This window comes from Pleurodeles waltl, chromosome 4_2 (genome assembly GCF_031143425.1).
Source record: "Pleurodeles waltl isolate 20211129_DDA chromosome 4_2, aPleWal1.hap1.20221129, whole genome shotgun sequence".
Classification (NCBI taxonomy): domain Eukaryota; kingdom Metazoa; phylum Chordata; class Amphibia; order Caudata; family Salamandridae; genus Pleurodeles; species Pleurodeles waltl.
The window spans coordinates 426002191-426074279 of NC_090443.1; the positions used below are offsets into that span (position 1 = coordinate 426002191).

The window sequence follows — 72089 nt, forward strand, 5'->3', positions numbered from 1 at the left end:
AAAAGCTGTTCCATGAATGTTCTTGTCAAAGACGCTTCCCCGCCCTCCGACTGGCTCGATTTTGCCATCTCTCCTCCCTTTGTTGCTAGGGTCCCTGGTAGAACCGTTTTCTTGGCAGGTGTTTTGTTAAAGAGGTCTTTAAGGGAGCCCTCCTTTTTACTATGTCTCTGGGACGTCATTCCCGCCGGCCCACGCTCTGTTTGGGTTCACTCTCCTTGATGCTGCCTCTGTGGGTCCACCACCCCGGGAATGCATGTCCCACCGGTGTGAATGATCTGCGCTCTGACCCCCAGTAGGTCCCAGCGCCTTAGTCCCTATAAGTGTATGGGGCAGGACACCCCTCTGTACAGACTAATCTTCTGGTGGAGCACGGCATGTGGGATGGGCAGCCTACCCCCGCACATCATCGCTGATGCAGGGGGCACTCACTGGGTCAGGTGATCTTACTTCAATACCCCCCAGAGTCCTGCCCGTTAGGCACCAGCCTATCCTCTCCTGCCTCTGGGCCCGCTAATCTCCTGCACTTAATGTCTAAGGTGCTGGTCCTAGAGCAACGCAGGTTCCCACCAGCGTCTCCCGGCAGTCCCTCCAAGAGCCTGATTCTTATTTCCTTTCGGCTTCTTCTCCTTCCTCCACGTGGTCCAGTCCCTGCGCCTCCTCCAATGCTTGTCTTCTAGTGCCCAGGCAGCTGGTCATCTTTTCTGTGTGTTGTTCAGGCGTCCACCAGGACTGGCACCCCTGGGCCTGGGCCGCATATCCTCTGGGTCCCCCAAGCAGGTGCCGGCCTCTGGCCATCCCCCACGCACCCCCGCATGGCTCTTTGTACCCGCGGGCCCCGGGTCTGCTCTTCAGGCGGGGTCAGCTATCTCCCTCCAGTCATAGGCCAGCCGGGGTCGTTGCCTTCCCTTCAGGGGCTGCTGTAGTCGTGGTCTTGCTCCGCACCTGGTGATGCCTCTACAGCGCTCAGGGCTCCCCTACCATGGCTCCTCCACTCTTCGTCCTCTTCATGCCCTGGCCTCATCTCCGCACCTCTCCAGCGCTGACCTGGGCCCCCGCAGCACATGCCTGCGCGCTCTCAGACCCACCGCTCAATCGGGCCCTCCTGCTCATCTTGGCAGCCGCTGCGCGTTCGCCGCTCTCTGGTGCGCTGCACCCCTATGTCTCCTCGCGGCCACCCGCCAACCGGCGGGGGGCGCGGTCTCACCTCTCCACCCTGACTGACAGGCCTCTTCCTCTGTTGGGCGGCACGTGCGGTCTGTCGCGGCCTTGTCTCCGTACTCCCCCGGGCACTGTCTCGGGACCATGGCACTCCACCTGGCGGCACCCAGCCAGCCAAACCCTGGGGCCCCGGGAAAGACAACGAGCACCATCACGTCGCCTGATTTCAGTTAAGGGCATCCGATCTGGCCGTTACCATCGGCCGGCGGCGGAGCTCCGAGAAGACGCTCCTAGGCAGCAGCCATCTTAGCCACGGCCAGTGTCTGTGTTTTTTAAAGATATTTAACGTGCAGCTCACAAACAGAAATTGGCTTAACTAATTGTAATTTGCAGCATTTCACACTTCTGTGTTACAGCAGTGCATAGCCATGTCACGTAAGCTCTAAAGGGCCAAAGACTGAAAATAAGATTAATCAACCCTTTGTAAACTATTTTATAATAAGAACACAGAGAAAAAGAGATGTGCTCATCACCTGAACCACAATCTCTGTTCCACCCTGATGGGTGCACTGGAGATACATCACTATTAATGAATCCATTACATCATTGAGAAATAAGTACATATTTATTCTAAATACCATGTTACACTTCAACCCATTGTGTATATGCACATAGAGAAACCTGAACCTTAAATGACAGACAATGTAATTAAGGTGCAACTCCTGTATAATACCTACATACCAAACAATTTGCATTGGGTCTACTCACTAAACAGCATGGGGCACACAGAATAATGCCTATGGAAAAATATCAAAGGAATATAAGTATTCAGAAGGATTTGTAAAGGTGAACATTTGGAGCATTTTCAACTTGAATGTTATATTACACCAACTGAGGAAGAAGATGTGGTGTAGTGACAAAGTCAACCTGGGAACCAGGCTTGGAATCCAGCTTAGATCTTGACTGAAAAGTGTGTGTGTCTGAGCAGATCACTTTGGGCCAGATTTATGCTGGCCTAGCGCCGTTCCAATACCACATTAACATCATTTTTTTTTATACTACTGTGGCGTAGGAAGGGAAAAACACCACGCCCTATTTACAAAGTGGCGCAATGCTTTCATTGCGCCACTTTGTAACCCTTAGTGCCACATTATGCCTGTGCCAGGCATAATGTATGCAAGGGGGTGATCCGGCGCTAGAGAGGGGGGGGCGTAAAAATGGCACAAAGTAATCTATGAAATTCCTTTGCGCCATTTGTGTCAGGCTTTAAAAAGAGGTTCCGATTGATTACAATAGGCCTCTGGGTGCTTTGCAGGATTAGCATACTAATTTTTGACGCAAATTTTCCAAAGCACTAGACTAGCATAAAAAATTATGACACTAGTCACCCTAACTACCACCATGGTGCGCTGTATTTTAAATATGGCACTACCATGGTGGCGTTAGGGGGCGCTAAAGGGCACAGGAAAAGTGGCGCTGCACTAGGTGCAGCACAACTTTTCATAAATCTGCCCCTTAATCTGTAATGGTGGTGTAGCTGTGTGTTATTCCAAGATTTAGACCCCAGTTATGTATGTAGTCTTGTTTTGTCTCCATCACTACCCATAATATCCAACACTCTGTTGCTCCCCAGCTAAATGTGTGCTATAACAATATAAACTGAGTCATGTTTTTACAGTGTGAAGTTATTCTGCTTATTCGGCTCTGTGAATGAACCTTCCTTTTGGACTCTTTGTGAACAGCCCTCATTTTGTGACATTCACATAGAAGCCCTACACTGTTTTCTTTATCCGAGTGCATGTGCCACATCTTCAACAGGGCTCATATAAGTCTCCTTCTCGATGTCTGAGGGAGCACTTTCTTGCGTCTAGCAGAGAACCCCGTCATAGACATCTTTTTGTTCCTTGAAGTATTTTTATATTTTGTGTTTCATGTTGCATTTAGCAAGAAAATACACTTTTAAAGTAAGGCTTTCTTTTCTGTGTGTCAGACATGCACATAGGTGCAAGATACATTGGTATGAAACATCTTGCAGACATCTGATACTCACAGGTCTGGTGGATACTCTAGAAGCTCCAGCAGTGCTTAGTGTCTAACTGGAAATTATTGGCAAAGCCAGTAGATCTGGCTTTAATGTGTTCTGTGTGAAAATACAGACATACATAAATGCTGTTTGTATGTGTTAGCACAATAAAGGCATACTTTTTGGCAATGTGTGCTCTTATACTGGCTCTGAGAATGTTTCTTCCAACAATATGTGAAGTGGTAGCCCTTCCACTGCCGGCGATGTACTAGCCCCACCCAGAAGTACGGTTCTAGTTGAGCCCCTGGTTGTTTTACCTTCTGAGCTGTGAGACTGTGCTGATATCATCCCACAGTATTCTGTGGCTGAGATTACCCCAGTGGCGGCCGGCAGCTTTAGGAGGGAGGGGGGTGGGCGGGGCACACACACACTCATTCTTTCACACAGACATGCACGCACATCCATTAACAACACTCATACCATTCAAACATGCACGCACACACCAAACATTCATTTTAAAACATCAAACCTCATTCTTTCACCCACCCACGCACGCATGCACATCCATTAACAACATTCATATCATTCAAACATGCACGCATGCACCAAACATTCAATTTGAAACATCACACACATACACACACACACACTTACCTTCGGCCTGCAGGTCCCAGGAGGGTTGGGACTGCTGCCTTCCCTCATTGGCTGACCTTAGGTCAGCCAATGAGGGAAGGCAGCAGTCCCAGCCTCGTCAGAGAGTGGGATGGGGTCAGTGAGACTGCTGACCCCACCCCACTCTGTGACGAAGTGTCACTGATTGACACTCGCCCTGGGCACTTCAGGGCTTAAACTGAAGCGCCCAGGGAGAGTGTCAATTGGTGACGCTTTCCTCGTCACCCAGGGGAGGGCCTCAAGGCACCTTTGCTGGGCTGAGGAGGTCACGCCCATAGGAGCTGTGATCTCCTCAGCCCAGCAAAGTTCAGCTCAGGCAGCCAGGAGTCTGCGCAAATCGTGCATGTCTGCTCCTGGCTGCCTGACCTGAACATGAAGAGTGTCTGTCAGGCTGACCTTTGTTCAGCCTGACAGACACTCTTCCTGGGGGGCAAGAGGTGGGGGGGGCGTGGCCCCTCTGCCCTAAAGGACGGGCAGCCACTGGATTACCCAATGCAAGTTCCCTCGAAGTCCAGTCCGAATTTTTCTCTCTTCACCCACACCACTCCCTTTTTTCTTGTGTACATATGTTCTTGGAAAGAAGCTTGATTAAACCTTTAAAAGTTGTATCTGGAGTAAAATGTTGGTTTGCTGTGCACTGATTTCCACAAATGTAACATCTGTGGCTATTCTTTAAATTCACTTAGAAAAAGCTTTTGACTCCCTAGACTGGAATTATTTATTTCCGGTACTTGAACACATCGGATTAGGGTGCATGTGTATTGATTACACCTACTTTGTATATGCTGTAGCCAGAGCATGCTTGACCTTGTCAATTGGACATTATCACAATTTTCACCCTAAGCACGTGGGACTTGTCAGGGCTGTCCCCTATGGCTGTTTATTTTCGCTGTGCCACTAGAGCCCCTCAAGGGCCTCAGTAGGGTTTATAGTTGATTCAAGGTCTTTGAATGGGACACTAGTCTGCCATACAAACTTTCATAAAACACAGATGATCTTCTCATACGCTTTCAAGACACTAAAAACTCTGGGCCTCATATAATGGAAGTTTTAAATGACTTTTGGAAGTTATAGGCCTCTGGGTTCATTAGAATAAATCCAACTTTTAACTGGTAGGGGAGAAGATTTCTGATGATATCTGGGCAACCCAGTACTCCCTAAAAACTGGGATTAAAATATTATGCACATACGTTTCCATGGACCAAGTTCACGTAAGGGGCAGAAATATATCTCCACAGATAGAAAAACTCAAAAAGGACAGACAACACTGTACTCCCTTGCCAATCTCATTAATGGGCATAGTAGCTGTAATGAAAAGTTTCCTAGCATACGTTACGGCAAGTTTCAATTCTGTTAAGGACACGAAGGAGAAGATTATGCTCAACTTCCTTACATTATTTTAACTCTACTAGACTTCAATACACCATAAACAAACTACTTTTCCCAACAATTAATGTGAAAGAAAATAGAGACTTTTTAGCCAGTCTACACACTTAACAGTCCCTCTTAATGCGTGTCTTCCCACCAGGCTCCCTCTTCCTTCATGCTAAAGTAGCCCACAGAGACGATTTCTTTACTTCCCTTTGGCAGTAGCTGAACCGGAACTAAAAACAACTCCATTAACCCGTTGTCCGGAATGCTTTATTTACTTCTTGATATAAAACCCTGGGTGGGAATATTCCTCATTGTCCTTATTAGAAATGAAACTTTCCGTATGTATGTTAGGAAATTTTTCATCTATGTCAAGTCCAGAGGGGAGTATTATGCTCATTTAGAGCTTGTCCACTACCAAGGGCGCCATGTCTAAAACAGGTTTAAAATAAAACCTCTTAAATATGGAGTCCGAAGACCAGTCTGCCCCATTGAGTATGTCCTCCAGTCTTGCACCCAGAGAAAAAGCCTTAGAGGCCATGGCCCCTCTAACCGAGTGGGCTCCATATTGCAGCACATCAATGCCCGCTTCTTGTATGCCCCAGAGGACACATCAAGCTATGGTGTGAGAGGAAACTGCTTTGATGGGCTTCCTGAGGGATATAAGGACTTGCCTGTCTCCCATAGGGCAAAGTTCCTCTGTTATAGTATCTTAGGCCTTAAGGCAGCATACCACACACAGTTTTGAGAATTTATCAAAAGCTGGGTAGGACACCACCTTGGAGTCAAACTTTGCCAGTCTGAAAATGTGAAAAGTAACTCCCTTTGGGTTGAACACTCTGCCCGTGACATCAAGGGCTCGAACATCTGATACCCCGCGGCAGGAGACTAGACAGAGCAGCATTGCCATCTTCCTCGAGAGCTCCTTACGAGATGGGAATTTGTTCCTGTGCCAAAACTTAAAAATGTTTAAGACCTTGTTGATGTCACTTAGGGAAGAATATTGTCGCTTAGGAGGTAAAGCCAAACGTATGCCTCTCATCAACTTACTTACCAGTGGATGTTCTCTTACTTTATAGCCTTATATCAGGATATGTCCCACTGAAATAGCCAATCTAAATGTTTTTTACCATCCTACAAGCCACGCTCTCAGATGCCAGGAAAGCCAGGGAATTCATTACTGGGACAACATCGTACCCCAGGCTGTGACCAACATTTGCTCAGCCGCCTGTGAAAGTCCAGGGACTCTTTAATGTTCCCTGTAATCCTCCACACTATGAGGGGCATCTGTCCCTGAAGGATTAACAGGTGAGGATTGCCCAGTGGGTCTCATAGAAGAGAAGAAGTGTGGGGTGGAAGGACTGGAAAATCCAAAGAAGGTTCCAGAAGAACTGGAAACAAAACTTGGGACCTCCAGACCAGCATGACCAGGACAGTCTTTACTGTTGCTGCCTTACTTGTGTCAGCAACCTAATACTCATAACAAAAGGTGGAACTGCGTATCCCCCTTCCACAGACCAGGCCTGTAGAAAAGCATCCATCGCTAATGGCCCCAGCTTCGAGCTGAAATATCTTCACATTTGGTGATCCAATTGGGAAGCAAAAAGGTCCACTGTAAAAGGCCCCCATCAGTCTTTGTGAACATTTTCAGATCCAATTACCACAGGCTCATATCTGTCCACTCTCTCAAGTGCCAGTTTACCACTCTGTTGGAGACTCCTGGGAGATACTCTGCTGTGACCACCACTTTGTTGGCTAGGCTACAACCTAAAACCTTTGACCTGGACCCCCAGATGGTTTATGTTGAACCATTGTTCATTTTTAAGTGAACACAGCAGCTCGCCTTCTCCTTGGTCTTACATTGGACGGCAAAGGATCCTGTTATCAAATCCAAGCAACTTATGTGGAGCTGTTGTTCTCTTGCTGACCATTTTCCTCCTCTATACAAGCCCACGCATGTGCTCCCCATCCAGACTGCTGGCCTCAAACTCTATGACGAAATCTGTGTTGAATCGGAAGATGGCCCTGCCATTCCATGCTTTCATGTTTGCTAGACACCATCTCATTTCCTTCTTGACTTCCTCTGTCAGGGGGATCGACTCCAAATATTGGAGACACCCTGCAAAGGTGGAAAAGCTTGAGCCTTTGAAGGGCCCTGTAATGAAGCGGGCCTTCGAAGATTGCCTGAATGGAGGATGACAGGAGACTCTGGCAACCTAACATAAAGGAGTAATTTGCTTAGACGGAGTCTTCCTCAACTCCCTACGGATCTTTGCTATCTTGCGGGAGGGGAGACTCAAAGTCTTTTTCAAAAAATTGATGACAAATTCTAGGAAGGTTGTTTGTTTGGACAAGGTCAATAAAGACTTTTTTTCGTTGATGACAAAGCCCAGGCCTTCTGGCAGGTAAACTGTTGTTTAAAGTTGTCCTACCAACCTTTTGACACACTTACCATCAGTAGGAGGTCATCAAGGTACATGATGAGACCAAAGCCCTGAGCGCGTAGAGATACGATGGGGCGTGAAAATAGTAACTGTCAGGTACGTGTCTTTGAGGTCCAAATGTACTACTCAGTCTTCCAGCCTCAACAGATCCATTGAGAGATGGCTACATTCCACCTTGAAGTGGCAGTAAATCAACCACCCGCTGAACTCCCTGAGGTTTATCACAGGTCGTTGTCTGCCGTTGCTCCTCAAGAAAGATATTGCTGAGGAAACCATCTGAATGGATGCAAGACCGGCTAAATGGGTCCTTCTGCAGCAATTCTGCTACTTGTTGATCTATTAGTGTGTTCCATTCCTCTGAAATAAATCAGAGGGCGTGGGTGGTAGCGTTGCACTGGGGAGCCATAAAACGCGATATGGAAACCCTGTATCATCTGCAGGACCAAAGCATCCAAGGATAACAATTCCTAATTGTGCATAAATAATGCCAGATGACATTGCACTCTTTGTCAAGAAGAAGGGCAAACACTCATCTGTTTGAGATCCATGGAATTGCCCTCTGTAGGAGCCTCTTGCACCTCAAGCTCTCAGATTTATACTTGAATAACTCCCCAGACCTGGAATGTTCTTGCCATTGTTCTTTCTGGTATCCTTGGTATCGAAGAAGGCCTTGGGTGGAGAAATGCCTGTCCAAACACCATATGCCATGATTAACCCTGACAAAATTCTGGGGCGAAAGATCTTTTTCCTGGACGCCTGTCAAAAGAGGTGAATGTGGAGACAAATTTTCATAGGTCTTTTATGAAAGGCTTTCAGCACAGCCTCCCTTGTGCCACTGCACCAGCCTCGGAAGAAGCCAAGCCCCTCAACTTCGGGTCCACCTTATTCAAGAGAGAGTGGCGTCTCTCAATTGACAATTCACAGTTGGCATTGACTAAGAATATGACAGCCCACAGCACCCACCCAGAGAGAGGACATCTGGGGCACAGGTTTGTCAGAGGACTTGGCCTCCTTTGCCCAATCTAATATCTTCGTTAGTGGCCCAGTGATGTCCAGAAGCTTGTCCTGACCCTGGGGATGGGGTTTATTGCGTCTCAGATTAATGGTCACTGGGAATGAGTAGATCAACCTCTGTAGAGGTTCTACAGTCAAATTCACCGCCTGGTGAATGGAAGCATCCACCGCCTCACACAATTCATCAAGAGGAAGGATAGAGACAGACTCTTCCAACACATACTCTCCATATGTTACCTCCTGCCTGGAGGAGGCCGTTCTAGACATAGTACCTTGTGAGGACTGTACAATGTGGCGGTGGACGACACCAGCTAATATGGGTGCGCTAAAGAGTGCGAGATGGGGCAATACACCCTATTGTTGTACGGGTTAAGTAAATGGAGAGATTGGGCCTTGCCCTCTAGTGGTGGTAATTACATGCTGATGCACATCTGAATTATGCCAGATACAGATCCGAGTCACATGGGTGTCAGTGTCTTTTGTTGACTGTTTTACAGACCCCCCCCCCCTAACACCATCGCCCCTTCCAGGGCATTGAGGCCTCCAGGCAGATGGGGAGAGGCAAAGGTTCTGTAGAGGCATAGGGGCTTGTCAGAAACTTCTGACAATGAGCGCACCCTCCTTGGAGCAACAAAATGTGCGGCTCCCTAAGAGATTATACCAGCCACCCCCTAGCAGGCAGCGTAGCTCACCACACTCGTGCGGCCTCATCAGAGTCACCAGATGTGAATTGTGGTGCTGCAGCGATAGCAGTTCAAACATCAATCCTCAAAGTTATTAACACCCAATATTTATTACACAATATCAAAAACAAAAGAAATACTCATCTGTCCCCTGAAAGAGGGAGCCTGATGGAAAGACGTGCATTTGGAGGGACTGTTTGGCATGTTGATTGGGTGAAAGTTGGCTATTCCCTTTCTCGTTGCTTCTTGGGAAGGGTAGATTGTTTATAGCATGTTGAAGTCTGCTGGAGTTAAGGAAAGGAAGTTGAGCATAATCCTACATAGAATTAAGGTGATTTTTCGGCCTACAGTGATATATTACATACAAAATGTTTTTTGGGATCCTCGAACAAGTCCTTGAGCAAATTTCCGCAGCACATCTAGAGGAAATCAACGTCTGGCTGCTTGATAGTAGACCGGATCCTGACTATAACAGTAAAAAAGTGAACAATTGGTGGCGTGGATCCAAAATCATATTTTATGTTGTGACAATTAACCCCTGAGACCTAGTCAACTACTAATACAGTTCTGACAGTTTGGAAACAAGCATGCCATTAAATAGGCTGACACAACAAACAGACAGCAGAGCTGAATAAGCTGGAGGGATTTTTGAGAGGGTATATATTGGATGTATCAACACTCAGGCAAATATGAACACTACTATGAACTCATTTACCCAACTAATGCAGCAATTGAGTATGCTCAGATTTGTCTGGTATCTTCAGCTCAGACATGGAGTCACACCATATTTAAAAGCAATAGTAGACATTCCAGAGTGTGGCCCTCTTGAAGCTAAACTTACCAATGCTCACTTACTCACAAAGATAATATCTCAAATATATACAACACATGTAATTCATACTCCTGATACACTCCCACAACTTAGGCTTGTTTTGAGAGAACAACCTGAGCATGTTGGAGGATGGGGAGTCGCATGAGGTCCACATGGGTTTAGTGAACTTGCCATTGCAGCATACGTTATTCTTTTACAATTTAAATTATTACACTATATACACTCCAACAAGGAAATATATGATGAATGGGAAGGAAAGCATCCCCTACATGACTGTGGTGCAACGGAGAATGAGGAGACTTCTTACACTCTGTATGGGGTAGCTGAGTATTGTAAAGGTATTGGCACAAAATTGCAGATGCTTTATCTGAGATTACTCATGTAAATATTGCTCTCTCCTGTCTATGGATGTTATTGAACATTGTAGATGAATTGCAGAGTAATAAATATTCTAAACATTTTATTGAACTTGGTCTGGTGACTATTAAAAGACAATACCACAGACATTTTAGAGCATCAAACCATATGAGTTTCACTAAATGGAAAGTGGGCCCGGAGAGATGCAGAAATCTTGAGCCTAAGGTATATGAAAATAATGGTAGCCCTCAGAAACATGAACACATTTGAGTAAACTGTCAAGAATATCATGATGATGGCCTGAGGTAATGTCTTTGACAATCAATTCACCGAGTGATTACATTAATAACAATTATTCCTCTCTCTCTCTTATGTGGTGAACCATAGATACTAACTACTTATCTATAACTGTGCGGGTGTACAATGTATTTTGTCTGTGTAATATGTTCCAGCAAAACAAAATAAAGATTACTATAAAAATGAGGGACTTATTTATCTTGCCAAGCATTTCGGTGCTGATAGATATTTAACCTTTAACCAAGTCTCCCATCTGGGCAGACTGTGCTGAAACTGAATGGTGATGTGAATGGTTTGAATCAGAAAGGCCGTTCACTTTCCAAGGTAAATGCATATATATACAAAAAGTTCAAACCATGGCACAACTTTAATACAGATAGATTTTCATTAGTTGAAACATATATCAGAAGATTTGCTGGGTGCAATTATAGTTACAGGGCAGGGTTTAGAATGATTCCCCTTACATGTGCTTATTAAAATCTGAGCTAAAGATGCTTCGAGGAAGAGTCGGGTACAAACCCATTCGCACTCACTGACTTTTTTGACGATCTGGCACAAAGTGGATTAGGTGCACATAATAATATGTTAAATTTGTGTATTTTGTGTGTTTGTGTGTGCAGAGTTGACATTTCCACTCAGAATTTCCAACCCAACGAGATGGAAAATAATAAAGCTAATGTCAACCTATTAATGATTCAATACTGGAGAAACTCTGCATCTGTTTGTTTTGTTTACTTTCTCTGTTCTGTGGATTAAGAGTGTCCGTCTGAGATCTTGAATTCTAGGGGATTGTCTGCAACCTCTTGTCATCCTCATTTAAATCTGTATGTTTTTTAGACAAGTGTCTGTTCAATGCAGGATCTCGCATAACTCAAGAATATTGTCTGCTATTTTGGATGGTATATTTTGCTCTCAGGCCTACGTGGGATTCGGAGAGTGGCAAGAATCACAAAAGGCTACCTTTTAACAGTGCTCCGTCAACAGCAAGATGGCATTAGCAGTTGCAGTTTTCAGAGGGACAGATCTTCTGTGAGAGGGGTTTCATAGGGAGGAATTAAATTGAATTGGCGGCCCATTGAAGATGTGTGTGCTATTTTGGGTACTTTCTTACTGTGATAGGGATTCCAAGTAGGCGGGGAAATATGCTGAGGGTAATGGTGTACAAACAAAGTAAATGTGACAGAAGAACATTGTGCTCTATACGCCATTGCACTCTTCATTATGTTTACTATGGCGTTTCAACAGCTTTAGTTCATGTAAATTTTGTACAGTGTTCTAGCACTTCATTCTAAGCAAATCAGCATAGAAATACATTGTAACAAAACAACTGAGAAATACACCAAAAGTACTTTTAAATTAAATTTGAAATAGAAAAATCATACCATATTTTGGTCCCACTTCCCCTCTTCTGCAGATGGTCTCTTAAGTAAACAGGCAGAGTAGTATAGACTTCCTTTTCGATTTGGAGTCGAGCTTTGCTGAGATAGACACACTTCTCTAGTTCTATCGGCAAACTCTCAATGTGATTACCAGTCAGTTCCAGATACACCAGCTGTGTCAAATTGCCCACTTGTGGAGATAACATGGTCAGTTTATTTTGAGAAAGTACAAGCTTCTCAAGTTGAATGCATGTGAACAATTCTTCTGGTAACTCGGCTATGTCATTGTTAGATGCAAACATATACTTCAAATCCTGGAGCTGTCCTATTTCATGAGGGATCTCATGGATGCTATTAAAGGAAATATCTAGGTAGCTCAGCTTCTTTAGATTACAAATGGCTGGATTTAGTACAGTAATCAAATTGTTGTTTAAATAAAGACTTTCAAGGTTTGTTATCTGTCCAACATGAGAAGGAATGTTGGTAATTCGGTTCTTTGAGAATTTCAGAGAAGATACTTTTTTTAAGTACTGCAAAGTCACCAGTTCTTCAAGGGATTTCAGACTATTGTCTTCCAAATCGATATCTTTTAAGTCAGTTAAACTGAAAATGAAGTTTGGAATTTTATCTAACTTGCACTGTATGAGCCCTAGGCGTTGGAGTCTTGTTAGTCCCTTTAGGTTGACAAGAGAAAGTAGTTTATTACCCTCATTATGAATTACTAAAGTGGTAACAGTGGCTGCCAATTCCAAAACAGGTGAAGGGATTGTCCCCATTAAGACCTTTAAATATAAGTACTGCAGCTGCTTCAGTTCCCGAAATGAATGCAAGTTGATGTTAATCTTTTCCCCTTGAAGTCGTCCATACAGGTATAGTGACTGAAGCTTTCCCATGTGATATAGCCAGTTTGGTAATTCCTGGGAGGTAGAGAAACGCACCTTTAAAACTTCTAGATTTTTCTTCAGAAAAGCAAGTGCTTGAGAAGTCAACTTTATATTACAGTTGTATAACCATAACTCTTTTAGATCTTTCAGTTTACAAATACTTGCAGGGAAGGTCGTGTCAACTGACTCTAGCTTTAACACTTCAATTTCATCTAGCTCATACACCTGGCTTGGGATACCAGGCATCATATTAAGATGCAGTTCTGTTTTTCCCTGTGAACCGATAGACAAGGACTGTTTCAGTCTCTCAATCGTCCAATAATTGTTCAGATTAATCTGCAATAGCTTGGTTTCACTCACATCAGACAAAAACACAGCAAATTCTCTGGAATACAATCTGTCATACTGGTCGATGAGATGAAGTAGAAATGCAAAGTCATTTATTACATCAGGAATATCATCAATACCATATTCTTTGCGGATCCTTTCAAATGAGTATTCTTTTAGATTGCTGTGAAAAATCCAATAAAAGTTGACAAAACAAAGGCAGGTGTAAATGCAAAGCAAGATCAAGTACATTGTAGAGATCATGCTATTCATGCGCCACATTCCATAGACACAGTAATAGTTTGTAAACCCTGTCATATTGTGTTCATCAATACAGTGTGAAACATACTTCATTCCTGGGACGTAGAGTGCTATGTAAACTATGAAGACAACAGATTCTAAGACTCTCACAAAAGCCTGTCTCTTATACATTTGGTATAGAATATCTTTTTGTTCCGTGTGAAGTCGAAATTTCTTTACTTTTTCAAACAAAGCCCTGGCTTGTTCACCTTCCTTTTTGTCAAGGATTTTTTCAGGTTTGGCCTGAACCTTTGCGGGGAGTTGATGAGGAGACATCCTTGATGGCATAATTGATTTTTCCATGGAGCTAATGTCTTCTATACTGTCAAACGTTTCATCTTTAGTACTGGGTTTATTTACAGTGTCTACTACATCAACAGAAAGCCTTACTAGTTTAGAGTTCTTTGACATGGCAAACTTTACAGATGAATCTGGAGCGTCCTCATATATTGTTGCGGATAGGGCTTTCGCAGTCCAAGGGGAATTCAAGCACTTTCCCAGCACTGAAAGGAACTGTTCAATTTTTGAACTTGTTCCTGGGAACTTGAACCAAAAATTGCTACTGATGAGGATAATTAGTGAGTTTATCAGGATGAGATATGGAAAGAATTTAGTAAATGGCGGGATATAATTGTCAAAGCACCACTGGTTGATGAGAGAAAAATACTGTAGGTCCAAATTAGTTTTGAATTCAAAGTCATATATAGAATTTTTTGTCTTTTCCAATTCAGTAATGTTCCACACATTGTCCGGTAAAGATAACCCAGGGGGTGTGGCCACACAAAACAGCTTTTCATAAGAGATCTACAAAAAAAAAATTGTTTAGCTCCGCTAAATCTTTTCCATATTTGATACAACCTCACTAATGCCTAAATATTGTCATAGGCATAATTCAAAGTAGTAAATGTATCTGTAATTCTATCTCACTAAAAATAAATTACTATTACCTGGTAGTGTTGGATAGCTCAGGTTATCGCGTCTGTTCAAGGCATTGTCATCTCAAATCATTTACTATGTGTTATAAAGAGGCGTTAATTATTTTCGAATTATATTTGTTTTTCATCACAGTGGCAAGGTATGCCCCCATAAGAGATTTTGATGTAGAAGATTTACCCTTAGAATCCAGACCTTTAGTAACGGATGTGAACTGTGGATAACTGGCTGTTTCCACATTCTATTTCCTGTGGGTATGTGGGACGCTGTGAGGAAGAATGTAGGAAAGAAGGACAACCTCTGGCCTTCAAAATCAACAAAGTGAGAAAAGAAGTTTGTAGGGGAATTGGCGATAAAGAGGAGTAGGAGTGTGGTACCTTCCAGCAGTGTGGACAGAAGGCGATAGGTAATGTAGCGAAAAATAACAGAGGAGGGGCGATGACAGACATCTGAGCAAAGCATGGTGGTGAGGAAATGAGAACACAACAGAAGGGAGCAGAGGAGGTGAGATACATCAGAGCGGAGTAGAGCAGAGAGAGACAGGAGGAATCAGAGTAGAGCAGAAAGGAGGCAAGAGACAGCAGAGCAAAGCAAAACTGAGGAGATGCAGGAGACAACAAAGAAAGACCTAAAAGCTAATGCAAGACCAGCAGCTAACATCAACAGCCCAGACACCACTGCCCTTAGGGGCCAGATTCTGACTCCTGTAGCAGAAGGCTGTTTTACACAGGTACTGTAGGAAGCTGGCCTGGTGTGTGCTGAGCACCTATGGTGTTACCACCCTATACCAGATCCGGGTATCCTCCATTACTGAGGTGTAGTCAGTTTCTAGGAAGCCAGGCTCTCCTGAAGTAGCAGTGGATGAGCAGCCAAGACTTATCTAGCAGACATGCAAAGCTTATGCAATACCACTTACAGTCACACAGCACTTACACACATGAAAGAACCACACAGTGTTGCAAAAATAAAGGTACTTTATTATAGTAACACAAATACTAAAATACTGTATAGGCAATACTCTATTAGCAGGTGAGTAAACACACTTTTATATACACCTTAGTAATCAGGAAAGGGCATAGAAAGCAATAGAAAACACTGAAATGACAGTAAACAATAGAGACTCCCGGGGAAGACCATATCATATACTAAAAAAATGGAATATGAAAGACAGATGCCCACCCAGGTAAGTGCAATCTGTAGAGGGGAGCTTGAGGAACTAGGAACCCCAAAAGATAAGTACCAGAGTTCCCCCGAGAGATCAGGAGAGAAGAGGTAAGTACCTGTTGTTTTCCCAAACCCACAGAGAAACTTTGTAAAAGGACTGTGGAAAACCCAAGCAAGACTGGAAAAAACAGAAGATGGATCCTGGCATAAAAGGACCTGAAAATGAAGGGGACCAAGTCCAGTTCCAGTTGGAGTGTCCGGTTGGGGCAGGAGCCACTACCCGCCCTTCTGGAGGGGCAGGACCAGATTGACGGTGAAGACCAGGAGTTGGCTATGAAGCACAGGAGCAGAAATAGAGTTCCAGAAGTGACGCAGTCGATGTCCCACGTCGGAAGAAGAGTTTCAGTCCATCGGTGGTGTGACTTGGCAAAGGCAAGAGTTGTGGAAGAAGGGTTGCAGAGCTGCTGGGGACCAGGAAGGTCTGGGGGGATTCAACCCAAGGAAGGGAGTCCCAGTCAACCCTCAGCAGTGAGGAGAGCCAAAAGCTGAGGATGCCGCCCCCCAGGCAACTTACAGGCAGCAGGCACAGGAGTTGCGGTGAGGACCACTCAGCACACCTGGAAAGGAGTCCTACGTCGCTGAAGCAGCAGACAGGAGACTATGCATTCCTGTGAAGCAGTCTGGAGGCTGGGGCTACATGGAGCCTGGAGATCCCTTGGAAGAAGAGCCAACAAGCCTTGGTAGCAGCAAGAGTTGTGGTGCACACGAGCACTGTCCTGCAAGGAAAGGCAAGACTCACCACCTCCAAAGTCAGAAAGCTGGTAGAGGGGAGCTAGGGGACCACTCAATACCACCACCTCTGTTGCAGGTTCCTCGCAGAGTTGCAAGAGAGAGGATCCACGCAGCCTGTCGTCATTGCAGTTGGTGCCTGCAGATGCAGGGGAGTGACTCCTTCACTCCAGGGTAGATTCCTTCTTGCTTCTTGGTGCAGACGGAAGACTTACCACCCTCTGAGGATGCACAGCTAGGGAAATGTTGCAGTTGCTGGAAGGAACCAGAGAAACAATGTTGCAGAGCGAAGTCGTTGCTGAAGCAACAGATGTTAGGTTCCTGTGAAGTCCAGTGGTGGTTCCAGTGGCTAGAAGTCGAAGTAAACATTGCGGAGGAGTCCTGCTGGAATCTAGCACGTCAACTCTGAGGACCCACCCAAGAGGGACACCCTATATAGCCCTAAAAGAGGGATTGGTCACCTAGCAGGTTGACCACCTATCAGGAGGGGGCTGTGATGTCACCTGCCTGACCTGGCCACTCAGATGCTCCCAGGGGCCTCTGCCCACCTTGGATTCAAGATGGCAGAATCAAGTAGCCAACTGGAGGAGCTCTGGGCACCACCTCTGGGGTGATACGCCTGCTTGTCCTTTTCCATTTTTATTTTTGTGATGCCCACACTACCTCCCTGGTGCGGGTCACAATCAGTGGCCGACACAATGGAGGGAGTAAAAAAATCCTCGGGTGGTAGCTTTGCAGAGCAATAGAATTTATTTTGGAGCCACTTTGGTAGTATCATTGCAGGATATTCTTGTCCCATCAAGTCAATAAGAGTATTTTTCTATGCAAATTATTGCATATAGAGCAAGAACCACTCTGTTGCTTTCAGACAGCGAGGATCAACCACAAGCCCAGCTTACATCACAGTCAAAATTGATCCCTCAGTTCTTTTTCTGGTACGGTGGTGTAGATGTCAGAATGCTTGCTTCTCCTTTTCCATTTTTATTTATGTGATGCCCACACTACCTCCCTGGTGCGGGTCACAACCAGTGGCCGACACCAGGGAGGGGGTTAAAAAAATCCTAGGGTGCCTCACACCAGAGGATTTTTTTAAATTTGAAAATACCCCGGGAGACACGGAAGAGCTTCCGTGTCTCCCCCTGCACCCCCACCCACCCCTTTGTGACGTCACACGCTGACATCACTGTTTTGTTTACACCATCGGAGCAGGAAGTGGCCTTGCGGCCGCTTCTTGCTCCAATGGGGAAAACATCCCCAAACGGCCTTCCAGATGTTCAGGAAGGCCTCGTTTGAAAGGGGAGACTCTCCCCTTCCTGAACAGGTTTCTTGGCCCTCGATCGCAGCTTGGGCCATGAAACCCCCACTAGATACCAGGGATTTCACTTGGGGGGGGGTCTGCCCCCTCGGCAACACATTTTTTTTTTTAAAGGTAGGTGTCCCCTGGGGGTGGCGCGACCGCGCTCGATCCCGTCCCCAGGGGCTAATTTTTTTTTTTAAAGAAATTGACAGGGGGTCGCCCGTGAGCAGGGCGATCCCCTGTGGGGACAATAATTTTCTTTAGTAGTTGGATGCTTCCGAGGGGCCCACTATGGCTCTGGGTACCGAGGGATCTTGATGAACCTACAAGCCCTATATATCCCCGCATTCAGAAGAGTCCAGCAGACGTAACGGTATATTGATTAAAAAAATCTGACATCGCAGGAAAAAGTTACAGAGTAAAACATGGAGAAAAATTGCTGTTTTTTCAGCTCAATTTCAATATTTTTTTATTTCTGCTGTTATTTTCTGTAGGAAAACCTTGTAGGATCTAAACAAATGACCCGTTGGTGAATTCAGAATTTTGTCTACTTTTCAGAAATGTATAGCTTTCCAGGATCCAGCATTAGTTTCCCACCCATTCCTGTCACTAACTGGAAGGAGGTTGAAAGCACAAAAAATAGTAAAAGTGGGGTATGTCCCAGTAAAATGCCAAAATTGTGTTGAAAAATGTGGTTTTCTGATTCAAGTCTTCCGGTTCCTGAAAGCTGGGAAGATGGTCATTTTAGCACCCAAACCCTTTGATGCCATTTTCAGGGAAAAAAACACAAGCCTTCTTTGGCAGCCCTTTTTTCCATTTAAAAAAAAAAAATCGCTTTATTTTGGATACCTTCTAGGTCTCCTCCAGGGAAACTCTAGGTACCTTTTGAATCCCTAGGATGTTGTGAAAAAAAGACGCACATTTGGCGTGGATTGCTTATGTGGACAAAAAGTTATGAAGGCCTAAGTGCGAACTACCCAAATAGCCAAAAAAAGGCTTAGCACGGGGAGCATTTGTTACCTGGCGCCAGTGAGGGATAATACTATGACATGGCTACCTTCAAAACCCCGTGGCTTCTATAAATGGGGCTGTTGTAATATGTGCAGTATTGAACTACATAAGACATCTAGCTTGTTTTAACGACAGTAATACCTATAGAATTGACACCTTTATCAATTGCAATACAACTTATGTGATTTATATCTTGCTATGTCAGTGTGGTGAAATATATGTAGGTAGTACAATCCGTCCTCTCAAAGAGAGAATACAGGAACATATGCGATCACTTAGAATTAATGATCCATTGTCTCCTGTAGTACGCCATATCAGTGACAAACATCGGACAGCAGAGATTCCATTAATTAAATTTATGCAGATTGCTCAGATCAAAAACAACCCCAGGGGCGGTAATCACATGTTAGAATTAAGAAAAGTGAGGCCAAATGGATGATTAGACTAAGAGCAGTGGAGCTAGGCATGAATATATATATACGGAGATGTATTATTTCTTGTATTTTTTTCCATATAATAGTTGATTTTTGTATATAAACATATATATGAAGAATGAAGATGTGATAGATCGCCAGACACTGTTAGAGACCTGTAAATTTCTATGGAGGACATAATATTTAATGTGATTAATGAAACAAGATTTAATATATGTAGTACCATATAGGAAACATGTTACATACCGTATTTGTATTACATATAGGTCTTAGAAATGTGTTTTCTGATAAATAGATCACTCACGATCAGATATACTTAATACCATTATGATGTATATATTATTTGCATACGTGCGGACACAAACATTTAATAAATGGCATTAAATATACTAACATTCTATGTCTTACTAACCATCAACGATTACACACACTTGCTCCTTTTATGATACATATATTATCTATATGTATGTGGGCATAGATGCACTATTGGTGCTATGAAATATCAATATCTTGCTATCTTGATATATGTGGGATTAGTCAACATAAGGTGACCATTTGTGATCTTTAGATGTTCTGACATATTGCAATATAATTTGATTTACAATGGGAGAGAGAGATGTAACTTTTCATTGATATAGTCTATATATAAATGTCTAATAGGTACCGTTTCAAATGTTACAGTGTGGTAAATTAGGGTACATACGATACTGCATTCATAAAATCTGTTGCACTTTGGTGGCTTTCATATCATTTCATTATTATTATGGGCAGATATTTTAATACATTATATGATATTATATATATTGAAATGGTTTATTCAAAATACTACTGCTAATATCAAAATATAGTTATATGAACACATTACAACATGGCAAACGCTTATGGTGCTGCCTTTCACCAAAACATGGTTATATTAACACTTTACAAAATGGCGAACGTCTACGTATTAATCTTAGACCGCATCTTCATTTCATATCAAATATTGTACGATGTGAGTTAATTGAACAGACCTTCGTGAACGTTATTGATAAGGACATATATTTTTTCTATTCTTTTTTGGTTTATAAGACTTAAGTATGCAATTATTTGAATTTGGAATACAAGTATATAGACACATATGACTTTGTGTTCACATGATTAAGTATATGTTTACTTGACATTTTATTTTTACTCAGACTTCTTTTTGTGGCAAGATACTAATATAGAAATATTATACAACGAAGTTTGGAAGTTGTTTATCTTGAAATGTATCGATAATGATGCAAAATGGTCCTATGAATTACACTTTAAGATGGCGACCATATGGGTGCCTCTCCCACAGGGCGTCTAGAATCACGTCATACATATTTGGCGCATGCTGATTGAATGGATGAATGGATGATTGAATGGATGGGAGTTTAAAATTTACTGAAGGGGGTCAAACTGAATGTTTGCCGGACATTTGCGACAACGCTGCTGTTAAGGATTGTTTCCTGTTTTGGTGTATGACTGTCTGTAGTTTCATATAGTTAAGACGATCGTGCTACAAAGGATAGACACATACATTGGTAGATTTGACATTTTGAGCAGTATATTAAAGAATTGAGCTCATGTGAGATTAATTTGTTGTGCAGAGGTGTTTTTGGCTGACCGCTATGTTGAACAATACTTATAGGTATTGAGCATTTATGTGGTTTATAAACTGTTGTATATACGTGCATGTATTGTACAGTCCATTTTTAATCTTATATAACTTGAGAGTTCGGCAATTGAACATGTATAATTAGATGGATATCTTAGTATTTTATCTTCATCATTATGCCTATTTTACAACATGTTCATATTTTCATCTGTGTTTTCAGACATGACAGTGAAAAACTACATGGGGAGATGCGGTTAAGGAGATTTCAATTGGACCATTCTATGGATTTACTATCAACATAGATATTGTACATTGATCATAAAAATATATTCAATAGTTCAAGGATGAGAACATCTATGAAGACATGTTCTTGACTTTGGCGAGTTATACAATGTTTTCCATGCAGAGTTTACATTCGAGATGTGATAAACTTTCATTTTCCTTTAGTGAATTTAAGGTCAGTTCTCTCCCATATTTCACTTTTTCATTTTTTGCAATAAAGATAAATAGATAAGTGTTCATATAGAAAGTATGGGTACTTAATAAGAAAATGTCATCTTATTTTGCCACTTCCCATCTGGTGGATATAACACAACTACTCATGAATTCTAGAAATTATGCAACACATTTCTTGGTGTGTTTTTTGTTTTTGTTTTACCTAAGTGTAGTCCTTAAATATCTCAAACATTAATTCACTTGCATGACTTATGCATGCCTCAATCATACACTAAATGATATGTTCTTCGTTTTTTAAATGGTTTATATTCAATTCTATATTATAATACTAGTATTATTTTTCATTAGCCCTGAAGAAGTCCTATGATAGGACGAAACACGTGTTGGCTATTTTCTTTAAATGTTTGAATGGGCAAACATTTCCCTAATCCTTGGATTGTGATTTCAACATCAAACTGATATGGGCAGAAGAGTTATTTTTTCCATAGTGAACTTCATGAGTTTTTGGACTGAAAATAATTATCAACTTTTCTTCTAATGAGAGCATACTGTTGATAGTAATTTTTTCTAATCAAATGATTTATGTTTTGGACCAATATTCACAATGATTTAATCAAATGATTTATGTTTTGGACCAATACTCACAACGGTTTGACTGAACAAGTATAATATTTGATTGAGCAAGATTATTTAAATAAATGTAATTTGATGTTCTGTATTGAGGATTATATGGTATAAGAACAAATAATATGTTTCAAGTCAAACATGTTTATGGGGACTCATAACTATTATGGAAATATTAAATAACCATATTAAGACATTTGGAATTGGTATTGATGATTTACTGTATTAAGAAGGTTTTTGAATTGAACTTTTATATGATTGAACAAATGTTTTTGTAATTAACAATTGCTTACATACGTGTGCCTCACTTTCTACCATTCAGCATTTGGTTATTTCTTTACTTGGCATTGTCAGCACCTGACTTTATTTTAAAAAAGGCAATTTTCGCTAGCGATACCCTTTAGTTTTCTACTTTTCTACATGCCATATTTCACCTCTGTTTTTTCCAATCTCCAGAATGTATTTTCCTATCAGAATTCTCCCCTTAGTGTGGGACAGAGCAAGACCGCTGATCGAGCAGGCACTCTCACTCGAAGCTCCCCCGACTAACCTGATATTTCAAATCCCCAAATACTTGATTTAACATCATTAAGACAAATATCAAGACAATACATGTTAAATGAAGCAGTGAAGCATGCAAAGCCAAACTGAAAGTGGCTTAAAGCACACTCCACTGTAAGGCACAGCCAGAACTGAAAAAGGCTGTGCAGTCAGTGGCAGGAGAGAGTAGGAGCTGCCTAAGGTGATGTGGATGGGCATTTAAGTAGTCAATGCTATTTCACAGGAGGAAGGAAGAGCCCAAACACACCAGGGGCTTCAGGTGCAGGGGTGTGTTATATGTGATCATTGCCAATTCTTCGCATTATTTGAGTAAAGGGGCGCCAGGTTGTGTTTCCTATGGGTTAGCATCTGGGGAATTTATCCTTGACATCACTATCAGTATTAAATGAGCGACTGCCCACGGAGGAGCTAGTTATTAGCGGTAATAAAGTTTAGTGCACACCTGAAACCTATATGTCACATGTTTGTGTAAAATTGGGCCTTCAACTTCCCACCACGCTGTCACAAAAATATGGCGACAAGTTTGTGACTATGAGGCTCGACCATCCGCACCACCAAAGAGAGCAGAGTGCGGTCTGGGTTATGCTGTGGACAACGCTTGCTGGAAGCACACCCATGCTGACTGGAAGAGGCACATCAGAGGCCCAGAAACAGTGGTAAGGAAGCCTTCCTATGAGGTACTGCTAACAGGCAATAAAAGATACTGGGAGCTGCTGCCACATGTAGAATATGGCTGGACCCCTATCTCATGGTACCCCACTGCTGTACCAGATAGACTTCCAGAGGTTCCAATGTATGTAGAGGCACAGCCAGTGCCTGATACGGAGCCGTAGAACAAACGGCGGTGAGCCAGGCTTCATGCACAGTGTGGAGAATAGTGCAAAACAAAGATAAAGAAGTAAAGAATACCCAAAGAACCGAGAGACAGACACCAGGGCCACCTTCTAGGCCACGTGATATGTTCACAAACGACACAGCCAGCCAAGAGCACGTGTTCTTAGCGCTGGGTGTACAGTCTTCTTAGTACATAGGAACGACCTACTATCTCCAGAAATTAACTGAAGCACCAGGATAGAACTGGATGTAGAATTGCTCAATAAAATAGTTTCCAGGAGGAAGGAAAAAACTGGTGACCTGAAAAAACTTCTAACTGTCCAGTCCAGGCAGCGAAGTGAAGGGCAAAGGGAAGTCGAGGCGACAAACTGGAGAGAGCACAAATTCCATAAATCCAGCAAATGAGAAATCACAGAAACACCATTGTGATGCACCAGGACTAAAATGTCCCTTATATAGTTCAAAACAGAACGTGGCTTTAGTCAGAAAGTGGTTCAGCCATCTTCGATTTGGAAACCTAAGATAATGATTACTACATAAAAAATAACAGTATAATACCAGTTCTTTAAGGATTTCAGGTTACTCTTAACAATCAAATATACAATCATATGAAAAAGGCGTATCAGAAGCCATAGAATCCAGTAACTTTTTTGCATTACAGACACTAGCATGCAGGAAAGGAGTCACCTCATGATGCCTAGTGCAGCTTGAGACACATGAAAGGCAGCAAAAATGGCCCCAGGATGCCATATACGTCTCTAAGACCACACATGAGTATAGTGCAACAAAGCTAATGGTAAAATCCTTACACAGCCCTAGTAACACCATGGCAAACATAACAGCGTTGGAACCTTTTATTATTGAGAGTCCACCCTCAGCTCAAGTGCCAAAGTGGAAGTGGTGAGCAGAGTGCCTGAACATATACTTCTTCACAACAGCAGTAGAAGAGGAGCGATGGCGTCCACTGCTCCTTCATCAAGGGGGAGTAGACATTTACAAAGTGTTGAGAACAGTGCCAGAGGTCGAAAGCGGGACCACCCACACATATTCAACAATCGTAGTAGCGCTCAAAGCCCACTCTGTACTAAGAAAGGCTAAACAAGAGCCAGGAGAATTGATCTACACTTTCTACATCTGACTAAAAGAACTAGCCAGTACATGCATACTTGGGGAAGAGAAAGAGGAAATCTGAGTGCAGATAAATGAAGGGTGCACCTTGGCAGAGATGCTGGAGCAGATACTACAGGAACTGTAAAATCACTACCAGACATTCCTGTTCCGGGGTGATTCAAGGAGTTACCCAAGGCTCTGATGTCATATTCAGGGGTGGTGCTCAAAAAGCTCCTCAAATGCAAGCTGGTGAACTTCCTTACAAGAGGAGCAGACCCAAAATAGAAAGTAGAAGGTGGCAGCAAGACTTGCCGGTCATGTGGTTGATGTGGTCCGGTGGTCAGCTCCCCAGCCCAGGAATGTCTGACCATGAGCATGAAGTGCAGCGCTTGCAACAGGGCAAACCATTTCGCAAAAGTGTGCAGGTTAACGAACCCCGATAAGAAACCAAGAGGCCAACAATGAAAGTCACTTCTCACACTGAGGGTGACAGAGACCACATACATGGATGACAATGCAAGGGAAGAAACCATCCACTTCATGCATGCTCTAGGGCACAAAAGTGCCAGGCCTCAGTCTGTCCCAAAGAGTCAAGGTAACTTGAAATGTAGCCCGTCATGACAGGCTATCATTTACAAAAGGGGCATTGATCAATGTAATGGCCCACAATTGTTTGACCATCTTGAGAGCCCGCCAAGCCTGTGGCCCACCAAATTCAAAGCGTGTACATTGGGACACTCAAAGCCCCTATCCCTAGCCAGGTTATCCACAGCAGACATTGCCCCTTAAGGGCAGACCACTGAGCCAAGGTGTATGTGACACAAGGCAGTCAAGGAATGGTCTTAAGCTGCCAGACAGGCCAGGAACTGCAACTCGTGGTCCAGGTCCTTCAAACTAGATAGTTTACTTTTGAGTTCCATTACCTTTTTCAGAGCGTTGGATGCCTACAAGGGAGACAAGTGTGACTCCACATCCTCCCTACTGTCCAGCCCACAGCATTGAGACATGGGAAGATATTGTTCTATCTGCACTCCTAGGTTTTTTTAAACGTATCTTTATTCAGTGATTGCACTGCATATCTCATACAGATTGGCATATACAGTGGTAGCATATATAATGCATTATAGTATAGCTCAGTGTAACCAACCAGTTATAGCAGGTGTTTATCTCAATAATCCAATAGTGTGAGTCAAGGTGCCCCTTATGGCCTCTCTAGGGAGTCTCAATCACTTGTGCCATTTTTGCATCTAGTATGCCACGCACCTGAGAGTGCGGTCATGTGATGCCCGCAGACTTAAGATCAATAAGGGTTCAATGAAACACCAGAATTGTTTAAACATTACCAAAACAGTTAACAATTTTGGCAGCAGCAAGACAGTGTGTGTGTTTGTGTTCATCTACGTTGGATAGGGGAAGAATGTGTGGGTTCAGCGAGGAGGGAGTCTGCCAATAATTGTATCGACTCCCCCACAGTGGAAGAATCACCGGTGATGTGCTTCATGTGTCTTTGGAGATTTGAAGCCCTACCTGCCTCATATATTTGTATCCTTATCGACGCTTGGTTGCAGCGACTCCTGCACCATTTGTGAGAGCTACCGTACTCTGAGGGAAGGAGGGTGTGGGGTGCGGAGGTCATACACAGGGTGCAGACCACATGTTTGCATCCTGTGGATGAAGGTCTTAACAGATATGAAGAAACTGCAAACCAAACATACCTTCACGAATATTTCTTCATGTGAGAGAGAAGCTCTCAATACCTTGGCACTTGACCCTAATGTAACCATCAAGCCAGCAGACAAAGGTGGAGCCATAGTCATTCTTGAGACACAGGCATACAGACAGGAGTGTTTACTCCTCTTGGTTGACTCTACCTATTACGCTCCCATTGCCCAGGACCCTACTGAGGGATTACGACTCAGGATACGTACCATGATCAATTAAGAGGTAACTAATGCCTAGATTTCCGTAAGGAGGCAGAGTTTTTTAGACACTCCCGATCCATGCACATACTGTGTTGCTTCTTGCCCTTCTACATTTTCTGGCAAGCCCACTACACAGATATTATTCTGCAGTGATCTCTCTTCCAGATCTTCCACCCTCCGATCCATTATTCTTACTTGGTCTTGCAATGACTGTAGGGTAGCGGCCGCATTGCTAGTCCATGTTTGAAGATCTCTGTGTGCGCAACTCTGTCAACTAGCTTGCACTGGTCTGAAAGGAGTAATGTCTACATGAGCCCCCTCGCGGATATCGTACGCAAACACAACATCAACATCACCTCCTACGCCGACGACACTCAGCTGATACTTTCCCTCACCAAGGACCCCACCAGCGCCAAGACCAACCTGCAAGATGGAATGAAAGACGTCGCAGAATGGATGAAACTCAGCCCTCTGAAACTGAACTCAGACAGAAATGGAAGTCCTCATCCTCGGAAACACCCCGTCCGCCTGGGACAACTCTTGGTGGCCCACGGCCCTTGGCACCGCACCAACCCCCTCAGACCACGCACGCAACCTCGGATTCATCCTGGACCCACTTCTCACCATGACCAAACAAGTCAACGCCGTATCATCTTCCTGCTTCCTCACTCTCCGCATGCTCTGAAAGATCTTACGCTGGATCCCCGCTGACACCAGAAAAACTGTGACCCACGCCCTCGTCACAAGCCGCCTGGACTACGGAAACACCCTATACGCAGGAACCACCGCTAAACTCCAGAAACGTCTTCAGCGAATACAAAACGCCTCCGCCCGCCTCATCCTCGACATACCCCGCAACAGCCACATCTCCGCCTACCTGAGACACCTGTACTGGCTTCCCGTCAACAAAAGGATCACCTTCCGGCTCCTCACCCACGCACACAAAGCCCTCCACAACAAGGGACCCGAATACCTCAACCTTCGCCTCAGTTTCTACACACCCACTCGTCAACTTCGCTCCGCCAACCTCGCACTCGCCGCCGTCCCTCGCATCCGCCGCACTATGGCAGGTGGGAAATCCTTCTCCTACCTGGCAGCCAAGACATGGAACTCCCTCCCCGCCAACCTCAGGACCACCCAGGGCCACCCTGCATTCCAGAGGCAGCTCAAAACCTGGCTCTTCGAGCAGCAGTAACCCCCCTCCCCTAGCACCTTGAGACCCTCATGGGTGAGTAGCGCGCTTTATAAATGTTTTTGATTTGATTTGATTTGATTTGAATGTCAGGTCTGAGGTCACACTGTAAATTTTTGTTTCCAATGAGACTCTGGATTGCTCTATTGCCACCAGAACAGTGTCCAGCTTAGCTTCTAGGGATAGTGATTGGGGCGGACATCTCCAGTGCGCCGCCTATTCCAGTAGCAGAGGAGGCCACCTCGTAAAGATGTTGCTCAGGCAGCAGTTCCAGTCGAGTTAGGGCCAGCGGTGAGAAGGAAGGGCACCAACGCTGCATGGTCTGCAGGCGGTTGGGCTGCACAGGTTGTGAAGTACAAGACACGCTGTAAGTACAAGATACACTGTAGCTGATGGTTTGTTGTGTTTGGTGTCTTCTAGGGTCCTTGGTCGAGTCTCACTCGAGTCTCACTTAACAGTTCAGAGGTAAGGCGAATCTGACGGTGGAGAGTACAAACAGTGTCATGGCCTGATGAGCGAGTCCAATAGTAGGGCCACTGCACTGGCAGGCAGGTAGGCTGAGACCCAGCGCAATATCCTTATTATTAATGTTTGCGGCAGCGCATTTTGTATCAATGATGAGGTGTCTTGACTAAGGCAGCATTTCCATGCCAGTGCACTTGTGGTCACTCAGGTGCGGGGGGTGTGGCTGGCATTCATCAAATATCATGGCATCCGATCAATAGCCGGTGGACCGTAGCAATGGAAGACTGCTGAGTGTTGATCGCAGTTTGACCACCCGTGTCCTACTTCCTTGCGGCAGTGGCACATCCTTCCTGGCTTGATTTAGGGCTCAGGCTCACCTGTGCTCCATGTCTGCTTGATAGGCATGAGGGTGGAGCCACCTCTCCTCTGGCAACAAACTCCAGAGCAACGCAGGCAGCAGCTGGAGTCTCCCACCTCCTGCGCATGACGCGGGCAGTGTCTAGCCAAGCGGGCTGCAGCGTGCTCCCTGGAGGCGAATCACCCGTGTCCAAGCAGCACACAGCAGTGGTCCACTGGGCTGAGGGCAGCATCTTCAATCACGGGCCCGGTGAGTCCGCTATTGCTGTAAATTAACAGGATAATAGGGCTGCAGCTTAGAGCGCCTTCAAAGTGCGTCCACCATCTCGGCCCTGTTGGCTACGCCCATGTTTTGTGCTCTATTTGGTGTGGTACTGATTCCCAAATGTCTGGGGCTTCCTGAGATAATGCTTGAGATCTGGTGAACCCTGTTTGTCGATGTAATGTATTGTTGTAGTATTGTCCATCCGTATGAGCATCGATGACCCTTTAAATCTTGGAGAAAAGAAAATCCTGCAGACTTAGGCCCTCATTCCAACCGCGGCGGTCAATGACCGCCGGGTTGGTAGACCGCGGGAGCACCGCCAACAAGCCGGCGGTGCTCCAATGGGCATTCCGACCGCGGCGGTAAAGCCGCGGTCGGACCGGCAGCACTGGCGGTCTCCCGCCAGTGTACCGCCGCCCATTGGAATCCTCCAAGGCGGCGCAGCTAGCTGCGCCGCCGAGGGGATTCCGACCCCCCTACCGCCATCCAGTTCCCGGCGGTTCTCCCGCCGGGAACCAGATGGCGGTAGGGGGGGTCGCGGGGCCCCTGGGGGCCCCTGCAGTGCCCATGCCAATGGCAAGGGCACTGCAGGGGCCCCCGTAAGAGGGCCCCTAAATGTATTTCACTGTCTGCTGAGCAGACAGTGAAATACGCGACGGGTGCAACTGCACCCGTCGCACAGCTTCCACTCCGCCGGCTCGATTCCGAGCCGGCTTCATCGTGGAAGCCTCTTTCCCGCTGGGCTGGCGGGCGGCCTGAAGGCGGCCGCCTGCCAGCCCAGCGGGAAAGTCAGAATTACCGCTGCGGTCTTTCGACCGCGGAACGGTATTCTGGCGGCTCCCGCCGGCCGCGCGGTGACCGCAGCGGGCGGGAGTCGGAATGACCCCCTATGTCCTTTGTTTGGCAAGGAAAGGCTCCCAGAGTTTTTCAGATATTACTGACTCAACCACATTATAATTGAGCGATCCAACTTCGGGTGGTGGTTTAATGGTCGGTGATGCAGTCGTAGAAGAACTGGTGGTGAATGCACCATAAGATAATGCGGAGACCTCTTTGGGATTTGGTGTGGCTGGACAAATGCCTAGGATCACCGAACAGCACCCCAATATCTATCACCCTGAGGATATGGGATATGTACATAGAGTCATGAGGTCTGGTGACCTACCTGTCCCCTTATACTCCCATCCACTGCAATTTAGCTTTTATACCAGAGCTGGTATGTATGATAACACAGTTCTCAGATCCTTTCTGCAGTGCAAAGCATATTTTACTCTCCCTGAGTCTGAGAGGCTCAATTATACCAAGATTCAGCACTGGGTAATGCATTCGAGCTAAAGCCACCAGGGCCAAAACATCCTTTGAAACAATATTCCTTAAACTAATAGGCATGTGGGGAACAATGTATGCTCCCTATAAGCTCCTGGTGGTGCACCACATTCCACAGAGTTGGTGTCACAACAGGAGTGGAAACATCCTGGGAATACAGGGAGCAACTAAGTGATGGGACAGATTGAGCAAACCTCTATCTCCAACTTGTGGAGGAAAATACATTTCCCTGTATGGTACCAATGGCATTTCATTCCTGCGGATTACACTGCATGTATCACAAGATGTTGGAGGGGTGTGGAGCCTTGGAAGAGGCACTTCAAATGTGGTGGGACTGCCCCGTGATTTGCCCCTTTTGGGAGAAGGTTTCCAAGCTATTACATAAGGTCCTGGACTGTCTGATTCCGTTCACACTGGAGGTGATGCTTCTGGGCCTTAAACCAACGGACTTAAGACCAATGACAAATAGCGAATGGCACGTGTCTTTAGTGCCTAAGAACCGTGAAGCTGACGTTAGCTCATAACTGGGAAAAATCAGAATGCCCAGAACTCACCCAGTGGTACCATAGTCTGTGGTTCAGTTTGCAATGGACCGTTTGGCCAGTAACATAAACTGTACTAATCTACTGTATGGTCTTGGAGAGAAACCTCTATATATGCAGCTCGGCGGTTGCCCCCCTAATTCAGCCCTTCCACCATATTTGACTTTTTCATTAATGTGATTAGGCGAGATTTCATTTCTATTCCTTACCAATACTCCCGACGTGATAGGTGCGCTGTGGAGTGACTTGTGCTGTCGCCATCATTCTTCGGGATACAATTTTGTGGGAGGACACTGTGGGGTGGCTTACCTTCCGCAGTTGGGGTCAGCAGATGATGGGGTGTTAAGAATTACTCCAGGGAGCAATATTAAATGATATATGACAGGTATGTCCTGTCGTGAGAGGTAAGGTGCTTTCTGTAACCATCATTTGCATGCGACATATGCCGAAATCTATCCCCGAAAACTGAATGGGTCGGACAAATTTCTCCTCTTCACTTGAAAATGTTAATAAAAAGATTTACACAAAAACTAGGGTCCAGATGTATCATGCATATTGGGCCGTTTGCGATCGCAAAAATGCATTTTGGTATGTATGTGTATGAATCCCAATTTGCAATTCGGTAACTTGTTACCGAATCACAAATTGGAATTGCGACTACATACCGATTTGGTATTAGGAAGGGTCATGTCAAGGGTGTCCCTCCCTAATCCCGAATTGCAGAGGTATGTAGGAATGTTTTGTGACCGAAATGCGGTCGCAAAACTTTTGTATTTTACCACCTACTTCAAGTAGGTGGTAACCCATTCGCAAACGGGAAGGGCCTCGCGAATGCATGCGAAAACATTTTGTAAGAGCAGGCAGTGCTACCACTGCCTGCTCTTAAAAAATGAAAAGAAAACTTTTCATTTTTCTTTTTTAAACGCATCCCGTTGTCCTTTATGGAAAACGGGCTGCATTTAAAAAAAAAAGATTGCTTTATTTAAAAGCAATCACAGACATGGTGGTCTGCTGAGCCCAGCAGGCCATCATCTCTATGATTGTAGCCATTCACAATGGGTCACAAATTGCGACCTACCTCATGAATATTAATGAGGTAGGTCGATTTGAGAGCCGTTGGGAATTTCTAAATGAAACTCCTGGAGTTTCATACACTCAAATAGCGATTACCTAATTGTGATTTGCAAAAAAATCGCAATTAGGTAATTGCTATTGGGAAAATTGAGACATCTTGCCCTAGATTTTTTTATTGTCACATCAGTAAGGAGCAGGCATGCCTCTGTGTTAAATGACCCACCCTCAACCTCCAAGAGACAGAAAGTAAGCAACTGGACTCACTGGACTGAAAAGTATGTGGGACAGCTACTGCCCATCTAAACCATTTCAGGGTTCCTCTCTTTGGGAGATCCCAGCATGAAATTGTAGACGGTATGAGCGTTTTCATTCTCAACGTGCCAAAACATTAGCAGCAGGACTTCGTAGAGTTGAACTGTTATCTAACCTAATTATAAGTACTGTGGTTATCTCAGTCGAATTACCAACTATCAGTCACTGTTATGTGGTCTCCATCACATGATCTTCATGACTCCATCTCGCCATCATAAAACTAGAAGCTCAATTGAAGATTATGAATATTCCAGTTTCAGGATCTGTATTATTTGGAAATCACACTGAACAAGAGATCTTAGAGATAGAAAATGAAGCAGCGACATTCAAGGAAGCTGGATTGGAGGAAAGGAGAAAGTTTTTCAACATAAATATAACATTGACCCAAAGATCGGATATATTTTCAAGGGAGAGATCAATCCCCTTGGTGGCCCATCAGTCACAACAACAGCACCCACAGAGTGAGAGAGATCTGTATGAAACTCAAAATATAGCCAGAAAACCATCCACTTCCAGAGGGAGACACTTTTCTAGCAGCAAACAATGAAAATATATTTTAACCCTACGTTTTTTTAACTCCAGTGATGGGATCATTACATTAATCACGAGACAAATAGGTATTAAGTTTTGTATCTTTGTCAACACACCAAATTTGTATGTGTTGAACAACATGTGTATTCTGCTAACAATATGTGTGATAGAGCTGGTACCGCTTCGTGTTAATGTTGCTTGTCTCTGCTGTCTCTCTTTTACCCTTAATGTCTTACAAGGCTTGTTTCTCCCTTGTTTGAAGGTTTGTATCCAGGTTACGTTTGATCTCATCATCGTCTTTGTCCTGGAGGCGCAGGTAGGACCCAAAGTCAGTAAGTCTTATTCAATATTATATGTCAGAGAGGGTGGTTTCAGAAATGAATCAATGTACTGGTGAGTTTTGCGGTACTTGATTTGCTGTATTAACTTCTGAGTCATCAAGCTGTGCTGCTACCATTCTACAACATTCTGTGATTGGGATTGTCCAGGTCAAGCTCCAATGAAATCCAGCCTGGATCGTTCTCTCTCCACCCTAAAACCCTCCCTTCCCCTTTATAGGGTCGAGCATGCAAGTGCTCTGGCCCCTGTTGTAATCTCTCTTTAACCACACCTATGTCATGCCCATCGGTTTGGTTGGTTTGTGGACTTGCCTTTTAAAATTTGCATCATTTCATTAGTGAAAGGTACGCATACGTCATGCCTTTTCTGGTATTTAGCCCTCCACAAGAGTACCGGTAAACTACTGAAAACATATAAGGCTCAGTGTTTTCCGCAGGGCTTCTGGACTATGTTTTCTTTTTATTTCCTACACAGCGCGATCTCGCTGGGCAGTAGTCAAGTGCTTTGCATGACATCGACCCTGTTACATAGATAATTGCACTTTTGCCGGGTAAATGGATAGTTGCACTTTTGCCGATACGCTTGACTGCGAGCGTCTCTTTTTGTGTATCTCCTTCACGCTCATGGTGGTCGTCGGCTCACTTATGTGAAACTGTTTTACCTTTCATTTTCAGTTTATGTGGCAAGAAAAGTCCAGTTAGGAGTTTACAACGCTGATAGCTCTAAGTCGAACAAATGCGAGACCCATTGCATTGCAAATGCTTGTGTAACTGTTCCGTCCTTGCTTGCCTGTGCACTAACCCCCTCCGACTTTGCTGCGTTACCAGTTCGTCCATCATTGCTAGTTAGTTCTGCTCTCAACTTAAAGAAGGCTTAGCAATTGGTACCATTGTTTTTTGGGAGCATTCCATAAGCAGTAACAATTCGAATTGCAATCCAACTTGGGTGTTTTTTTAAATATTTTTCCTGACACTGTTAATTCGTGCTTAAAAAATCTGCAAAATATTTCCGGGCCTCTGACCTGATGCCCTCCGGAAACATTCGTTTATAAGCTAGCCTGGCCTAAAGTAAATCAAATTTAGGGAGGTTGTGGATGAACCATCAGAGAAATTGATCACAATTTTCAGAAATATTTAACACCTTCAACCTACTGCTTGTGAAATTTATCAAGGGAATCAAAACTGACTGAAGTATGTTGTATGGAAACCCTAATTTGAAACTTTCTAATTTAAACGACTATTTTCTGTAGGAAATCAACAAGCCATAAAGTTAGCTAGAGGAAGCAATAAATAAGGAAGATAAATCAACGCTGCCCCTTTTCCTTTGGCCTGGCACTGGGGATTTCATGAAAGCGAAAATAGTTTGGAATATTCTTTAAGGCATAAAAAGCAGACCGTCAAATCGCAGAGTGCTACAGGTTTCATTAGTCAGCTGCCACCGTGGTAGTGATTTATGGAAAGAGGAGAGCTGGATTCGTGAGGCATCTTTAAAGAGCAAGGATACGGATAATAAATAAGAGTAGGATTGATGAGGAGTCAAATCCTTCATGAATTTTGGAGTGTTGCGGTTCTCCCTAGTAACAAAGAATCATGCATGCTGCATCGCCTAGGGAGAGGAGAATGAGCATTGTTCCAAAATATATGTTTCCATCGTGCATTAACGTATTGTATTCTGTTTATGTAGCGGTGATGAATGCAGTAATAGCTTGCACGTTGACGATTCACCACTAAACCACAATTGAACAAGACCAACCGTGTGTGACAAAACCTTACATGATGCATGAAAAGGCAAGTGAACTTAAGCATTCCTCGTAAAATAAGGCTCCCAGTGCCAATGCAGAGTCATCGAAATGCATCATTATAAATTCTTGTTGCCTTAAGCATCAATTCTTCTAAACGACTTCACATAATTCATGTCGAGTAGTCACTCTATTTTAATACCTGACACTTATCGATGTTCCTAAATACTGTGAGATATTTAAAACAAGCACTGTCAAAACCAATAAGTTTCTCCATTAAGAGCTATTGGCTTTGGCAACAGTGGTGGCTGCCATATATAGAGTGGTGGGACGGCATTAACATAATAATAATAAAAAAAGGCACTTACCTTCTTCACTTGCCACAACGTCTTCCTTGCTCCAGTGCCTTCTGTCTTCGAAGCTCTGGACCCAGGGAATTGCTGTACTCAATCCTGGTATTACTCTCATGTTGTAAAACAGCATAAAAGAAGTGCCAAGACTGGAGGTAGCGGCCTCCCTCAGCACCAATTTTTCCCCCCTCACAGGCACTCTGATTGGGAATTTTCTTGCTAATATCAAATCGGGCTCTCCCCTGGACCCGGACCCTCCTTCTATTCTTTTGAAGGCAGCAGATATTGTTGTTGGCCCTTTGACAGAAATACTTAATAATTCCTTGTCCGCCGGTATTCTTCCCAGTTCCCTCAAACATGCAATCATAAAGCCTCTCTTAAAAAAACCTAAGCTGGATCCCTCTGTCCTGGATAATTATCGACCCATTGCCCTTCTTCCTATTTTGGCAAAAATTCTGGAGAAGCACGTGAACCTGCAATTGACCAGGCATCTTGAGAGCCACGATCATTTACACCCTTCTCAAATGGGTTTTAGAACCCATCACAGTACAGAATCGGCACTCCTTACTGTAACTGAATCAGCTCAGCAACTTCTAGATCAAGGTGGTCATGCTGCTATTATCCTTCTTGATCTTAGTGCAGCATTTGACACTGTTGATCATACTCTTCTCCTTGATAGACTTTCCAAGATAGGGTTAGGAGGTCCAGCCCTTGCCTGGCTCTCCTCCTTCCTCACGGGAAGATCCTTCCAAGTCTTGGATCGCTCTTTTTTGTCTGACGTCAGGTCTCTATCTTGTGGAGTCCCGCAGGGTTCATCTTTAAGCCCCACCTTGTTTAACATCTATCTGTCATCCTTGGCCACAGTAGTCGCTCCTTATAACCTTTCTATGGTCACCTATGCTGATGACACGCAATTGGTGGTTTCCCTCTCCAGTAGTAGGGACTCCCCCTCTGCCAACCTGGCCGACTGCATGAAAGATATTGGGGACTGGATGACCCTGTCGAAAATGAAATTTAATGACAGCAAATCAGAGGTAATGATTATAGGTAATGGCACCCCTACCGCCCCTCTGGCAATGTACTCTGAGGCTTTTAACAGCCTGCCCCCTCCAATAACACAGGTAAAAAGCCTCGGCTTTTTGCTTGACCCATGCTTAACTATGGAGCCGCAAGCTAAAAGAATCTCCTCGATCTGCTTCGGCTTAATTAGAAGTCTCAGGAAGATTCTTGGACTTCTGCCATTTGCTGCCAGAAGAATTCTTGTACAAGCCCTAGTTCTCTCCCGCCTGGACTTTGGGAACTCTCTATATCTTAGTTCTCCAGATTATGTAATAAAGAGGTTGCAGGTTACGCAGAACACGGCAGCTAGACTTCTCATGAATACCCCAAGGCATCTTTCCGCTAAACCAGCACTTGCAGCTCTTCATTGGCTCCCGATTAAGCAGCGCATTCAGTTTAAATCTCTGTGTTTTGTTCATAGAGCCATACACAATAAGGGTCCCCTTTCCCTTATAAAACGGATCTTTCTTTACTCCCCCCTTAGACCTCTTAGATCTCGTTCTTCTCGACAGGTTTACATCCCTTCTGTCAAGAGATCATGGGGAGGTAATTCGTTCTCCATCAGGGCTGCTCGGCTCTGGAATGCCCTGCCCTTTGAATTCCGTCAGGAATCCTCTGAACTTCTCTTTAGGAGGAAGTTGAAAACCATTCTTTTCTCCAGTTAATCTGCCTCCCTTGGCTCTTCCGACATTCATGGTGTACTTTAGCACTGGGATGCCCCCGGGTAGCCATGCACTCTACAAATCTATAAACTAAACTAAACTAAACTTTCAAGAGCACTGAAGGCCTGTGCTTTCTCTAACCCAACTGTCTTAAGACAGCTACGGTGTTGGGAAGACCCGCAAACAGTACCTTGGAAATGTAGGGCATTGTGATCCTCGCAATGAGATACAGAGTGCGGCGTTGCTCGCATCGCAGACGTCAGTTCCGGAAGTCAGTGGAGGGGTTGTTGGACCTTTGAAGTCACACGCTTTGCAGATCGAACTCTGGGCTTATGACAAAGTCAGGAATGCTGGGGTTGATAGCGTTGGGCTGCAGTGCGAAGCAGGACGATGCGACGTGCGATGCCCACAGGTCAGCTTGCAGGCAGTGGCTCGCTGATGGTGTCCTGGGGCATCAGTGAGACCAGGGCTGCGGTGTGAACCGGTGCGGTGTCTCTAGGCCACCTGCAGGCAGCATCATCGTCATTGCTGAAGCGCTGTCATCGGTAGACTCAAGGCAGCGGTGCGGCCCAGGGCAGGCTCGGTGTGGCTCCCACGGGTTGTGGCGTAGACATAGGCTTCTGTTGACGACACTGTACTCAATGGTGCTGGTGTCGCTGGACCAGGGCTAGGGTGCTCTGTGTACCTCACGAGCGGTGTCCACAGGCCAGGGTGCAAGCAGCAGCGTCGGTGTCAGTGTGGAGCATCGTCATCGGGGGTGCCAAGGCTGCAGTGTGAGCAAGGCGATGCGGAGTGCGGAGCCCACAGGTCAGGATGCAAGCAGTGGCTCGGTGATGGTAGCCGGTGGTGACTTCGGTGAGACCAGGGTCGTGTCGCGACTTGGGGCACGGCTCAGTGTGGTGTCTCAGGTCACGGTCCAGGCAGCGGCATTGTTGACAGCGTTACAGTGGTTTTTCTTTTATTGCAGCAAAAAACACACAGTTCCCAGTGCTGTAGGCAGATGAAGCTGAAGTCTTTGATATTCCTGAGACTTCCAACAGGAGGCAACCTCTACTTCAAGGACTTGGAGAAACTTCAGAAGCAGGATACACAGCAAAGTTCAGTCTTTGTCCTCTTTAAGGCAGAAGCAGCAACTGCAGGCCAACCCAGCAAAGCACACACAACAAAGGGGTAGTAGTTCTCCTCCAGCTCTTCTCCTTGGCAGAGGTTCCTCTTGATCCAGAAGTGTTCTGAAAGTCTGGGGTCTGGGGTCCACTACTTATACCAGTTCTGGCCTTTGAAGTAGGCAACCTTCAAAGGAAAGTTTCTGTTGTTCACAAAATCATGCCTTGCCCAGGCCTGGCTCCAGGCACACTCCAGGGTGCCAGAGGCTGCATTTTGTGAGGACAGGCACAGCTCTTTTAGGTATGTCAACTCCTCCATCCCCAGTCTGGCCCAGGAGATTCACCGGGATATGCAGGCTACACCCCAGCTCCCTTTGTGTTACTGTCTAGAGGGAATTCACAACAGCCCACCTATCAGTCTGACCCAGGCGTGGAATACACAAGTAGACAGAGGCACAGAATGGTTTAAGCAAGAAAATGCCCACTTTCTAAAAGTGGCATTTTCAAACTGACAATCTAAAAAACAACTTTACCAAAAGGTGTATTTTTTAAATTGTGAGTTCAGAGACCCCAAACTCCATATCCACATCTGCACCCAATAGGAAACTGCACTTAAAGGATACTTAAAGGCAGTCCCCATGTTAACCTATGAGAGGGAAAGGCCTTGCAATAGTGAAAAACGAATGTGGCAGTATTTTACTGTCAGGACATGTAAAACACATCAGTACATGTCCCACCTTTAACTTACACTGGACACTGCCCATGGAGCTACCTATTGCCTACCTTAGGGATGCCTTACATGTAGTAAAAGGGAAGGTTTGGGCCTTGGAAGTTGGTACACTGCCAGGTTGAATTGGCAGTGCAAGACTGCACACACAGACATTGCAGTGGCAGGTCTGAGACATGTTTACAAGGCTACTCATGTGGGTGGCACAATCAGGGCTGCGGGCCGACTAATAGCATTTGATTTACAGGCCTTGTGCCCACACAGTGCACTTTATTAGGGACTTATTTGTAAATCAAATATGCAAATCATGGATAAACCAATCAACAAAACAACTGACATAGGAAGCACTTGCACTTTAGCACTGATCAGCAGTGGTAAAGTGTGCGGAGACAATAAACCAGCAAAAACAGAGTCCAGCATACCATAGAAACAGGTCAGAAGGTAAAAAGACAGGGGAAACACGCCAAAAGATGCCAGATCTAACAACCTCTACTGTAGTGCTCCCACACATATGAAGGTAAAACTCACAGGTAAGGGAGACTGGGCAGACTCTTTAAAAGAAGGAGGCCAGTGAAGAAAAGTTGTTTACCTGCAATCAGCTATTAAAACAAGATTACTATTCAAATTTAAGTATGCATACAAAACATCCAGTACCTATAAACTCATCCATAAAACCTGTTAATAAGTTGATTATACGCAAAAATGATTCAATTTTCCATGAAAACCAACCCAACGATTGTCTGACAGACACCAGGTTCATATCTATTTTTGTGCGTCCCCCTTAAAATTGTGACAAAAACCACTAAACGGTAAATTAGGATCGACTATCCCAGTCGTTTTTATTCACATAAAAGATGACACCATGCCACCTATAGGTTTAAAAGTTTTCTAAAAGTGACTTGCAGAAGAGTTCCCATGTGTAAGCAGAAAGTGTCGACGTGCTTTCTTCAGAGTTCAAAACATTTTCTAAAATTAAAAAAGGGATCCCGTGGGTATACAGAAAATGTCAACGCGCTTCGATCTGCATAGAACAAAACTGAGGAGGAAAGGGCCTGACTCTGTAGGTCAGTAAAATTACATTCTAGCGCACACATGTACAATATATTTTCCAAAATTGCATAAGAGCTGCGGGACTGGCCCAATTAGACACTGATTCACAACCGCTCTACACGAGCTTCTATGTAAAGTGCTGAAGTGTGATCGTAAAAAAATCTGCATGCGTCAGTCAGGTTTGGACAAACACACAAAATGTGTGTTATTTATTCTTTTATATATCCACACGGACGACAAGATTTTGTTGTCCATCTATAATTCCAGAGGGGAGGTATGCCTTTTGAAGGATGATCACCCATCCTTACTCTCATGTATCTTAGTTTAGAGTGATAGGAAAACGTGGCGCTCAGATATGGCTGTGTTTTTAAACAAACGTAAGAGTTTAAGCAACCAGGCATGAGCTTTCGTGGAGATTGATTTTTATCCTGTAGGTATGAGGCAAGTCGTGCTTACCTGTTTACCACTTGCTTAAAAGACGAGCCTATGAGTGCTGAGTCAGCCTTAAGGTTCTCAGAGCAGAAAATAAATCCTTTCCCAAGAGGTAGATTTCTTACCGGATCCGACTTCGGTCCAGATAAGTGAGGCCAAAGAGTGCATGGGCGCATGTTCCAGCTTTTTGCAAAATTTAATAAACGCGCCCTGACGCAACAAGGCTTGGCGAACTTGTGACTGAGAGGAATTTTGTTGCAGTCTAAAAAGACATCTGTATATATTCGCCTGCAATTTGTCCAAAAGTTTAAAGTTTCGCCCACGCAATATCTCAGGACCATAGGTGAGGGATGATATCAATTTCACCTCCACTGACTTATGGAGATGAGTCAGTGTTGGGCCTCTCAGATTCATATGTAACATTTTAAAGGCTGCTAGCAATGAGTTGGATTTCTGTTTTGTTGATTACATATGCTGGGCAAACTGAAATTGTTGATCAAAGATCACTCCTAAATATGTGTATGTGTCAGTTCAATCTAATTTTTCATCCAAGTGCAAAATTAAGATGTTTTTCCTCTTGCAATTACCAAAAATCATTACTTTTGTTTTCTTGATGTTTATTTCAGCCCATTTCTACTACTATAAGCAGCAAAAGCAGTTACCAAGGGTTGCAAGCCTATAGGGGTCCTGCTGAAAAACACAATATCACCCGCATACTGTAGGCTGATCAGAGGGGTCCGCACTAACTGCAGTGCATTTGAGAGTACAGTTTTCATATCAAATGTTACAGTGATAATATCAAAGATGCCATAGAAGATGTCATCAATGATTTAATATGTGAAGTAAGTAACTGTGCATGGCAACGGCACGAGCTATAGTTACCTTAGGGAGCGAGTTTTAGATAATTGAATTAACTCTAACTATAACTGCTGAATTTCTATGGTTTTCTATGAGTAAATTCAGAACCTAACTATAACATACCTCTAGCCTTTGTGTTTTTAGTGAATGTCTTTGGTTTTTATAATGTAGAGTAAATTTAATTACTCTACATTATTCCAACCACTGCCACATACAGCTTTAGCCGTGTGCAGTGGGGTTTGGCCACGGGTCCTGTTTCTGTCAGTGGATCTGTGAGTGGTTGCATGAGTGTCTGAGTGGGTCTGAAACTGGGGGGGTAAGTCTATGAGTGGATCTGAGTGGGTGCATGGGTGTATAAGTGGGCACATGAGTCTCTGAGTGCATGTATGAGTGAATGAATTAGTGTATGAATAAATCTGTAAATGTTTTTTTTAATTTGTTTTGCATATTCTCGAATATTCTTGAATATCCTTGAATATTCAACCATATTCTTGAATATTCAAGGAGATTTGCAAATATCACGCATTGTAAAGAAAAATCATCAAAAACCTATAATTTAACCCTAAAACAGCTCTATATCAAACCCCTGGGGTCAGGGTACCTCCACCCGACCCCTTCTGCCACCTATCATTTCTATTTTCAGCCCTGGGGCCCCTCTTCCTCTCCCATAACATAATGGCACCCACAACTTTCTAGTCAGGTTGTGGCCAGCCAATTACAGCGCTTTGTGAAAATTTGTGTTTAATCATAATTTATTTGCGTCCAGAGATATACAAATTTAGATTTTCCTTAATTTTGTGTAAACTATTGAACGGATTTACACTAAATAACCAAAAGCCCAATCTGCATACCGAAAGCTAGCTTTCTGCCAAATTTGGTGTAATTCCGGCCAGCGGTTCGGGCTGTAGTGGTGTCTAAAGGTCCTATGGGAATTAACACCGGAAACACAACTTTTTTGATCCCTACGTTTTCTTAGCCCCCGATTGATGGATCACCCCGAAACTTTCCATGTGCAACAAGAATCACCGGGGTACCTTTTTTGGAAAATTTTGTGGAGATTCGTCAAACGGTGCCAAAGATATAGGCAAGTAAAAAAAAGCTTTTTCTAGGAAATATGGCCCTAACTGTAACTACCTACTGTGAGTGCCAGTAGCATACATATATATATATATATATATATATATATATATATATATATATATATATATATATATCTCATCTAAAGGTACTTCTTTGTTCCTTCCAGCGCTCGCCTATCGAGGTTGGTGCTCAGTTAATGGGCACAGAACCCATTTTCAATCCACTCCAAAAAATGTATATAAATCAAAATCTGGCACTCCTTGCAAAAACAATGGTCTTCATTTATTACAAAAATCCATAAAGCAGAAACATAGGGCAACGCGTTTCAACCTTCACGGTCTTCTTCCTTGGCCCCTCTTGCAATACATATGTATTGCAAGAGGGGCCAAGATTGCAAGAGGGGCCAAGGAAGAAGACCGTGAAGGTTGAAACGCGTTGCCCTATGTTTCTGCTTTATGGATTTTTGTAATAAATGAAGACCATTGTTTTTGCAAGGAGTGACAGATTTTGATTTATATACATTTTTTGGAGTGGATATATATATATATATATATATATATATATATATATATATAGTGATGTCATTGATTATGTCCTTTGAGATGTCATTAGTGATGTCATAAATGATATGATGGTAATATATGAGGTCATAAGCAGTGCATGGCAGGACGGAAGTTCTAGTTAGCTCTGCAAGCTATGCTCAATTTCTGTGTTTGTTGAGTTCAAAACATTAATGTTGTCAATGACTTATTCACATAACTATAAAATAATTTTAACCCTGGGGGCGGAGCTAGTCTGCCAGCAAAATGTCCGGCATCTAGTGCTCGGCCTGGGGCCCCTTTTTTACATTTCTCCTGGCAGGGCGGAGATTTTTTCGTCTTTTTTGCCGGGCGGCACTGCGGAGATGCAGGTGCTGCCGGCGGTGTGCGGCGAAGGTTGTGCCCTGCCTCCCCGCGTGAAGAACTGGCGGAGGAGGCAAAGGCCTGGCCGAGCAGGAGCGTGAGGCGCGCGGCGCCCGACCGCAGGCTTGCCTGGCCTGGCTGGCGGGCCGGAGTCAGGGAGAGGCGGCACCTGCAGAGATAATACGCCAGCAGGCGTCTGGCGGCAGGTTGCGGGGGCCGGATCGGCGGTAAAATCGTACTGCGGCCTCCTGTGATTTTTTGATGCATGGCTCCTGGGACCGGGGTTGAATGGCTGCGGGGTTGGATGCCGGGGGCCCCCCCGGTGACGGATCTGACGTGACCTACTGGATCTGGCTGCCTTATCGGGAGTAGGTGAGCTGGGGTGATGACGCTTTTTGGGGGGCTGCAAGGGGCCCCTGTGGTACAGTGCGGGCTGGTGGACCCTGCGGGGTGCTGCGGGTTGTCTGGCGGCACATTTCGCCCCGTTCTGGCGGAGGTTGGGCGGACTTGTGGTGTGGAGCTGAGCTGGCTGAGTCGGGCCTGGAGTCCCACTAGAGGCGTTTTTCTGGGATCCCGCTGTGGAAGCTGCCGGCCTGGCAGAGCTGACCTGAGGAGATCTTCGTCATTGCTGGGCTCGGACTCCCGCTGCTGGAACTGGCACCTGGGCCATGATTGGTGCTGGGCTGGAGGTGGGGGAGGGTCGGGCCTGGGCTGTGGGAGACCCGCCGGCCGGAGGAGGCCTGCATTGGAGGAGACATTGCTGGCTGGCCTTGGAGGTCTGATTGTGGCCTTTGCTGCCTGGGCCTGGGACTTTTGCCGGGGTGTCCTGCTGATGTAGGATGAGAAAGGCGGAGCAGCAGTAGGCGAAGATCTCCTTTGAAGGGGGAAGGAGGAAGGGGGGGGCCCCGTCATCACAGATGAGGGAGGAAACGTTGGAGGCTACCTCGTCTGATATGTCAGTTAAGGTCACGTTCCTGGATTTAAAGTCCAGCCTGACAGGCATCGATGCCAAGCTCGATCATTTAACGGAGCAGCTTGATCGCATCAAGACAAGGGTGGATGACCATGACTCCAGACTTGACCGGTTGAAGGCGCGTACTTCAGATATGGAGGATCAATGTCAGGGCGAGCGAGCACAATTGCTGCAAATGGAGAAGGTGTTGGAGGTAATACGTAATAAAAATGAAGATTTGGAAGCACGCTCGCACCGCAGCAATGTTAGACTGATTGGCCTTCCTAAATCCACTGACATGGGACGAATGGAATATTTCATTGAAAGCATGCTCTATGAAGTCTTTCCTGGCCAGCTCTCCCGCTTGTTGGTGGTGGAGAGGGCGCACCGGTCCCTGGGTCTTCGGCCTCCGCCTAGCACTCCGCCTCTCCCCATTATTATCCGGCTCTTGAATTATCGTGATCAGGAAACACTCCTCCGGCTGGCGCAGGAGTGGCGCCCGGTGGTATACAAAAATACTGAGCTGCACTTTTTTCCGGACTATACCCCGGGAGTTCAGGCTGCGCGCAGGGCTTTTCTGCCGATCAAACGCTCGCTTGGACAGACGGACACCAGGCTTTCCCTTATCTACCCTGCAAAACTGAAAGTGCAGCACAGAGGGAAACTACAATTCTTTACTGATCCGAAGCTGGCGGCAAAGTTTGTAAAGGCTCTCCCTCAGCGACCTGCAGCTGTGGACTCGGGTGAGCCGGGTGCGGAGCATGAGACTCTCAACGATAATGACTAATGGTCCTGCTGCTGGTACACGAACTGACCGCACGGCTACAGCGATATAGAACTGTTCGCCGTCCTGATGCTCATTCACTTTTTGGCCCCATGCCTCCACTTCCTGGTCCATTGACGGTTTGGGTTGGGTGGCTAGCCGTTCGCCCCTTGGATGAGTTTTGTTAAAATGTCATGGTGTATTTTCTTTGTTTTGTGGGTTAAGGGGGGGTTATTTGCTTTGACCCGGTTGGAGGGTCTGCGTGGGAGGAGGGTGGGGTTATGTACTTCTTTGTTGGTTCTGGTATATCTGATGTTTTCTTCTTTCTCGTTACGTCTGTGTTTGCTGGGCTGGCTGGTGGAGGCGGCAGTGTGTTCTGGTGCACTGGTAAGAGTGGTCAGATGAAGCAGGATGGGGTGACATTGGTCCGTTGCCTTACTTGGAATGTGCATGGCCTGAACGATGGACGCAAGGTGCGGCTCATGTCTGTGTATGTTAAGCACCAGCATGTTGATGTCTGTATGTTGCAAGAAACTCACTTGGTGGCGGACACAATGCATTGCTTGAAGGCAGGATGGATTGGGGAATGTCACAGGTGGTATATTCGAGATACACCAGAGGAGTGGCAATTCTGCTGCGCAAGGGACTGCAGTGGTGCACTCAGCGAACTATAGTCGATCCTAACGGACGGTACGTGCTGATGAGTGGTGTGCTGTTGGACAGGCCCTGTAGACTTATGGCTGTTTATGGTTCTAACACGGACGACCCGAATTTCTTTGGCGAGGTCTGGCGGCTGGTTGAGTCGCTGGGAGGAGGTGCTGTGATTTGGGGGGGTGACTTTAATGTAGTCCTGGATCCGGAGCGGGACAGGGAGAGTTTGGTCAAGATGCAGCATGTAGCAGCGGCTCGATCTCTGACCGCGATCATGGATGATGGCGCACTAGTGGATATCTGGCGGATGAAGCATGGAGACGCGAGAGAGGATACGTGTGATCGCTGGCTGGGCTCGCAGGACATGGCGATGTGAACGCGCTCGGTGGAGCACATGGCGCGCACGTAGTCAGACCATTCTCCGGTTAAGTTGGAGCTGGCGGTGCCGGGAGGTCTGGGACGTGCTTTCATGTGGCGCTTGCCTCAGGGGGCTTTAAAAGATGAGGCGTTCCGGGAGGAGATTCGTCGGGATATTGCCTTTTATTTTGAGGAGAATGGTGGCTCTGTGAGTTGGTGGGAGTGCTGTGGGAGGCCGTTAAGGTAGGCATTCAGGGAGGCTGCATTTTGAAACAACAAGGTGTGCTGCGGGGGTTGCGTCAGGAGTTGGCAGAGCTGGAGGCGCAGATAGCAGACCTGGAAGCTCAGTTGGTGGAGGACTGGTCTGGTGAGACACTGGCGGATCTCCGGCGTATGGTTTCCTTGTATGAGGAGGCTTCGGAGAGGGAAATATGCTTTCTGGGAAGATTTGCCAGGGCGAGGCGCTACAGAGAGGGCGAGAGGGCTGGACGTACACTGGCTAATTTACTACCCAAACCCTGGGCCAGTAGTTATGTTACTGAAATAGACAATTCGGAGGGTGAGCGTGTGATTGGGACAGATGGAGTCATAGAAGTTGTAGGAAGTTGGCTCTGTATGTACTATTTCAAAGTAAGAAATAGCATGCACAGAGTCCAAGGGTTCCCCTTAGAGGTAAGATAGTGGCAAAAAGAGATAATTCTAATGCTCTATTTTGTGGTATTGTGGTCGAGCAGTAGGCTTATCAGAGGGTAGTGTTAAGCATTTGTAGTACACACACAGGCAATAAATGGGGAACACACACTCAAAGACAATTCCAGGCCAGTAGGTTTTTTTATATAGAAAAATATATTTTAAGAACCACAGGTTCAAGATTTACAATCAATACTTTAAATGAAAGGTACTTCACTCAGGTATCATAGGAACTTTGAATCAGCAAAATAGCATGTACAGTTTTGGCAAAAATGGCAATAAGCTATTTTCAAAGTAGACACAGTGCAAATTTCAACAGTTCATGGGGGAGGTAAGTATTGGTTAGTTTTGTAGGTAAGTAAACCACCTACAGGGTTCAAAGTTGGGTCCAAGGTAGCCCACCGTGGGGGTTCAAGGCAACCCCAAAGTTACCACACCAGCAGCTCAGGGCCGGGTAGGTGCAGAGGTCAAAGTGGTGCCCAAAACACATAGGCTTCAATGGAGAAGGGGGTGCCCCGGTTCCAGTCTGCCAGCAGGTAAGTACCTGCGACTTCGGAGGGCAGACCAGGGAGTTTTGTAGGGCACTGGGGGGGGGCACAAGTCAGCACAGAAAGTAAACCGTCAGCGGCACGGGGCGGCCGGGTGCAGTGTGCAAACAGACGTCGGGTTCGCAATAGGTTCCAACGGGAGACCCAGGGGTCTCTTCAGCAAAGCAGGCAGGCAAGGGGGGGGGGCTCCTCGGGGTAGCCACCACCTGGGCAAGGGAGAGGGCCACCTGGGGGTCGCTTCTGCACTGGAGGTCGGATCCTTCAGGTCCTGGGGGCTGCGGGTGCAGTGTCTTTACCAATCGTCGGGCTCTTTGAAGCAGGCAGTCACGGTCAGTGGGAGCCTCTGGATTCCCTCTGCAGGCGTCGCTGTGGGGGGTCAGGGGGGTCAACTCTGGCTACTCACGGGCTCGCAGTCGCCGGGGAGTCCTCCCTGTAGTGTTGTTTCTCCGCAGGTCGAGCCGGGGGTGTCGGGTGCAGAGTGGAAAGTCTCACACTTCCAGCGGGAAACGTGGAGTCCTTTTAAAGTTCTTTGTGGCAAGTTTTGGTTTCTTTGGAACAGGGCCGCTATCCTCAGGAGTTCTTGGTCCTTTTAGATGCAGGGTAGTCCTTTGAGGCTTCAGAAGTCGCTGGACCCTGGGGAGCGCGTCGCTGTTGCAGTTTCTCTCGAAGTGGGGAGACAGGCCGGTAGGGCTGGGGCCAAAGCAGTTGGTGTCTCCGTTTTCTCTGCAGGGTTTCAGGTCAGCAGTCCTTCTTCGTCTTAGGTTGCAGGAATCTGTTTTCCTAGGTTCTGGGGGCCCCTAAATACTCAATTTAGGGGGGTGTTTAGGTCTGGGGGGTTAGTAGCCAATGGCTACTAGCCCTGAGGGTGGCTACACCCTCTTTGTGCCTCCTGTCTGAGGGGAGGGGGGCACATCCCTAATCCTATTGTGGGAATCCTCCATCTGCAAGATGGAGGATTTCTAAAAGTCAGAGTCACCTCAGCTCAGGACACCTTAGGGGTTGTCCTGACTGGCCAGTGACTCCTCCTTGTTTTTCTCATTATCTCCTCCGGCCTTGCCACCAAAAGTGGGGCCGTGGCCGGAGGGGGCGGGCATCTCCACTTGCTGGGATGCCTGTGGCGCTGTAACAAAGGGGGTGAGCCTTTGAGGCTCACCGCCAGGTGTTACAGTTCCTGCAGGGGGAGGTGAGAAGCACCTCCACCCAGTACAGGCTTTGTTACTAGCCACAGAGTGACAAAGGCGTTCTCCCCATGTGGCCAGCAACATGTCTGGTGTGTGGAAGGCTGGTAAAACTACTCAGCCCACACTGGAAGTCGGGTATGTTTTCAGGGGGCATCTCTAAGATGCCCTCTGGGGTGTATTTCACAATAAATTGTACACTGGCATCTGTGTGCATTTATTGTGCTGAGAAGTTTGATACCAAACTTCCCAGTTTTCAGTGTAGCCATTATGGTGCTGTGGAGTTCGTGTGTGACAGACTCCCAGACCATATACTCTTATGGCTACCCTGCACTAACAATGTCTAAGGTTTTGCTTAGACACTGTAGGGGCATAGTGCTCATGCACTTATGCCCCCACCTATGGTATAGTGCACCCTTCCTTAGAGCTGTAAGGCCTGCTAGAGGGGTGACTTATCTATGCCACGGGCAGTGTGAGGTTGGCATGGCACCCTGAGGGGAGTGCCATGTCGACTTAGTCATGTTCTCCCCACCAGCACACACAAGCTGGTAAGCAGTGTGTCTGTGCTGAGTGAGGGGTCCCCAGGGTGGCATAAGATATGCTGCAGCCCTTAGAGACCTTCCCTGGCATCAGGGCCCTTGGTACCAGGGGTACCAGTTACAAGGGACTTACCTGGATGCTAGGGTGTGCCAATTGTGGAGACAAAGGTACAGTTTTAGGGAAAGAACACTGGTGCTGGGGCCTGGTTAGCAGGCCTCAGCACACTTTCAAATCATAACTTGGCATCAGCAAAGGCAAAAAGTCAGGGGGTAACCATGCCAATGAGGCATTTCCTTACAGAAGTGTTTTTTGGACTTGTAAGCTGCGCCCGAATTGTTGCAAGCCGGGGTTATATAGGATTATTTCTCGGACATTAGCTTACTCTGGGTTGAGGTGGCCATAGGGCATATTTTGATGCACCTTTCACGCTGGAGGAGGTTAAGACTGCGATTCGGGCCCTACCTTGATGGCTTGACCCCAGTGTTTTATAGGGAATACCCTAATTAACTGGTGCCTCATCTGCTGGAGGTATACGCAGAGGCAGTGGAGAATGGAATCCTTCCTGCCTCTCTGCGAGAGGCAATGATCGTAATGATCCCTAAGCCAGGCAAAGAACCTTTAAGCTGTGACTCCCATCGCCCGCTTTCGATGATTAACGTCGATAACAAGATCTTGGTCAAGATGATCGCGGTGTGGTTGCAGCCGCTGATGACGAAGCTGGTGCTTCCTGATCAGTCTGGGTGTGTTCCGGAGTGGTCCACGGCGCATAATTTGCAGACGTTTTTTGCGGCTGCGGGCTCGATTAATGCTGATGATGACGCTGCGGCAGTGTTTTCGGACGCCACGAAGGCTTTTGATTGGTTGGTGTGGGAGTATCTGTTTGCACTCTTGAGAAGGGTGGGTTTGAGTTTGCGTTTTGTGGGCTGGATTCGCTTATTGTACACAGAGCCAGTTGCTCGACTTCGTTTGAACAGAGGCATATCCACCCCCTTTCGGGTGGCTCGGGGACTAGGCAGGGGTGCCCGTTGTCCCTGCTGCTTTTTGCGATAGTGATGGAGCCACTTGCGGCCTTTTTGCGTCAGCACTACAGCGACAGGGGGTTGCAGTTCCGGCAGCGGCCCATCTTGATCTCCATGTACACCAATGATATTGCATTGTATTTGAGAGAGCCCGGTAAAATGTTGATGTTTTGCTGGATGAAATTGTACGGTTCGGTGAATTTTCGGGTATAGTGATAACTGGTCTAAATCTGTGGTGCTGCCTCTTTCGCCGGGGACGGCGGGCTTCTTGTCCTGGTATCCTATTGCGTGGGCGGATGGCCCTGTAAGGTACTTGGGAGTCTGGCTGAGCTGTGACGTTGAGACGCTTTGGACTGCTAATTATGGTACTTTCATGTCCTGGCTGGAGGATAGGATTGAGTTGTGGCGCGCCTTACCACTGTCGCTGATAGGACGAATTGCCACTGCCAAAATGATAGTGCTACCCAAAATCTTATACTTGTTTGCAAATCTCCCCCTGGTCCTCACAGCGTGCTTTTTTAGGTGTCTCCGCTCGGCCATGATTCGTCTGGTTTGGGTGGGTCGCCAACCTAGAATCGCATGGGAGAAGTTAACGTTTCCGTTTGAATTGGGCGGCCTTGCCGCTCCGGACATGAAGCTTTACTACTACTGTGCACAGGCCCATTTTTCCTATTATTGGATCCGCCCTATTCGATACATGCCGCATCTCGCCCCTGAGAATGACGCAGTTTGGCCAGGCAACCTGGTGCGAGGGGCCTGTCTCGGCCTAGATCTCGGAGGGTAGATACTGTGGCATGCACTACTGGGGCGTGGCGGGCACTTCTGAAGCGATCTGGTGTGCGTTAGCCATTTGCGCCGTCAATGGCGGTGGCTGCTGTGGCAGATGAGCAGCTATTTCGCGACTTGCAGCTGCGGGCCTATCTTCGAGACTCGGACTTGTCTCTTTTGGGGGACTGGTTTGTGGATGAGCGGCTGATCTCCCCGGAGGTGGCGCTGCGAGATGGCTCCAAGGGTGCGCCGCACCAGCTATATGTACTGCGCATGAGTGCGATGCTCCGAGCGTGATACTCTGGCCTTCCGGCGTCTCCAACGACGAGTCGAGCACTGTAGGTTGTATGGAGTGCAGAGACGCAGAGGAAGCTCGTCACCAAATTGTATGGTTACATGCCGGATCAAAGGGGTGGGCTTGCAATGTCTGCTAAGGTGAAGTGGTAGGCGGATACGGGAGTGGCAATTTCTGATGAGGCATGGAAGAAGTGCTGTGCGCATATGAGGGCGCCATCACCAAACTATCGGCTGCGGCTAATTCACTTTAAGTTTCTGCAGCGTCTTTAATATACTCCTCGTGGTCTGTGCCCTATGGGGCTGCGGGCAGATGCTTCTTGTGAACGATGTCACGCTCCGGATGCTGACTTTTTCCACCTGGCATGGCAATGCAAAGAAGTGCATGATTTCTGGCTGGAGGTTACGAATGTGATTGGGGAAATGACTGGGCTCGAGCTGGCTCCCTCTCCTGTGTTGGCGCTGTTGGGCAGTATGGATGCGGTTCCGCTGGCTCAGAGGAAACTTGTGGGCATGTTGCTGCTTTTGGCGAAGTGCAGAGTCGCGATTTGTTGGGGGCGCGGTTGGCCTTCTCGGGTCGCTGACTGGTTGCATGATGCTGCTTTTTGCCGAGAACAGCTGGATACCTACTGGGAGTTGGCGCCTGAGGGCTCTAGGCCACGAGATATTTGGGCGCCTCTGCATGCCTATTTGGAGATTGCTTATTGAAAGTTATGCGCTAGATTCAATTGACACGCATTTTGGGAATGGTTTGTGTCGCCCTGCCTGTAAGAAGATGAGAGCTGTGGATGTTTGCCAGTGCCAACTTGCCCGTTCCAGCCGCCTTGCTATATTTATGTTAGTAGAACTTGTTCTTTGCTCCCCGAACGCTGACAGCTTTTGTTCGAGACCCATAAACCTGTATCGTTGTGGTTCATCTGTTTGTAGCAATGCTGAATTTTGTTACACTTGAGTTGGGGTCCTTGGGTGATGATGATGTTATGGAAGAGGGGACTGTAGCTATTGCTGTATGTTCAAACTTATAAATAAATAAATAAAAAATAAAATAAAATAAAAGTCATTTTAACCATTGTTTTTTTAGAGAATTTTTAAGGTTTTTTTGATTAACAAAAACAGATCTTTTTGTTACACCCTTCAGGCGAGAAGCATGTTTCTCTGCCCGAGGAAGGGAAACTTCTGTGTCCCAGTATGGGCTCCCCAGGACACAGCAAGTGAACCAGCCCCCGGGGATGGATTCTCAGGAGGCATTAAAGACTCAGGGAGGGAAGCTGCGTGGTCCTTCTCCCTTATAATTAAAGTGATAGCCCTGGGGGATGGATTTCCCAGGACACTTTTATGGCTTGGGCGTGCACTGCCCCCCTCCCCTTACTAAATACATTGGGCCTTTGGGGATGGGGTCCCCAAGGGTGAAAGCAGCCCGGGGAGGGGGTGCTTCCTTCCTGACCCTTAATCAATATTTTGGGCCCCAGGGGGAGGTTTGTCCAGGGCAACAAATGGCTTGGGATGAGCGGTGTGCCCCCCCTCCCCTTACTAAATAGATTCTGCCCTAGGGGATGGGGTCCCTGGGGCTGAAAACTGCTCAGGGAGATGGCAGCACATTCCCCCACCCCTTAAATATACCCAGTCTTGGGGTATGGGGTTCATGGGGCCCTATTTGGGCTCAGAAGGTGGGGCTCTACTGACACCCCCCTCTTCATCTATGTATAATAAAGTGCGTCCACCTTTTTTTGTTTTGCTGTAATCCCATGGGACTGGGGGGTTGTCTCTCTGGGTCACATCCATGGGGTTTAGGGGAGCAGGATATCCCTACCCTGCACCCTTATATCATTTTATTTTTAAACTTCGGGACACAGGACTAAGTCCCCGAGTCCTGCAATGGCTGTTGGCAATATTTTCTCATGTTGTTTGCAGCCCGTCAGAGTGCTGGCTTCCGCAGAAGACTGACTCCCACGGGAGGGAGATGACATAAGAGAAAAAAAACTCCCTGACCCAATCAGACTGCTCTGTTTTTAAATTGGTGCTCCTGGAAGACTTTTTTCAGACTCTCACGGACCCATAAGCCCAGATATACAAATATTTTTAAATCCTAATTTCTTAGAAGCTACTAAACAGATGAATTCACAGCACACCACACCACAAAACGCACAATCTACGGACCAATATCTAGCTTCCAGCCAAATTTGGTGTAATTCTGTTCAGCAGTTTTTGTTGTAGCCCTGCCTAAAGAAGTCTATGGAAAGTACATGTGGAACTTTGCTTTTGGGACCCCTCCTCTTATTTTTCCCAACCCCGCTTGACGGATCACCCTAAAACTTTCTAAGAAGGAGCTGAAGCGTATTTGCTTTTTTTTTGGAAAACTTAGGTCCTCATTACGACTTTGGCGGTCTTTCTAAAAGACCGCCGAAGCCGCGGGCACCACTATACTGCCAGTGCTGGCGGTATCTGTGGCTCCCTATTATGACTTTTCTGCTGGGCCAGCGGACAGAAACAGCGTTTCCGTCTGCTGGCCCAGCAGAAAAGTCACATCAACATTGCAGCTGGCTCATAATAGAGCTGGCGGCAATGTTGATGTGCAACGGGTGCAGCAGCACCCGTCACACATTTCACCGCCCGAAATTCAGGCAGTGAATTTGCGTGATGGGGCTGTGCCTGGGGGCCCCAGCACTGCCCATGCCAAGTGCATGGGCAGTGCAGGGGCCTCCAGGGGCACCCGAGTCCCCCTTACCGCCAGCCTTTCCATGGCAGTGTTTACTGCTATAGACAGGCTGGTGGTTGGGGACTCATAATCTCCAGGGCACCGCTGCCCTGGGAATTTTGACCGCCTGGCGAAAGCCTGGCAGTATGTAGGAGGGGCCGGCGGTATGGCCGTGGCTAATGCACCACAGTCATAATACGCTGGGGGTACACCCCCAGCTTACCGCCGGCCACCAGGGTTGTAATGAGGCCCTTAATGATGACTTGTCAAACAGCGCTAAAGTAATTAGCAAACTAAAAAATGCAATGTCTATGGAAAAGCAACCCTAAATATAACTACCCCGTGGCGACTACCACTGGGCAATATATATTTTATCATACTACTGACAACTTCACTTTTGGATTCGTGTCCCCAGAATGCAATATGGTTTTGCTTTATTGCATGCACAGCCGGATCACTCTGCTTCACGCTACCATTTATTCAAGCTGCATTCACAAGCACTTGATCTCATATGTTCTACTTTTGGATCTTTGCAGATAAGGCAGGCATGTTTGCTTTGGGGTCCATATTATGCATTTTGGACCCAAAGTTTTAATTCCTTTGTACTCTTATCAGCATGTGTCCAGCCGGCGCGGTCAACATTCTCGGACATGTATATGTTAGTGCTTATAATTTTTGTGTGAATAATCTATATTCATAATGACCTGATTTCCCCTCGTTTGGAGAATATTGTTCATTCCATGATGGCCTTGTTGTTATCACAGTGATGCATGCTAAGTTGAAGTCCTTTGTTTATTTTCACTTTCCTATGTACATACACCGGATGATTACCTCTAACTTGTGCATGTGAGCAAGGCCTCTGCGTTGGCCGAAACGTGTCTTGTTGGAAGTAAAGCTTTCTTCACGTCCACCTGAGAGACTGTCCAATTTGTGGAGTTGTTCGAAAATTTTCGCTGTTTGGATCGTCCAGCTTTTGGCGCTCCATCCCTCATGGGCTCCCAGTCTCGTCCTTTTCGTCCTTTTAGCAGTATACTTGTGGTTTGACCACCTGCCGGCTACGCTTTCTAGTCGTGAGATTTGATTATTCTTTCTCAGGAGCAACAGCACTGCAGGACCTGCAGGCATTACATAGGTGGGAGGAATAGGCGGATGCGGTACGGGAGAGAAGTCCCTGGTAGGTTGAAGAACGCACAGGGACTGCTTTGTCCTTTCTGACTGTGCACCCCTTCTGCCCCCACAGCCCTGTTTGGCCGTAGGAGTAACTATGGTAGTGATTACTTTTTACGATACTCTACTCTAGAACCAGGTGTTTCCTTAGTCTGCCATATGTTGTTTCCACAGCATTAACCAGCTAGTGGCAAGGGGAAGCTGTCCATATAGGACAGGAGGTGTAAGTGAATGAGGTGATAATTTGTGAGACATTCGTTTACAAGCTTTTGTCAACAGTACATACACATTATGACGGAAAACTCGAATACAGAGAGGAGACAAGCTGCATTTGCTCTCTTTGTGAATGGGCGGCGACACCCTCTACTTCCACCCCCCTCCATTCCCATGAAAACATTGACACCTTCCACGACATTATCAGTGAATTAAAGAAACTTAGGAAACAGAAACGTCAATATATCTTTGGAACAGATGGGGGCGATGTATTCTTTGGCTAAGGATGACAGCGTCATCAGACCCCCTCAGACAAGAGTGGCACTAATATGATTCTGAATAGATACACATACATACAAAAAGGCTTTGAAACAACTCAGCGATAAGATTGTTATGAAGTCATTGACAAATCCAGGTATGCTAGCAGTATAACTGTCATTTGGGACAAACTGGTGGATTGGCGGGACAGAGGCCTTCTTGTTTGGGATAAGCACTGTTTCCTTAGGAGAGAATTCCCCAAAAGTCTTACACTTTACCTTCTCCCCAAGGTGCACAAAAGGACGACCAATCCCCCTGGAAGACCTATTGGGGGTTATTCTAACTTTGGAGGAGTGTTAATCCGTCCCAAAAGTGACGGTAAAGTGACGGATATACCACCAGCCGTATTACGAGTTCCATAGGATATAATGGACTCGTAATACGGCTGGTGGTAAATCCGTCACTTTTCCGTCACTTTTGGGACGGATTAACACCTCCTCCAAAGTTAGAATAACCCCCATTGTGTCTTCCAAGCATAGTGCCTTGGAAAACATATCAAAGTATGTGGACTCTATTCTCAGTGAGTATGTCATCACACTTCCTTCCTATGGAAGAGACACAAAAGATGTCCTGGGCAAAATTGCACGCATTTCATGGGAAGGTGATTTTATGGCAAGACCCGGAGGCTAACATTATGCAGATTTCTTTATTGCTACTACTACTCACAGCAGCACTTTAAAAAAACATCAGAACTTAGAACATTAGAATCTTCACCACTATAAACCCAGAGAACCCACAATCCTTAGCCTTCTTTTTTGCTGCTGCTCCTTCAGTTAAGTACCTTGTGAGAGGTGTGAATGTATTTTGTCTGTTATGTGAAGTTTAAAATGTGTATGCTTAGAACTGTTATTTTCAATGAGAAAGGTTCAAGTACACTATTATAGCCTTAGAACCTGTCGTAGCAGGCTCTACCGGCCATTAAAGGCCCACTCCGGCGTTAAATGCCCGAGCTGAAGATGAAGGCCTTTAACAAGGAAGAGGGCCTTTAAGCGACAGCGCTTCAGCAATGACGCCACCGCTGCCTGCACCGTGACTTGGTGACACCACATGTCGCACCTCCCCGCTTCACACCGCAGCCCTGGTCTCACCGACGCCACTGGGCGGCGTCACCGAGCCGCTGTATGCACTGTGACCTTTGGGCACTGCATGTCGCATCGTCCCGCTTCGCATTGCAGCCCCGATGTCATACACACCACCGCACCTGATTTCATCAGCTCAGAGTTTGATCCCAGAGGTGTGTGATTTCAAAGGCCTGACGACCCGTGCACCGACTCCGGAAATGACACCGTAACCCCAGTGACAACGCTCTCCAGAGTGCATGTTGAGGATCACAATGCCCTACAAATCCAAGGTACTGTTTGCAGGTCTTCCTGACACCGTAGCTGGTCCCCGACGCCGCGGCCGGGCTTAACTGTTGGTTTTGTTGCTCACAACGCCGTGATATCCCCAGGTGGAGCTATTGACATCAAGGAACATTATTTTAAAGATAAATCTTACAAAATTCATATCTTTAGCACTGTATGTTGTTTTTTCATCATTTTGGTCTTGTTTTACACAAATAAATATTGGCTATTTTTCTAAAACTGTTGTTGTGTCATTTTGTAGTGTTTTGGTTTATTCCTGTGTGTTATGTGCAAGCTTTACACATTGCTTCTGAGATAAGCCTGACTGCTCGTGCCAAGCTACCAAGTGGGTGAGCAGGGGTTATCTGAGCGGGTATCTTCCTTATCCTGACTAGAGTGATGGTCCCTACTTGGAAAGGGTGCAAACTGACTGCCAACTAGAGACCCCATTTCTAACGTTGGTTGTCAGCGGTGAAGATAGGACTTGCATTTGACTTACAGTGATTGGCGTACACTACTACCATATCGCAGACCACTATGTGCCACATACAGATTTTTGGTTTTGATTTTTTCTCTTTGTCCTATTTTTTATTTTGAGTTGAAGTGAACTCCAACAACATCATGTCTCAACCAAGAGCATCTTCAGTTGCATCCCAGGATTTGGCTTTTGAGGAGGGTAGGTTGGAAACCTATACCGTAAAGGAACTAAAAGCTGTTTGTAAAAACTTCAAAGTTCGGGTCAGAGGCCTTACCAAAAAGGAGGCGCTACAGAATGCACAGAAGGCCTGGGTAGCAGCCAGAACTGCCAGTGGGTAGTCTGAGGATCCAAATGGGTACTCTGCAGACACAAATCCTGGAGAAGATGTACTGAGGATGCAGGAGCTGAAAGGGAGGAAGGTACCTTCTGGGTCAAGCAGCAGTGGTGGATCAAAAGGCCTGACTCCAGAGGAGCTGGAGGACAGGAGAGAAGCCAGGAGGCACCAGAATGTGTTGGAGGGATTAAAAATGGAGGCTCAGAGGGAGCAGCGAGTCCTAGAGGAGAAAAAGATGCTTTTGGACCATGAGCTCAGAACAAAGGAGCTGGATGTGAAGAGCACTTGACTGATAGTAAACTGACTGACCCCAGGAAGCTTGCTATGGAGGCGGACCACTGGGTGAGTACCAGCGTCCACAAGAAGGTGTATGGGGAGATTCTGCCAAAGGTGGGCAGGATTCCCAGCAGCAGAGTGGGGGGGACAAGGGTAAACAAAAGGAGTCTCCCAAAGGGCCCCAATCTAGTAACCCGGGTAAGAAATCCCACCCCCAGGAGAGAAGAAACCATGGGCCTCTTCAGGAAAGCCTGAAGAGGCAGGGCACCGTAAGTGCTTTGAATGTGACCAGGAGGGTCACATGAAGGGAGATCCCAAATGTCCCAAGTGGACACTGTAAGGAAATGCCTCCTTGGCATGGTTACCCCCCGACTTTTTGCCTTTTGCTGATGCCAGTTATGATTGAAAGTGTGCTGGGACCCTGCTAACCAGGCCCCAGCACCAGTGTTCTTTCCCTAAACTGTACCTTTGCTTCCACAATTGGCTCAGCCCTGGCACCCAGATACGTCCCTTGTAAATGGTACCCCTGGTAGCAAGGGCCCTGATGCCAGGGATGGTCTCTCAGGGCTGCAGCATGTCTTATGCCACCCTGGAGACCCCTCACTCAGCACGTGCACACTGCCTCACAGCTTGTGTGTGCTGGTGGGGAGGAAATTACTAAGTCGACATGGCACTCCCCTCAGAGTGCCATGCCAACCTCACACTGCCTGTGGCATAGGTAAGTCACCCCTCTTGCAGGCCTTACAGCCCTAAGGGAGGGTACACTATACCACAGTTGAGGGCATATGAGCACTATGCCCCTACAGTGTCTAAGCAAAACCTTAGACATTGTAAGTGCAGGGTAGCCATAAAGAGTATATGGTCTGGGAGTTTGTCAAATACGAACTCCACAGTTCCATAACGGCTACACTGAAATCTGGGAAGTTTGGTATCAAACTTCTCAGCACAATAAATGCACACTGATGCCAGTGTGGGATTTATTGTAAAATGCACCCAGAGGGCATCTTAGCTATGCCCCCTGAATACCAGTCCAACTCCTAGTGCTAGGCTGACCAGTTTCTGCCAGCCTGCCACAACCAAACGAGATGCTGGCCACATGGGGAGAGTGCCTTTGTCACTCTGTGGCCAGGAACAAAGCCTGTACTGGGTGGAGGTGCTTCTCACCTCCCCCTGCAGGAACTGTAACACCTGGCGGTGAGCCTCAAAGGCTCCTGCCTTTTGTTACTGCACCCCAGGGCATCCCAGCTAGTGGAGATGCCCGCCCCTCCGGCCACTGCCCCCACTTTTGGTGGCAAGGCTGGAGGAGATAATGAGAAAAACAAGGAGGAGTCACCCACCAGTCAGGACAGCCCCTATGGTGTCCTGAGCTGAGGTGACCCCTGCCTTTAGAAATCCTCCATCGTAAGTTTGGAAGATTCCCCCAGTAGGATTAAGGATGTGTCCCCCTCCCCTCAGGGAGGAGGCACAAAGAGGGTGTAGCCACCCTCCAGGACAGTAGCCATTGGCTACTGCCCTCCTGACCCCTATTCAGTATTTAGGGGCACCCCAGAACCCAGGAAATCAGATTCCTGCAACCTACAACAAGAAGAAGGACTGCTGACCTGAAAGCCCTGCAGAGACGACAGAGACAACAACTGCTTTGGCCCCAGCCCTACCGGCCTGTCTCCAGACTAAAAGAAAACTGCACAGCGAGGCATCCGACAGGGACCAGCGACCTCTGAAGTCTCAGAGGACTGCCCTGAAATCTGAAGGACCAAGAAACTCCAGACAACAGCAGCACTGTTCACCTACAGCAACATTTGTGCAACTTTCTAACAACTTTCAAAGAACTCACTCTTCCCACCGGAAGCGTGAGACTTCACACTCTGCACCCGACGCCCCTGGCTTGAGCTCCAGAGAACCAACACTACAGGGAGGACTCCCAGGTGACTGCGGCCTCGTGAGTAACCCGAGACAACTCCCCTGGACCCCCACAGCGACGCATGCAGAGAGAATCCAGAGGCTCCCCCTGATCGCAACTGCCTGTAACAAGGAACCCGACGCCTGGACCAAGCACTGCACCCGCAGCCCCCAGGACCAGAAGGAACTGAACTCCAGTTCAGGAGTGACCCTCAGGTGACCCTCTGCCTAGCCCAGTCGGTGGTTGGCCCGAGAAGCCCCCCTGCGCCCTGCCTGCACCGCTACAGTGACCCCTGGGTCCCTCCATTGATTTCTTTTACAAACCCGACGCCTGCTTTGCACACTACACCCGGCCGCCCCTGTGCAGCTGAGGATGTGTTTTGTGTGCCTACTTGTGTCCTCCCCAGTGCTCTACAAAACCCCCCTGGTCTGCCCTCCAAAGGCGCAGGTACTTACCTGCTGGCAGACTGGAACCGGAGCACCCCTGTTCTTCATAGGTGCCTATGTGTTTTGGGCTCCTCTGCACCTGACCGGCCCTGTGCTGCTGGTGTGGTAACTTTGGGGTTGCCTTGAACCCCCAACTGTGGGCTGCCTATGCCCAGGAACTTGACCTTGTAAGTGCCTTACTTACCTGAAAAACTAACCATTACTTACCTCCCCCAGGAACTGTTGATTTCTGTACTGTGTCCACTTTTAAAATAGCTTATTGCCATTTTAACTAAAACTGTGTATGTTACTGCTCTAATTCAAAGTTCCTAACTTACCTGTGTGGAGTACCTTGCATTTTATGTATTTACTTCAAATCTTGAATCTTGTGGTTCTAAACTAAATTAAAAAAATATATTCTTCTATATAAAAGCTATTGGCCTGGAGTTAAGTCTTTGAGTGTGTGTTCCTCATTTATTGCCTGTGTGTGTACAACAAATGCTTAACACTACCCTCTGATAAGCCTACTGCTCGACCTCACTACCACAAAATAGAGCATTAGAATTATCTAATTTTGCCACTATCTTACCTCTAAGGGGAACCCTTGGACTCTGTGCACACTATCTCTTACTTTGCAATAGTATATACAGAGACAACTTCCTACAGACACCACCACCCAGTGGTGGGCAGACCAAGGGGTTGGCCAGTGTAGCGCTTGGGGAGGAGGGGGTCCCAGGTGGGTGTGGGGATCCCACAGAGATGACCCTTATCTCACTAGGGGACAGTGAGATGGTCCAGATAAACCTAATGCCTGATAACACTAAGAAATACAGGTAGTGGGTGACCATTAATGGACAGAGGATAGAGGCTCTCAGAGATACTGGAGCCAGTGTGACCACGGTCCGGTGTCACCTGGTGTCTAAAGATCAAGTATACCCTGGTGCATTTCACCAAGTAGTTGCAGTGGACAACTCTGAGCGCCAATGTAAGGTGGCGCAGGTTCCCTTTGAGTGGGTAGGGGTCTCAGGTTCCTTGAGGGTAGCTGTGAGTTCCACCATGCCAGTTGACTGGCGGCTAGGCAACAACCTGGAGACTTCCACCTGGAAGGAGGTGGAGCTCCGGTCGCACTTGGGGATGTTGTGGTTGCCAGAGTGGGCATGCGTGACCATTCGGTGCATGGCAGCCAAACAGGGTAATCAGACAGACCTGGAGCCTGAAACAGTGGCCCAGATGACTGCCAAGAGGAAGGGCAAGGGGTGCAGAAAACCCGCCCCAGAAGTTCCCACAGTCCAGAAGGAGGCAGACCTCGAGGAGGATGCCCTGGCACCTACAGGGGAGCAAGTGGCCGAACTGGGGAACTACCTGAACTGACCCACTGACAGCAAGAGGGGGGTATAGCCAGGGAGGAGTTCTGCACATAGCACCAGGTGTGTCCTTCTCTCGTGGGTCTTAGGCAGCAGGCCAAAGACCAGGCCGCTGGAGCTGAGCCCAAGGATCACCTGATCTACTGGGAGAATGATGTCCTGTATAGCGAGCCTATGGATGCTGAGCCTAGGGCAGCCCGTGTGCCGGTGGTAGCCCAGTGCTCAGAGCCTTCCTACTGGGTTTGGCTCATGATGTGCCTCTGGCAGGACATTTGGGGCAGGGCAAGACTATGACAGATGTCACCCACTTTTATTGAGTCAAGAATTGCTTGACAAGTCTAACAGGATCTTCAGAACGCATCATAATGCTTTCTCATTATGATGCGTTCTGAAGATCCTGTTAGACTTGTCAAGCAATTGGCAAAAGTGGAGGGAAAAGTAAAGCCCCACTCCAACCCTTTCCTGTCGTGAGCACCCCTTTTGAGTGGGTAGGCATCGACATCGACATAGTGGGGCCTCTGGGCCCAAAGACAGCCTTAGGCAACAGGTTCATCCATGTCTTAGTGGACCATGCCACCCAGTACCCAGAAGCTATCCCTCTGAGGACAGTGACGGTACCCGTTGTGGCCTGGGCACTGATGGGGATCTTCACCCTCGTGGGTTTTCCCCAAGGAGGTAGTATCTGACCGGGGTACCAACTTTATGTCTGCGTACATAAAGGCCATGTGGAAGAAATGTGAAGTGAACTACAAATTCACCACTCCTTTCCACCCCCAAAGTAACTGGTTGGTTAAAAGTGTCAACTGAACCCTGAAAGGCATGATTGGGGTTCTGTCAGACTCCATGAGGCACAAGTGGGACGTCCTCTTACCATGCCTTCTCTTTGCCTACCGGGAAGTACCACAGAAGAGGATTGGCTTTAGTCCCTTTGAACTGTTGTATGGGCACCCGTACCTCTGAGTCTGGTGAAAGAAGGCTGGGAGCAAGCTCCTAGGAAGCAACCCAGGATTTAGCTACATGCTGACCTTCAGGAACCAGACCACACGCTTCAGGAAGCTCGCTCAAGAGAGCCTAGAAGCAAGCCAGGAGGACATGAAACATTGGTATGACCGAACGACCACTGTGGTTGAGTTTCAGCCTGGCCAGAAAGTGTGGGTCATGGCCCCCGTAGAGCCTTGTGCTTTGCAGGACAGGTGGTCAGGGCCATTTGAGGTGAAGGCATGCAAGAGTGATGTCACCCACCTGGTGGACTTGCAGTCTCCAAGGAACCCCTTGAGGGTTCTCCATGTGAACCCCCTCAAACACCACTTTGAGAGGTTTGAGTTAACTATGCTTCTCGCTACAGATGATGGGGTGGAAGAGGAGAGTGAACTTCTTCCTGACCTCCTGTCTGCCAAGGAGCCAGATGGATCAGTAGAAGGCTTAGTCCTCTCCTCTTCTCTGACTCTAGAACAGCAGAGTGAGTGTTGCCAGTTTCCGGGACACTTTTCCACTCTGTTCTCACTCACTCCTGGTGTCACTAATCTATGCACGCATGATGTGGAAACTGGGGACAGCCTGCCTGTGAAAAACAAGGTGTACAGGTTGGCTGACCGAGTGAAGGCCAGCATCAAGGCGGAGGTCTCCAAGATCTTGGCTTTAGGGGTGATTGAGCGCTCCAGCAGCCCTTGGTCCAGCCCAGTGGTTTAGGTACCCAAGTCTGCTGCACCTGGTGCCACACCAGAACTTTGGTTCTGTGTTGACTACCGGGGGCTCAATGCCGTCACCAAAATGGATCCCCACCTCATCTGCAGAGCTGATGAGTTCATAGACCGGTTGGGGGGAGCCAAGTTCCTCAGCACATTTGATTTAGCGCCTGGGTACTGGCAGATTGCCTTAACAGAGGGGGCCAAGGAGAGGTCAGCGGTCTCAACACCAGAGGGGCACTTTCAGTTCCGGGTCATGCCCTTTGGGTTAAAGAACGTCCCTGCCACCTTCCAAAGGTTGGTCAACCAGGTCCTGGCTGGGCTGGAAAACTTCAGTGCCACCTACCTTGATGATAATGCAGTGTTCAGCTCCAGCCCTCACACCCCTCATCTGCATTAACCATCTGAGGGGCCTGTGGTCGGTCTGAACCCGGAAGTGAGTCCCAAACATATAGGGCCTTAGCTTCTTCAGCGCCCAGACCACAGCAAATGCTTCACGTTCTATTGCACTCCACCTATGTTCCCTGGGAAATAACCTCCTCTTAATGAAGGCCACAGGTTGACCTAGGCCCTCTTCATTAAGCTGTAAGAGTACTGCTCCAATACCATGTTGTGAGGCGTCTGATTGCACAACAAACTCCTTGGAGTAGTCATGTGCCTTCAGCACAGGTGCTGTGCACATGGCAGCCTTCAAGGCAACAAAAGCGGTCTGGCGAGCCTCTGTCCAGATCACCTTTTTGGGTTACATCTTAGAAGTCAACTCAGTCAAGGGGGTAACAATGGTATTATGTCCCTTGACAAACCTCCTGTAGTAGCTAGTGAAACCTAAAAAGGCTCTTACCTCAGTCTGGGTTTTGGGAGGCTCCCAAGCCAGAATGGTGTCAATTTTTGGCTGTAGGGGTGCCACCTGGCTACTCCCTACCTGGTGTCCCAAGTACACCACAGAACCCTGCCCTATTTGGCACTTGCTCGCCTAACACTCTCCAGGGGTGTTGCAGATGTTCATCCCATGTGGAACTAAACACAGCAATATCATCCAGGTAGGCAGCACTGAACTCATCCAGCCCAGCCAACAGCTGGTTGACCAACCTCTGAAAGGTGGCAGTGGCATTCTCCATCCCAAATCGCATAACTTTAAATTGAAAGTGTCCATCTGGGGTAGAAAATGTTGCCTTCTCCTTGGCCCCCTCAGTCAAGGGAATCTGCCAGTACCCAGACGTTAAATCAAACATACTGAGGTACTTGGCAGTTCTCAACAGATCAATGAGCTCATCAACTCAGGGGATGGGGTGTGCGTCAGTCTTGCTGACCGCATTGAGTCCCCGGTAGTCTACACAGAACCTGAGTTCTGGAGTGGTACCAGGTGCAGCAGCCTTTGGGACCAATACCACTGGGCTGGCCCAAGGACTGCTTGAGTGCTCAATAACCCCTGGGGTTAACATCTTGGATACCTCATCCTTAATGCCAGCCCTGACCCTGTCAGTCACCCTGTAAACTTTATGTTTAATGGGTGGGTGTAGGAAAGTAGCCTCTTTCTAGCCTTGTTACCCCCACTTTTGGCCTGTTTGTGAGTATATGTCAGGGTGTTTTTACTGTCTCACTGGGATCCTGCTAGCCAGGACCCCAGTGCTCATAGTGAAAACCCTATTTGTCAGTGTGTTTTATATGTCTCACTGGGACCCTGCTAGCCAGGACCCCAGTGCTCATAGTTTGTGGCCTGAATGTGTGTTCCCTGTGTGGTGCCTAACTGTGTCACTGAGGCTCTGCTAACCAGAACCTCAGTGCTTATGCTCTCTCTGCCTTTAAAATTGTCACTGCAGGCTAGTGATCATTTTTACCAATTCTGATAGGCACACTGGAACACCCTTATAATTCCCTAGTATATGGTACCTTGATACCCAGGGTATTGGGGTTCCAGGAGATCCCTTTGGGCTGCAGCATTTCTTCTGCCACCCATAGGGAGCTCAGACAGTTCTTACACAGGACTGCCACTGCAGCCTGAGTGAAATAACGCCCACGTTATTTCACAGCAATTTTACACTGCACTTAAGTAACTTATAAGTCACCTATATGTCTAACCCTCACTTTGTGACGATTAGGTGCAAAGTTAGTAAGTGTGAGGACACCCTGGCACTAGCCAATGTGCCCCCACATAGTTCAGGGCAATTTTCCCGGACTTTGTGAGTGCGGGGACACCATTACACATGTGCACTACATATAGGTCAATACCTATCTGTAGCTTCACAATGATAACTCGGAATATGGCCATGTAACATGTCTAAGATAATGGAATTGTCCCCCATGCCAAATCTGGTATTGGGGAGCCAATCCCATGCATCCCCGGGGCTGCAGCATGGACCCCGGGTACTGCCAAACCAGCTCTCTGGGGTTTTCACTGCTGCTACCACTGCTGCCAACCCACAGACAGGCTTCTGCCCTTGTGGGGTCTGGGCAGCCCAGTCCCAGGAAGGCATAACAAAGGATTTCCTCTGAGAGAGGGTGTTACACCCTCTCCCTTTAGAAATAGGTGTTAAGGGCTGGGGAGAAGTAGCCTCCCCCAGCCTCTGGAAATGCTTTGAAGGGCACAGATGGTGCCCTCCTTGCATAAGCCAGTCTACACCGGTCCAGGGATCCCCCAGCCCCTGCTTTGGTGCGAAGCTGAACAAAGGAAAGGGGAGTGACCACTCCCCTGTTCATCACCACCCCAGGGGTGGTGCCCAGAGCTCCTCCAATGTGTCCCAGACCTCTGCCATCCTGAATGCAGAGGTGTGAGGGCACAATGGAGGCCTCTGAGTGGCCAGTGCCAGCAGGTGATGTCAGAGACCCATCCTGATAGGTGCTTACCTGACTAGGTGGCCAATCCTCCTCTGGGGCTGTTTCCTGGTGGTGCATGCTCTGGGGGCTGTCTGCCTTCACCCTGCACTGGAAGCCAAGAAGAAATCTCCCTTGGGTCGACGGAATCTTCCCCTGCTAACGCAGGCACCAAACTTCTTCTTCACGGTCCTCTGGGTCCCCTCTCATCGTGACGAGCATGGTCCCTGGAACACAGAAGCTGGATCCAAGTGACCCCGACAGTCCAGTGGTCCATCTGTCCAAAGTTGGTGGAGGTAAGTCCTTGCCTCCCCATGCCAGACAGTAATCCTGTGTACTGCGTGAACTGCAGCTGCTAGGGATTCTGTGCACTTTTGCAAGGAATCCTTTGTGTCTGCATAGCCCAGGTCCCCAGCACTCCGTCCTGCATTGCTCAACTCGCTGAGTTGACCACCGGCTTCGTGGGACCCTCCTTTGTAGTGTTGAGACGACTGCAGTGCTCAGTTTTCTTGAACCCGTGTTCAAGTGCTTCTGGGGGTGCTGCCTGCTTCTGCGTGGCCTCTCTGTGTTGCTGAGTGCCCCCTCTGTCTCCTCCTCTAAGGGGCGACCTCTTGGTCCTTCCTGGGCCCAGGCAGCACCCATTTTCTTCAACCGCGACCTTTGCAGCTAGCAAGGCTTGTTTGCGGTCTTTCTGCATGGAGACAACTCTGCATCCTCCAGCATGCCATGGGACATCTTCTGCGCAAAGGAGACGTTCCTGGCACCTTCCGTTGTTGCAGAGTCTTCAGCTTCGTCCACCCAGAGGCAGCCATTTTGCACCTTCATCCGGGGTTTAGTGGGCTCCTGCCCCCTCCGGACACTTTTGTGACTCTTGAATTTGGTCCCGTTCCTTTACAGGTCCTCAGGTCCAGGAATCCATCTTCAGTGCTTTGCAATCAGGATATTCTGCAAAGACCACAACTATCACGACTGGTGTGTTTCTGGGGTTCTAGGGGAACTATACTCCTACTTTTCAGGGTCTTGGGGTGGGGTATATTGAACACCCTTAGTGTTTTCTTACACTCCCAGCGACCATCTATACACTACACTAGGCCTGGGGTCCCTAAGTAGTTTGCATTCCACTTTCTTAGTATATGGTTTGTGTTGCCCCTAGGCCTATTGAATCCTATTGTGTTCTACAGTGTTTGCACTACTTTTCTAACTGTTTTGATTTTGGTTTGTGTGTATATTTTGTGTATTTTACTTACCTCCTAAGGGAGTATATCCTCTGAGATATTTATGGCACATTGTCACTAAAATAAAGTACCTTTATTTTTAGTAACTCTGAGTATTGTGATTCTTATAATATAGTGCTATATGATATAAGTGGTATAGTAGGAGCTTTGCATGTCTCCTAGTTCAGCCTAAGCTGCTCTACTATAGCTACCTCTATCAACCTAAGCTGCTAGAACACTACTAATCTACTAATAAGGTATAACTGGACCTGGCACAAGGTGTAAGTATCATCAGGCACCCACTATAAGCCAGGCCAGCCTCTTACAGTGGGCTGTCCCCAGTGTCCACATCATGTGTGAACAAGTGTGTGACCCCTGGGATCAGGGAAAACAGTGAGGTGAACTGCCCCAACACCTGGCGACAGTCCCTCTGCTGCTTTTCAGTCAGGGAGCGGGAGAGGATCACTCCCTCCACAGACCCATCTTTTTCTCCTGCAGACAGGAGGTCAGGAAGAGGCTGACTCTCCTCCTCCACCCCATCATCTGTTGCAAGGAGCATGGGCAGTTCAGTGCGGCTTGAGGCGGTTGACTTCACTCTTGCTCTTTACCACCTCAAATGGTCCAGACCACTTATCCTGGAGTGCCCTAGGCTCCACTGGTGCCATCACCCACACTTTCTGACCAGGTTGAAACTCGACCAGAGTGGCATTCCGGTCATACCACTGTTTCATATCCTCATGGCTTGCCTCCAAGTTTGCCTGCGCGAGACACCTGAAGCGGGCAGTCTGGTTTCTGAAAGACATGTAGCTAAATATATCCTGGGGGGGTTTACTAGGAGCTTTCTCCAAAGCCTCCTTCACCAGATTCAAAAGTCCCCTCACAGGGTAGCCACAGATCAGTTCAAAGGGACTAAACCCAAGTCCCTCTTGAGGCAGCTCCCTGTAAGCAAACAGAAGGCTTGGCAAGAGGACGTCCCACTTCCGCCTCAAGGGCTCTGACAGGCTCATAATCATGCCTTTCAAGGTGCAGTTGAATCTCTCAACCAGACCATTACTTTGGGGGTGGTATGGGGTGGTGAACTTGTAGGTCACCCCAACCTCCTTCCACAGAGACTTCATATACGTGGATATGAAGTTGGTACCCCTATCAGATACCACTTCCTTAGGGAACCCCATACGGGTCAAAACCTCCCTCAAAGCACAACCTACCACCAGGGAAGTGATTGACCTCAGAGGAATGGCTTCTGGGTACTGGGTGGCATGGTCCACCAAGACCAGGATGAACTTGTTGCCCATGGCTGTCTTGGGATCCAGAGGCCCCACAATGTCAATACCTACCCTCTCCAAGGGAGTACTAACAACAGGTAAAGGTTGGAGGGGAGCCTTACATTTCCCCCCACTCTTGCCACTTGCCTGACAAGTTTGGCAAGACCTGCAATGTGCATCTGAGTGCCTGCGCATTAGGGGCCAGTAAACGTGGGTGACAAGCCTCTCAAACGTCTTGCCCTGCCCTAAATGTCCAGCTAAAAGCACATCATGAGCCAACCCCAGTAGGAAGGCCCTTAAGCACTGGGGTACCACCAGCACATGGGCTGATCCAAGCTCAGGAACCTTAGGCTCACTATACAGGAGGTCATCCTCCCAATAGATCAGGTGCGATCCGGGCTCCTTGCCAGCCACCTGGTCTGCAGCCTGCTGCTGCAAACCCTCCAAAGTAGGGCATGTCCTCTGTGCTGCACGGACTGGTACCCTGGTGGGCCCCCCTTCCTGCTGCCACTGCGACAGCTCAGGGACCTCACCCAGTTCAGCCATGTGTTACCCTGTAGGCTCCGGGGCATCACCCTCAGGCTCTGCCTCCTCCTGGACCGTGGGAACTTCTGGGTCTGGTTTACCGCGCCCCCTGCCCTTCCTCTTCTTGGTGGTCCCCTGGGCCACTGTTTCAGGCTCCAGGAGCTCTTGATCACCCTTACTGACTGCCATTGACCGGGTGGATACGCATACCAACCCAGGCAGACCCAACATCTTCAAGTGAGACCTGTGTTCCACCTCCTCCCAAGGGGAATCCTCCAGGTCATTGTCTAGCAAACAATCTACAGGCATGGTTAGACTCCCAGCTACCTTCAAGAAACCTGAGACCCCCCCCCCCATTCAAAGGGAACCTGCGCCACTCTGCACAGGTGCTCTGAGTTGTCCACTGCAACTACTTGGTGAAGTACCCAGGGATCAATCTGCTCTTCAAACACCAGCTGACTCCTGACTGTAGCCACACTGGCTCCTGTGTCTCTCAGAGCCTCCACCCTCTGTCAATTGATGGTCACCCACTGCCTGTACTTTTTAGTGTTCTCAGGCACAAGGGTTCTCTGGACCATCTCACTGTCCCCTAGTGAGACAAGGGTCATCTTAGCTGGCTCCCACCCACCTGGAACCAACTCCTCCCCAAGCGCTACACTAGCCAAAACCTGGGGCTGCGCACCAGTGGGTGCCGGTGTACTCTTGGGGCATTTGGGTTCCCCCTCACATGACCCACTTGGTTCCATAACACTTAATTGGGGGTCCCCCTGCCACTGGCTTCCCTTTGGAGAACCATAGCTTCGTCTCACTGGGGGGTTAGGAATCTTTACCCTGGGATTCAGTTTGGGGCCCTTTAGAGAACTCCCCCTGTTTACCCTTACCACACCTTTCTTCTGAGCGGGACCCTGCCCACCCTTGGTGTGGTCTCCCCCATTCCTCTTTTGGAACCTGGTGCTCTCCCAGCAGTCCGCTTCCTGCGCAAGCTTCCTGGAATCAGTCAGCTTGCTGTCAATCAGGTGCTGGCCCAGCTCTGGAAAACATAAACTGTACAAGTGCTCCCAAGCAATCAGATTGTAAAGCCCCTCATACGTAGTTGCCTTACTGCCCTTCACCCAACCACCCAGTGACCTGCAATAAGAATCAACACATTCTAACCATTTTGGGATTCCTTCTTCTTATAGGACCTAAAATTATCCTTATACTGCTCAGGGGTGAGACCATATCTTGTGAGTAGGGTATCCTTCATGATAGTTTGGGTGAGATTCTGAGCATCTCTTAAAGCTGCCAGTGTATACCTCCCCTCTACCTCAAAGTGCTTCCACAGACCCGTCCCCCAATGAGCTTCAGGGACCAGATTCATGTGGAGAGCAGACTCATACCCCTTGAACCACAAGTATATGTCATCCTCTGTTTTGTAATCCTTCACAAAATCATTAAGACTGTGCATCCACCTCTCAGGCTGCACTGTGATGTGGCTGCCCCCATCCCTACTAGACTGGCTCCTCTGATCCAGTTCCCTTAAGCTGAGCTCATGAGCCAACAACAACCTTTTCTCCTTTATGGCCAACCTCAGTTTCTCCAACTCCCTCTGGTGCTCCATCTCTCCCTGTCTGTCCTGCAATTCTTCAGGGGTCAGACCCTTAGATGAGACACTGCTACCTGCACTGGAGACCCTCTCCCTGGACATAACAGGCTGACCTACAATACCATTGTGTATGGAATGCTCTTCCTCCTCCTCATCCTCCTCATCCTCTGTGTGCCCTTCAGTGCTCTTGGATGTCACCCAGGCCCTCAGAGCCTTTTGCAGCTCCTCCTTCTTGGATGAGCTCTTAATGGGACAGTCAAAACTTTTACAGAACTGTTTCAACTGAGTCTTTGTATAGCTCTCTAGGTCAAAAGCAGCTCCAACTGATGCATCTCCAGATAGGGACATGATGAAAAGTCAACAAAAGTGCAAAGTTCCAAAAAGGCAGAAAACAAGTTCCCAATGAAGTTCAGAAGTCAATCAAAGATTACCACAAAAATGGATGTAGGGAAAATTCCAAGAAAAACAGAAAAAGCAACAACCACAAGACAAGTAGTATGTGGTCACGTAGTGGTCTGCACTCGAAACAGTAGTGTACACTTAATCACTGTATGTCAAGTACAAATACAAGTCCAATCCCAACCGCTGATTACCAATGTTAGAAATGGGGTCTTTGGTTGGCAGTCAGGTTACCCCTGTCCAAGCAAGGACCCTCACTCTAGTCAGGGTAAAAGAGAATCACCCTCTGCTAACCCTCGCTCACCCTCTTGGTAGCTTGGCACGGGCAGTAGGCTTAACTTCAGAGTGCTAGGCATAAAGTATTTGTACCAACACACACAGTAACTCAGTGAAAACACTACAAAATGACACAACACAGGTTTAGAAAAATAGAGAATATTTATCCAAACAAAACAAGACCAAAACGACAAAAATCCACAATACGCAAGTCAACTTATCAATAAAAAAGCAAAAAGAGTCTTCATGTAATTTTAAACACAACGCTAATGCTGTTAGCATGAAAATGTACCTTGGGCGCATCAAAAATAATCCCTCATGGGCGAGTTTGTGTCAAGAAGGGGCTTGCGGTGTGTCAATATCACTCACGAGCGAGACCTCGCGTAATTTCTCCTTCAGTCGGGTCGGCGTGCCTCGTTTCTTCTCTCCGCAGGAGAGCAATGCGTCAATCCAGTCAGCACTCTTGGGTCCGGGCAGGCCTTGCGCCGTTTTTACATGCCCAGTGGTGTTTGCGTCAGAACTCCATCTGCATGATGATCTGAAAACCACGCACCATGGGTTGTGATCTCACCAGCCTCCGTCAGGGATGCTCTGCGTCGTTTCTCCAACCGTGGGCGTCGATCTTCGGTCCTAGGGCCTACCTCAGGGGTGTCTTATATGTAAGAAAAGGGAAGGTTTAGGCCTGGCAAGTGGGTACACTTGCCAAGTCGAATTTACAGTTAAAAACTGCATACACAGACACTGCAGTGGCAGGTCTGAGACATGATTACAGAGCTACGTAGGTGGTTGGCACAATCAGTGCTGCAGGCCCACTAGCAGTATTTGATTTACAGGCTCTGGGTACCTCTAGTGCAGTTTACTTTTTTTTTTTTTTTTTTTATTCAGTTCCCAAGAAAATACAAGTGTAATTAATCAGAGTAGACAGTCATAATATATCACAATGCGCTTAAGAAATAAAAATAAAAAAAAGAGAAAAAAGCATTTAGCCAACTATACAATATCGCTATACAGTCATTTTCTGTTACCCAATACCCCCCATATGTCTTGCCCTTTACGTCTCCCTTGCTTCCATTTCAATCATACAGGGCTTGTTCCAACTGGTGTATTGCCAGGAGGCGATTTAGCCAACTTTGATATGTGGGGGGTTGTTGATCCAACCATGCGGAGGAAATACACAATCGAGACACTGACATGG

The 72089-nt window shown here is 47.0% G+C and overlaps 1 protein-coding gene across 1 annotated transcript; it reads right to left on the reverse strand.

Annotated features, from left to right (window-relative positions):
* Window positions 1-7164: 7164 nt before the first annotated feature.
* LOC138293881 (volume-regulated anion channel subunit LRRC8C-like) lies at window positions 7165-28744 on the reverse strand. The gene is made up of 3 exons (XM_069233178.1): window positions 28532-28744; window positions 12234-14545; window positions 7165-7408 (listed from the first exon to the last, which is right to left on the reverse strand). The coding sequence occupies exons 1-3, from the start codon at window positions 28742-28744 to the stop codon at window positions 7165-7167; spliced, it is 2769 nt and encodes a 922-aa protein (XP_069089279.1).
* Between the last annotated feature and the right edge of the window lie 43345 nt (window positions 28745-72089).

Excerpts from the sequence above, each read along its gene's own strand:
- LOC138293881 (XM_069233178.1), bottom strand. The coding sequence starts at position 28,744 with ATGCTGCCCTCAGCCCAGTGGACCACTGCTGTGTGCTGCTTGGACACG. Across the intron at positions 14,546-28,531 it reads CAAGCAGACATGGAGCACAG|ATCTCTTATGAAAAGCTGTT; the intron begins GTGAGCCTGAGC and ends TTTTTTTTGTAG. Across the intron at positions 7,409-12,233 it reads GGAAGTGGGACCAAAATATG|GCAATCTTCGAAGGCCCGCT; the intron begins GTATGATTTTTC and ends TCCTCCATTCAG.